Source organism: Rhinopithecus roxellana, chromosome 21 (genome assembly GCF_007565055.1).
Source record: "Rhinopithecus roxellana isolate Shanxi Qingling chromosome 21, ASM756505v1, whole genome shotgun sequence".
Classification (NCBI taxonomy): domain Eukaryota; kingdom Metazoa; phylum Chordata; class Mammalia; order Primates; family Cercopithecidae; genus Rhinopithecus; species Rhinopithecus roxellana.
The window spans coordinates 7818670-7879617 of NC_044569.1; the positions used below are offsets into that span (position 1 = coordinate 7818670).

Here is a 60948-nt window from a genome sequence, read left to right on the forward strand (position 1 = left end):
AAGATAATGGGAGGCCAGGCAGGGTGGTTCACAGGCGTGGTAGCTCATTCCTCCCAGCACTTTGGGAGGCCAAGGCAGGTGGATTACTTAAGTCCAGGAGTTCAAAACCAGCCTGGGCAACATAGCAAGACCCTGTCTCTAGAAAAAAATGAAAAAATTAGCCAGGTGTGATGACATGTAGTCTCAGCCACTTGGGAAACTGAGGCAGGAGGACCACTTGAATCTGGCAGGTGGGAGGTCGAGGCTGCAGTGAGCCATCGTCTTGCTGCAGCACTCTAGCCTGGGCAACGCAGGAGATCTTGTCTCAAAATAAATAAATAAATAAAATGTGGTACATCTATACCATGGAACACTACACAGCCATGAAAAGAAGGAAATCATGTCCTTTGCAGCAACATGGATGCAGCTGGAGGCGATTATCCTAAGTAAATTAACACAGGAATAGAAAAACACATCTGCATGTTCTCACTTGTAAGTGGGAGCTAAATATTGGGTACTCATGGACACAAATATAGGGACAATAGACACTGGGGATTCCAAAAGGAAGGAGCGTGGGAGGGAGTCAAGTGTTGAAAAATTCCCTGTTACGTACTATGTTTGCTGCTTGCGCTACAGGAGCATTAGAAGCCCAAACATCAGCATCACAGAGTATACCCTTTTAACGAACCTACACATATACCCTTTGAATCTAAAATTAAAAAAAAAAAAGTTGTCAGTAGAGTTGGTGTCTTCTGAGGCCTTTCTCCTTGGCCTGCAATGGCCACCTTCCCACTGGTCCCCACGTAGCCTTGCCACTGTGTGCATGTACTGCTGGTGCGTTTTCCTATGTCCAAATTCCCTCTTTTCATAAGAACACCAGTCACATTAGGGCCAACCCTGACGACCCCAATTTAACTTAACTACCTCTTTAAAGGCTCTATCTACAAATATAGGTACATTCTGAGATTCAAAATTCAGTATATAAATTTGGTGGGGTGGTACAATTCAGCTTCTAATGTGAATTTTCCATACTTCAGTTTAAGGATGGTCACACTGCCGGGCGCGGTGGCTCAAGCCTGTAATCCCAGCACTTTGGGAGGCCGAGACGGGCAGATCACGAGGTCAGGAGATCGAGACCATCCTGGCTAACACGGGGAAACCCCGTCTCTACTAAAAAATACAAAAAACTAGCCGGGTGAGGTGGCGGGTGCCTGTAGTCCCAGCTACTCAGGAGGCTGAGGCAGGAGAATGGCGTAAACCCGGGAGGCGGAGCTTGCAGTGAGCTGAGATCCGGCCACTGCACTCCAGCCTGGGGGGCAGAGCAAGACTCCGTCTCAAAAAAAAAAAAAAAAAAAGGATGGTCAGACATTATTCTCGACTAACTTCTAGGGATTTAGATGAGCTAAAACAAAAAAGCTCCTCAAATGTCCAAGTCCACATGTCGTGGCCCTGGAGAATAAGATTAGACTTTTTTTTTTTTTGAGACGGAGTCTCGCTCTGTTGCCCAGGCTGAAGTACAATGGCACGGTCTTGGCTCACTGCAACCTCCGCCCCCCGGGTTCAAGCGATTCTCTTGACTCAGTCTCCGGAGTAGCTGGGGTTACAGGTGCCTGCCACCATGCCTGGCTAATTTTTGTATTTTTAGTGGAGACGGGATTTCACCATGTTGGCCAGGCTGGTCTTGAACTGCTGACCTTGTGATCCGCATGCCTCACCTCAGCCTCCCAAAGTTCTGGGATTACAGGCATGAGCCACTGCACCTGGCTGAGATGAGATCAGATTTCAGGGTAACCTGGGGAAGCTAGAGAAGTGGATGGAAGAAAAGAACACAGCCTGACATTTTGTTTATTTAGACTCTGCTTTCTTCCATAAAGGACATGAGGGAAGGGAACTCTCAGATTAATAAGGACATAAAGTCTGTCCCGACTGTCCTGAGTCCCCTTTCACCTTCTCACTGCCACTGCCCTGGCTTCTTGGGCCCTGACCCAGGCACTGTGCATGTGGCCTTCCCGTGACCAGAGCACTCACCGGAGGCTGTGCCCTAGGGTGGGGGGCAGGGGTAGTTAAGATATAGTTTTTCAAAGCAGAGCCCAGTGCTCTAGGGGCTTAAGGAAAGTTCATGTGGCTTCCAGGAACTCTGAAGGAGACAGTGTGCAGACTGGCCTGGAGGCCAGCTGGGGAAGAGTATTGTACATCTCCACAGAGAGTCATCATTGACACATGAGTGATACGCATTATTCGTTAGAAAAAGCTGATTTCTGCTGGGTGTGGTGGCTGACTTCTGTAATCCTTGTACTCTGGGAGGCCAAGGTGGGGTGGGGAGGGGGTGTGGATCTTTTGAGCCCAGGAGTTCAAGACCAGCCTCGGTAACAAGGATGAAACCTCATTTCTTCCAAAAAAAAAAAAAAAAAAGAAAATTAGCTGGGTAATTTAGGAGTCTTCCTAAGGATATAATAAATATATGTCTTTTTTTTAGGCAGCAGATGGTGGCCAGCTGTTCTCTCATTATTGAAGATCAAACACGAAGAAAAAAAATTATACTAAGGGGGCTTATAATAAATATATGACAGAAGTTAATAAACTAAATCTGGATTTTTATAGGCACAAAGGAAAATGGGCGGCTGTGGATAATTATCAAATTATCCAAGCCAAAATAGCTTCTCCATTATCTACATAACAAAAAATTATTTATATGGATTGAATTGTACAAATAGTTGTCTAATATTTTGGGTGTCTGAGTAGACAGTCTGGGTGGTCATTGATATAGATTGAGGCCCCTCAAGGAATATTTTAAAATGGGAAAAGGGTTGATGCTCTTTGCCATCTGACTGGGGGCATTTCTGCTGAGATGCAAGTGATATCGATCACATTTGTAGATCCGGGATTCTTTGACCAGGATTTGGGCCCATTAGAGTAAAATCACAATAATTTTTGCTTAATGTTTGAAATCAACTTTTAATTGCAAAAATAATGTATGAGCCCTCTTTCCTCTAAATTTTCTTTTTTTTTTTTTGTGAGACGGAGTCTGTCTCTGTCGCCCAGGCTGGAGTGCAGTGGCCGGATCTCAGCTCACTGCAAGCTCCGCCTCCCAGGTTCACGCCATTCTCCTGCCTCCGCCTCCCAAGTAGCTGAGACTACAGGCGCCCGCCTCGTCGCCCGGCTAGTTTTTTGTATTCTTTAGTAGAGACGGGGTTTCACCGTATTAGCCAGGATGGTCTCGATCTCCTGACCTTGTGATCCGCCCGTCTCGGCCTCCCAAAGTGCTAGGATTACAGGCTTGAGCCACCGCGCCCGGCCTAAATTTTCTTTTCTTTTTTTTTTTTGAGATGGAGTCTTGCTCTGTCTCCCAAGCTGGAGTGCAGTGGCGTGATCTCGGTTCACTGCAGGCTCTGCTCCCCAGGTTCAAGCGATTCTCCGACCTCAGCCTCCCAGAGTAGCTGGCATCACAGGCGCACACGACCACTCTTGGCTAATTTTTGTACTTTTAATAGAAACAGGGTTTCACCATGTTGGCCAGTCTAAATTTTCTTCTTCTTCTTCTTCTTCTTTTTTTTTTTTTTGAGACCGAGTCTCGCTCTATTGCTGAGGCTGGAGTGCAGTGGTGCTATCTGGGCTCACTGCAAGCTCTGCCTCCTGGGTTCACACCATTCGCCTGCCTTAGCCTTCCAAGTAGCTGAGACTATAGGCTTCCGCCACCACACCTGGCTAATTTTTTTGTATTTTTAGTAGAGACGGGGTTTCACTGTGTTAGCCAGGATGGTCTCCATCTCCTGACCTGGTGATCCACCCGCCTCCGCCTCGCAAAGTGCTGGGATTACAGGTGTGAGTCACCACGCCCGGCCCTAAATTTTGTAAGCATTACATATAAAGCTAAAATCATTTTTTTCTATATCCCTAATTCTCTCTAATTCCATTTCCCAGCATCTATCCAACAATGGCCCCTCTCTAAAGTTGCCGCTGTTACTTTTTTTGGTAGTTTTATTTTTTCAGAATACACACATACACATACATAGAGAGGGAGAGGAGATGGCGCTTTTAGCTTGTGAACCACACTTTTTGTGCCATTTGGCAACTTGCTTTTCTACTTCACAGTATGTGTTAGAGATAAATCCACGTTGTTCCATAGTGCTAACAAATTCCTTTCAACCCCCTCATTGAAATTATTTATTTAGCCGTTCCTCTACTAGTGGATGCTGAAATTGTTTCCAATTGTTTGCCAGCAGTGCTCAATAAACAATACTAAATTAAAACAAACAAACGGCCGGGCGCGGTGGCTCAAGCCTGTAATCCCAGCACTTTGGGAGGCCGAGACGGGCGGATCACGAGGTCAGGAGATCGAGACCATCCTGGCTAATACGCTGAAACCCCGTCTCTACTAAAAAATACAAAAAAACTAGCCGGGCGACGAGGCGGGCGCCTGTAGTCTCAGCTACTCGGGAGGCTGAGACAGGAGAATGGCGTGAACCCGGGAGGCGGAGCTTGCAGTGAGCTGAGAGCCGGCCACAGCACTCCAGCCTGGGCCGCAGAGCAAAACTCCGTCTCAAAAAAAAAAAAAAAAAAAAAAAAAAAAAAAAAAAAAAACAAACAAACAAACAAATTAGCAGGACATAGTGGCCCCTACCTGTAGGCCCATCTAGTAGGGAGGTTCAGGTGGGAGGATAGCCCGAGTCCAGGAGGTTGAAACTGCAATGAGCCATGATCGTGCCACCACACTTCAGCCTGGGGAACAGAGTGAAACCCTGTCAAAAAAAAAAAAAAAAAAAAAAAAAAAGGAAGTGGATTTCAATATTCAACAACGAACAGATATTTTTTATTTTTATTTTATTTAATTTTTTAATTAATTTTTTTTGAGATGGAGTCTCACTCTGTTGCTAGGCTGAAGTGCAGTGGCATGATCTCAGCTCACTACAACCTCTGCCTCTCAGGTTCAAGGGATTCTCCTGCCTCATCCTCCCGAGTAGCTGGGATTACAGGCACCTGCCACCACGCCTGGCTAATTTTTGTATTTTTAGTAAAGACGGGGTTTTCACCATGTCGGTCAGGATGGTCTCGATCTGTCGACCTCGTGATCTGCCCGCCTTTGCCTCCCCGAGTCGTGAGATTACAGGCGTGAGCCACTGCGCTTGGCCTATTTTTATTTTTTATTTTTATTTTTTGAGATGGAGTCTTGCTTATGTCACCCAGGCTGGAGTGCAGTGGTGCAATCTTGGCTCACTGCAACCTCGGCCTCCAGGGTTCAAGCAATTCTCCTGCCTCAGCCTCCCTAGCAGCTGGGATTACAGGTGTGCACCACCATGCCCAGCTAATTTTTTATTTTTAGTAGAGACGAGGGTTTCATCATGTTGGGCAGGCTGGTCTCGAACTCCTGACGTCAGATGATCCTCCTACCTCGGCTTCCCAAAATTCTGGCATTACAGGCGTGAGCCACCACACCCAGCTGAACAGATATTTATTAAGCACCTATTAGGTGCCAAGCGGTATGCTGATTGCTTGAGGCCACCCACACTGGTGCATAAATGACCAGTCTTTAATAATAACAATAGAAAACACATACGTTCCAAGCACAAGTACATTAACCCATACAATGGTTACAAAGACTTCTTTACAGTTAAAGAAAATGGCAAAAACGGTTATTTTTAACTTGCTCACATCCACACAATAAGGAAGAAGGGAGGCCAATATTTTAATATAGGAAAACCTGGCTGCTTCAAAGCCTCATGCTGTTAAAAACCACACACACTACACTGCCTTAAGATATGCCACTTCGGAAAGAAAGTTAACTCTTTTTCCAGATGTTTAGATAAGCTGAGATCTATAATGAAAGTTTATCTAAAGATATAACTGAGCTTCCAGATGGGGTGACAGTACCAGGAGCAGAGGGAGAGGTGTTCAGAAAGGAGAGCTGGCAAGAGGCGGAAGAGACATTTTACCACTTCTTAACTTTGTTTGCTTGATGTTGGAAGTGATCGCTAATGAAAACCTGTCATGAAAATCAACAAAAGAATGCATTTCTTTTAAAGTAAGGCATTCACAGCACAGTCTTAAGTGCATTCTAAAGTCCTGCTCTTTTTTTTTTTTTTGAGACGGAGTCTCTCTGTGTCGCCAGGCTGGAGCGCAGTGGCGCCATCTCGGCTCACTGCAACCTCCGTCGCCAGGGTTCAAGCGATTCTCCTGCCTCAGCCTCCCGAGTAGCTGGGATTACAGGAGCGCCACCTCACCCAGCTATTTTTGTATTTTTAGTAGAGACGGGGTTTCACCTTGTTGGTCAGGCTGGTCTCGATCTCTTGACCTCGTGATCTGCCTGCCTCCGTCTCCCAAAGTGCTAGGATTACAGGCGTAAGCCGCCGCGCCCGGCCTCTGTCTGAAACATCATAAATACATTAAGAACACAACAAAGATGGAGGGGAGTGCGCCCTTAGCTGCCCCAAACTGGCATGGTGGGAGGCAGGGCAATTGGTCTCGTTTTCTGAGCCCTAGGATTAGGGCACCGGGTGAGTCCAGAGTCCCTAAAATTGTACCCATATCTGCGTGTTTGTATTTCCTGTTTGTAATTCCTCCCGTTTGTATTTTTTGTCTCTTATACGGTACGCTTAAAGTTTCTCCACAAGGTGTTTCAACATAAAGTACTCAAAAACCAAAAACGTTTAATTTCATTATTAGGTTAAGTGTGTAAAATATGCCCCATCAAGGTTCTTCTACAAATTCCCATTGTTCTCCTAGACTCCGAAGTGCACTCTAGAATAATTTTACGTGGGTCAGCATCTTTTATAAAAGGGGCAGGCAGAGCAGCTTAGGAAATTAACCTTGGAAACCACGCGGCCACTCTTTCGGGAAATGCCTCCTATTTATGTTTACATGGGCCAGCAAGAGAATCCAAGGTTGGAAAGGTCATTCCTCACTACAGAGGCTCATCGCAATCACAGTTCCGTCTCCAAATTCGAGTTCTGGGTGTAAAGGGTTTATAAAGCCCAGCCGCTGTCCTCGCAGTGTTTGGGGTTAGCGGAGGAGAGCTTGTTTGGACCCAAACCTCTCGCGCGGGGCGGCCGCCTGCGGAACACTGCGGCCTTGTGCGCTCGGCGGTCTGAGCTCCTGCGAGGCCTAGAACGACGCCTGGCGTCTAGCGGCCTCCGCGAACAAAAAGCGACCGGTCGGAAGGTGCTGGCCCGGCCGCCCCAGGCGCTCGAGGCCAAGGCCGGCCACAGACCAGGACGGGACGCCTGGCGTCACGTGCAAGGGGATCGACGGTCTGGACGCGCCCCCGGCACCTCCAGGGCTGGGCCGGCACCGCACCGCACGGGTCCACCCAGACAGTAGCTGCCCCGGACCCCCAATACCGCCGCTCCCAGCCCCTCCCTCCCAGCTCCGCGGTGGCCCAGGCCGCCCTCCGCGGCAGGACAGACCTCAGCACCAGCCGGGGGTGGCGCCTGTCTCAGCGCGCGGCGGTGGGGCAGGGCTTGGACACCGGCCGGGCGCCACTAGAGGGAGGCGGGGCTCGAGGCTCAGAGAAGTTGGACTTGAAGCCCACTCCGCGCGCAGCGGGGCGGGGCGCGGCGGAGCAGGGTTGGGTCCGCCCCGAGCACGGAGGGTGATGCAGCACCAGGGGGGCGGGGCTGAAGCTGAAGCGCGGAGCGAAGAGGGACGAGGCTTGACACTGATTTGTGTTCAGGGCTAGCCCAGAGGGGCGGGGCCAGGTGTGGGGCGCAGAGGGGAGCGGGAGGGGCGGTGCAGGACGGGGCGGGGCACGGCGCGGGGCGAGGCCAGAAGCAGCAACGGGTGCGGGGTGGGGCCGGGAGCGCCAAGGGGCGGGGAAGAGAGGGGCGGGGCCGGGCTCAGCGACGGGCGGGGCGGGCAGCGCAGAGCGGGGCCGGGCGCGGGAGCAGGGAGCTGGGCGGGGAGCGGGGCAGGGAGCTGGGCCTGGCTCGGCACGGGGCGGGGCGGAGGGCGGGGAGCGGAAAGCAGGACGCGCGGCTCCCGCGGCCCGCTGGCTGCCCTTCCCGCCAGCGCAGGTGTGGGACGGGCGGCGGACTAGGCGCAGAGCTGCGGGAGCAGGCAGAGGGAGTCTGGAGCCTGGCGGCGGGACGGCGGGATCCGGTGGGAGCCGGAGTCCCGCCGTGGGGGGCTGGAGGTGGAGGGGCCCGGCGAGGCCGCGATGAAGCCGAGCGGCGAGGACCAGGCGGCGCCGGCGGCCGGCCCCTGGGAGGAGTGCTTCCAGGCGGCTGTGCAGCTGGCGCTGCGGGCGGGACAGGTGAGCGCCGCGGCTCGGCTCGGAACTCCGGGCGGAGCAGAAGCGCGTGGGCCTTGGGAGCCGCCTGGAGTGGCGGGGTCCTGGCGCGCAGCCGGCGGGCGCCCGGAGTCCGCACCCGAGGGCGCGGGGAGCGGAAGGTGAAAGGAGCCTTTGTGCTGGTGTCCTGGACACACCTCCCGCGCCCTTCTCCAGCCCCCGGAGCCCTGGCGGCGAGCCCCTCTGCTTTGAGTTGAGCGGCTAACGTGACCTTTGCGTTTGAGTGAGTGGTCAGGATGTAGAAATCTCTCCAGGGCTAGCGTGCAGGGCCGTTGATTTTTAAGGACCTATGAATGGATTCAGCTCGCGGGAGGAAGCCCGGGGCTAAGCCCCAGCCGCGTGGGGATCTGATCTGGCTGGGCTGCCGTTAGATTGTCCTGGCTGCAGCATCCTCAACCCAAACTTACTCTGACCCACACCTTGAAAGTGGCTCCACTCCACGACGGGCACGGACTCAAGAGTTCAGGAGGAACTTGTTACACTGCCCGGAAGGATGAAAACCGAGCCGCAGAGCTACCGAAAACCAGCGAGCAGGGTTTAAAATGGAGTGCAGTTCCTCTCTTCTCTTTTTCATTTTTGTGATTGTTCCTTCCACTTTCCTCAGTACCTTCAGCAGTGCCTGACACACCGTCAGTACTGGTAGGCAAGCGAGTGTTGGTTCTCCCAGGACTGTAAGATGGCTTACTCCATGTTTGCCTCTTAGGATGTGATTGTGGGCCGGGCGCGGTGGCTCACGCCTGTAATCCCAGCACTTTGGGAGGCCGAGGGGGGTGGATCACCTAAGGTCAGGAGTTTGAGACCAGCCTGACCAACATGGTGAAACCCCGTCTGTACTGAAAATACAAAATTAGCTGGTCATGGTGGCGCGCTCCTTAGTCCTAGCCATTTGGGGGGCTGAGGCAGGAGAATCACTTGAACCTGGGAGGTGGAGGTTGCAGTGAGCTGAGATCGCGCCATTGCACAGCAGCCTGGGCAACAATAGCGAAACTCCGTCTCAAAAAAAGAGAAAAAAAGTGATTGTTTTCGGGGATTTGAGAGACAGGAGGTGTGCTGTGGGCAGATTGGCCTTTTATATTAGAACAGCATTTTTTTTTTTTTGAGGTCTGACAGTCCGGAAAATGCTCTGCCAGTTTTCCTAGACGGTAAAATCGGACTGTTACCAATCTTAAATTTGAAGTGAGTCGTCATGAAGTGGATAGTGCTTTACCTTGGTGCAAATCCTCTAATCCTGTTTAAAAATCTGCAATACTAAGTAGACACATTTTTTGTTGAAGGGTCTTCCTTCCCTTTGTGGTTTTAAGGACCCAAGCCTCAGACTGTAAAGAATGAATGAATTTAAAAGAGTGTTGTGAAACTCCGCTCTTTGACCTTTTCCTCCTTTATGGAGGACCCTAAACCTTCCTGCAAGGTAGATGAAGCTTGTAGCTTCAGTGCAAGCGGTCTTCCTGGAAAGCAGGTCTGCTATGTGCGTGAACACGGGTTCTCTTCCTTCCAGCTTTCCTTCCAGAGCAAGCATCAGCCAGATATTTAGAAACTTTTAGGTTCCTAAAAGTTCTTCCTTGAGGCAGTGAAAAGCCAGCTTAGGATTCAGACATTGCTGTGTAAACCCTGGCGAGCTAAGTTAGGAGTTTCTGTGGTTTTCAAATTTAGATCCTTGAAGAAACAGAAGATGTTAAACTTTTATGTTATTATTTAACAAATGTGCATAAGGAGCTTGCAATAGAGCAGAAACAGTTCTAAGGCTCCTGTGACTTTTAACTTAAGAGATATTTTATGTCTTTGCAACTTGCCAACAACAAAAAAAGCCTTTTTAAACGTGGGAGAGGGTTGAAATAAAGATGCTGCCATTAGGAGTCTGGTCAGGAAACCCCAGGCCGCCGGGGCTCCCCCTCAGGCATTATGCTGATGCTTCCTGCCTGCAGGGCAGTGCTGAGGGAATGGACTGAAGGTCTGCCGCTGGGATAAACAGAAGCCACACAAGGTCATCGGAACCTGTGTAAAGAGGGACAGATTGTCTTCTAATGCAATCGGGTGCTGACTGGAGAAAACATATCCTTTAGCCAGATGGCTTGGTTGGGGCGTAAAGGTCATGAGTGGTGATCCTTTTGGAGTTCTCCTTAGCGAAGAGCGTGTTGGCAAAGTCTTAGTGGCCCCAGATACCCACCCTTCACCAGCACCCAGCATTCTACCGCTCTGTTGTTCGCTGCTCTCAGCTGCCCCTGAGATGGAGTCTGGGTTCTAGATGCTGAAAGGTGAGGCAGCCGAGGGAGAGACTTTCCAAGAGATAAAGGTGCACTGTCCTTTCTCTCTTAGACACTGGTTCCGCTCAAGGCAGCCCTGGAGAAGCTGCTTCCATTTCCCCTCTGCCCCAATCCTGGCAGGCGTCCCTGTTCCAGGCTCCTGATTCCCTCACCTGCCCCTCCATGCCTCTGTGCCGCTCTTCCTTCAGTGACCCTGGGGGTCATCCCTGCCTTCCTAGTTCCAGCCGCCCACATTGTGACAGAAGCCCCCCCCCCCCCCCCCCCCCCCCCCCGGCTGTTGGGCTTTTGGGTAGGGAGTGACCACAGCCCCACCCCAACTGCAGATGACAGTATTCACTGATGTGGATGGTTGTCATCTTTTATGTGATGTGAGAGCAGAAGTATTGTAGACAGCTCTGCCTTTCGAATCCCCCCGCGGGGTTGCACCAGCTTTTGTTGGGCCAGAAACTTAGACAATTTAGGGGGCCTTCTTTAAGAAAATACAAAATTTGCCAGGCGTGGTGGCTCACGCCTGTAACCCTAGCACTTTGGGAGGCCGAGCTGTGTGGATCACCTGAGGTCGGGAGTTTGAGACCAGCCTGGCCAACATGTTGAAACCCGGTCTCTACTAAAATTACAAAAAGCAGTCAAGCATGGTGGCACGCGCTTGTAATCCCTGCTACTAAGGAGGCTGAGGCAGGAGAATCCCTAGAACCTGGGATGTGGAAGATGCAGTGAGCCTAGATTGTGCCACTGCACTCCAGCCTGGGTGATAAGAGCGAAACTCTGTTTCAAAAAAAAAAATACAAAATTGCAAATTCAAACTTAGATATAAAAGTTATTTAAGAACCATCACGGCCGGGCGCGGTGGCTCAAGCCTGTAATCCCAGCACTTTGGGAGGCCGAGACAGGTGGATCACGAGGTCAGGAGATCGAGACCATCCTGGCTAACACGGTGAAACCCGTCTCTACTAAAAAGTACAAAAAACTAGCCGGGCGAAGTGGCGGGCACCTGTAGTCCCAGCTACTCGGGAGGCTGAGGCAGTAGAATGGCGTAAACCCGGGAGGCGGAGCTTTCAGTGAGCTGAGATCCGACCACTGCACTCCAGCCTGGGCGACAGAGTGAGACTCCGTCTCAAAAAAAAAAAAAAAAAAAAACCATCACATCTATAAATTTTTAAGATGCTGAGAAATACTGCAAATATCACAAAATATACAAAAACAACAATTCTTTCATCGCTTCTCATGTTTCTGTAACACTTTTTGCCCTTTTTCTGGCTTCATACCGTTTTCGTCTTTTGAATGACAATGATTGTGTACTATTTTATATGGGGAGAATAGAAAGATAAATTCAGTGTTTCCTGTTTCTTGGCTGATTGAAATTTATTACTGATAATTTAGAAAATTGAGGCTTCAAACTTGTTATTGGTAACAATTGGCCATGTAAATTTTTAGGATGCCATCAAATTGAAAACCTTCTATGAATTTTTTTATACATTAGTTGTAAGTGAGTCTGTTTTTCACAGACTTGCTTCTGCCTCTGTGCAGTTGAAATCTGGTTTATTTCTGTGATCCACACATTTTCAGTGCTGGTGCCTGTGTCCTCTGGTCCTGTATGTTTTTGTCACCGTGCCAGGTCGGTCGGCGTGATGGACAGGGGAGTATGTCTGGAAGTCCTTTCTACACTGGATGGCTCTCAGTAACTTACAGAGAAACGTGACTGCAAACCCTATTGAAGCAAAGTTAGTGCATCTACTCAGCTTACCTTTAGCCCACACTGGCTGTATCCACGCCAGTGCCACCTATGCAAAGTCTGATGGAGGGACAGTTCAAGTGGAAAGGCACAAAGTTAGATCTACAGTCAAAACAGCTGACTTTTGCCCATTAGAAAAGGGGTTTTTGTACGGCTTTGTGAACACTTTGTTGGGGTCCCTTGCAGGCAAGTGGGGGCCTTGACGCTTAAGGGTCATTAGCTTCACAGGAAATTCATCTCTGTTTACTTGTAACAAAATCTCAGGACAAAGCAGAAAAAGAAAAACCCAGCACTGCACCTCAGAACCGTAGACTTCCCCTTCTCTAGTTGGCCTTGCACACCCTTGCAGGTTCTGCTTCCCGAGGCCCGGCCTTGCGAAGTGGGCCTGTTGTCCCCATGTCCGGCCAGATCTGGTTGCTCTGCTTGGTGTTTGCAAAACACACATTGCATTTTCTTGCTTTTCTTCTGGCCTATGGAGGGTGCAAACCATTCCCTGTCTCCAGAGCCTGGCTCCTGAGCCCCTTCCTTCACAGACCGCTTCTCAGGTGGCCTTCCCTGTCTTTCCTGTGCCCCACCTGGTCCTGCTGAGCTGGCAGTCCTCACAACTGTATTTATCCTTGCCTGGTGGTGTACCCTCCACACAGTGCGTCCTTGGCATGTGAATATTCTTCTGTCTGCCTCTGGCTCCTCAGGGCAGAAGGCACATTGGTGGGCTCTGGACCCGTGTCCCCACTTGTCCATCTGGCTTTACCAACACACTGTTGTTTTGATTGTGATTTTCCTTTTTGCTGGTTGTTCACACCGGGAATTTCATGAGTGAAGTAACACTGAAAGCACATGATGAAGGACAGCAGCACCTGGCCCGTGCTCCCCACCCCTTGCCCTGTGTCCAGAGTCCCTGTTTTCAATTTTCTGAGAGTTACACCCATTTCTAAGTAATATGCTGCTGTCATGCTTTCTTGAGTTGTTCACTGTTGACAGAATTATTCAGTGTTGCGCCGTGTAGCTGCCCTGGCCGTGTGGTTCCACGGGTGTCCATGCTCGGATGGCCATGCAAATGTGACTCATGGTTCAGCCCGGCAGCGTATTCCTTTCTTTCTAATGCAACTTGTATTTTCCTTAAAGTTAAAGAAAATTTTGTTTTGCTTTGCATTTGTCTAGTTTTCTGTGTACCTATTGTGAGCCATCCATCTTCCCAGCAGAATTTCTCAGGATCTCCTTGATGTGGTCACACTCCTTGGGTCGCTGCTGTGGAGCTCCAGCTTTGGCTGTGTTGGAAGCCCAAGAGGGCTCATTAAGGCAAATGGGGTCCCACCGCAGGGTTTCTCATTCACTAGGTCTGGAGTGGGCACCAGAATGCGCATTTCTTTTTTTCTTTTTTTTTTTTTTTGAGGTGGAGTCTCGCTCTGTCGCCCAGGCTGGAGTGCAGTGGCCGGATCTCAGCTCACTGCAAGCTCCGCCTCCCGGGTTTATGCCGTTCTCCTGCCTCAGCCTGTGTAGCTGGGACTACAGGCGCCCACCACATCGCCCGGCTAGTTTTTTTTTTTTTTTGTATTTTTTTTAGTAGAGACGGGGTTTCACCGTGTTAGCCAAGATGGTCTCGATCTCCTGACCTCGTGATCCGCCCATCTCGGCCTCCCAAAGTGCTGGGATGACAGGCTTGAGCCACTGCCCCCGGCCCAGAATGCGCATTTCTAACATTCCCAGCTGACATTGGTGCTGCCAGTCTGGAGTGGCACTATGGGAACTTCCACTGCATGGTATTTTATTATGTGAGTACATCACTATTCATTCAACTGTTTTATTCGTTTGTTATTTATTTTTGTTTATTTATTTTTTGAGATGACATCTAGCTCTCTTGCTCAGGCTAGTGTGCAGTGGCATCATCTTGGCTCACCAAAAACCTCTGCCTCCCGGGTTCAACCGATTCTCCTGCTGTAGCCTCCTGAATAGCTGGGTCTACAGGCGTGCACCACCACACCTGGCTCATTTTTGTATTTTTGGTAGAGACGGGGTTTCACCATATTGGCCAGGCTGATCTAGAACTCCTGACCTCAAATGATCCACCCGCCTTGGCCTCCCAAAGTGCTGGGATTACAGGCACGAGCCACTGCGCCCGGCCTCATTCATATCAAACTGGATAATGTCCAGTTTGGAGTTAATACAGATAATGTTGCTGTGAACTTTCTTGCACGTGTCTTTTGATTATGTGTGTATGCATTTCTTTTTTTTTTATTTTTATTTTTATTTTTTATTTTTTTTATTATTTTTTATTTTTTATTTTTTTGAGACGGAGTCTCGCTCTGTCGCCCGGGCTGGAGTGCAGTGGCCGGTTCTAAGCTCACTGCAAGCTTCGCCTCCGGGGTTCACGCCATTCTCCTGCCTCAGTCTCCGAGTAGCTGGGACTACGGGCACCCGCCACTTCGCCCGGCTAGTTTTTTGTATTTTGTAGTAGAGACGGGGTTTCACCGTGTTAGCCAGGATGGTCTCGATCTCCTGACCTCGTGATCCGCCCGTCTCGGCCTCCCAAAGTGCTGGGATTACAGGCTTGAGCCACCGCGCCCGGCCGTGTGTATGCATTTCTGTTGGGGATTTTTTTTTTTTTTTTTTGAGACGGAGTCTCGCTGTGTCGCCCGGGCTGGAGTGCAGTGGCCGGATCTCAGCTCACTGCAAGCTCCGCCTCCCGGGTTCCCGCCATTCTCCTGCCTCAGCCTCCCGAGTAGCTGGGACTACAGGCGCCGCCACCGCGCCCGGCTAGTTTTTTGTATTTTTTAGTAGAGACGGGGTTTCACCGTGTTAGCCAGGATGGTCTCGATCTCCTGACCTCGTGATCCGCCCGCCTCGGCCTCCCAAGGTGCTGGGATGACAGGCTTGAGCCACCGCGCCCGGCCAGGGGGATTTATTAATAGCAGGAGTAGAACTGCTGTGTCATTGGGAACGTAAATTCTGCCAAGTCGTTCTTTAAAGAGGATGTACCAAGTTACACTCCACCCAGCAGGGTGTGAGGTTCCCATTTCCCCACGTCTTCCACAACATGTGGTATGATCTTTTATATTGTAGTCATTCTGATGGGCTTGAGGTGATATTTTATTGTGATTTTAATTTGCATTTCTTAGATAATTAATGAACTTAAATGCACATGTTTATTGGCTTTTTTTTTTTTGAGACAGAGTTTCACTGTGTCACCCAGGCTGTAGTGCAGTGGCACGATGTTAGCTCACTGCAGCCTCTGCCTCCCGGGCTCAAGCAATTCTCCTGCCTCAGCCTCCCGAGTAGCCGGGGTTACAGGCATGCGCCACCATGCCCAGCTAACTTTTGTATTTTTAGTCGAGACGGGGTTTCACCGTGTTGGCCAGGCCGGTCTCGAACTCCTGACCTCAGGTGATCACCTGCCTTGGCCTCCCAAAGCGCTGGGATTACAGGCGTGAGCCACTGTGCCCAGCCGTTTACTGGTTTCTTTGATATTATTTGCTTTTAAAATGATGGTAATAAAGCATTGATTATAAATTTATTCATCCACCAAAGAATCATTGAACAACTCAGGAAAGGACTTTAGCCTTTTTACTCTTGAGTGTGAGGGGAGGTTTGGGGCAGAGTCTTGCGTGGGGCTTTATAGGACTGTGTATAGGGGACCACCCTGGCTGCTGCATGAGGTCTTGTGAGGGACACTAGGGGGACCAGAGTCAGGTATCTGATAGGAAGCCACGTGAGAAATGAGTGTGGATTTGACTGGGGTGCAGCGAAGAAGGTGGTGAAAAAGATTTGCTTTGAAGGCTTTGGTGACTGGGTTTGCCTCTGGGTTGGATGTAGGGTGTGAGAGAAAGAGAGGAGCCAAGGATGACTTCAACGGTTTAGGCCTGAAAAGCTGATTGAATGGATTTGCCACTTCCCGAGATGGCAAAACTGCAGGAGGAACAGGTTTGGAGCTGGGAGTCGAGTGTTCTCTTCTGCGTGGGTTAAGCTCGAATTGCCAGTAGATTTCTTATTTTAGTTTTTTGAGACAGTCTCACTTTGTTTCCCTGGCTGGAGTGCAGTGGTGCAATCCCAGCTTCCACCTCCTGGGTTCCAGTGATTCTCCCATGTCAGCCTCCTGAGTAGCTGGGACTGCAGGAAGGCATCACCATGCCTGGATAATATGTATTTTTAAGTTTTTTGCAGAGACAGGGTTTCACTAAGTGGAGATGTTGGATTTGCACCCAAGCTGGTGGCAGAGATGCAATGCGGAAGTCATGTTCCTGGAGATGGTATTTAGGGCCATGTCCCAGACAGGAGGAGAACAGGCTTGGCCACTGATGGGCTTTGCCATTGGGTGAGCCCGGGTCCAACTCCCGTTTTCCTCCTTGGGAGCCTCACAAATGCCAGTTTGTGGAGGTCATTTCTGAAGTGGTTCATTTCTCCAGAAAAGGCTTCCCTGCTCTTCCTGCCTAGGCTGAGCGCACCCGTCACTGGAGGAAGAGGAGGCAGGAGGAGGAGAGGAGGTGCTGGTGATAGCCTCCAGCCCCTGCCTCGCCTGGTCCACGCCTACAGTGTTTGCTTAGCTCTGCAGGGTGGGGTCAGCCTACGTGAGAAATTCGAAAACTCTCCAACATTTCAAACATCAGCAGAGACAGAATTCCTGTGACAGCAGCTGGCAGGCACAGAGTAGCAGATGTCCCTTTGGTGGGTCGTGGGCCAGCACATGGTCTCCAAGGGTCCGAGGCCCACTGCTCCTGACCCTGTCTGAGAGGTCCCTGTCATTTCCTACCCGTTTTGCTAACAAAAGCTGTCTGAGAAGAAGGGGGAGGGCAGAAGGCACTGCCCCTGCCACTGGGCAGCCTCATCCCAGCCCTTGGCACTCCACAGTGCCAGGGAGGTCCCACCTGTGCCCCCTTAAGGAGAGGCTGATAGAGGGCTCATCTCCACGGGGAGAGTGAGTCCTGGACTCTGTGGCCCTGAGATAGTCACTTGCTCACCCAAATGAAGCCCTGCCTTTGGGAGATTACTGTCTTTGGAGTGTGGGGCACGAGGGTGGATGAAATCACTCAGCCAGAGGATGGAGAGGCTGCTAGTGAGATACAGGCCCCACCCTCCCCGAGCTTTAGGGGTGAAGGAAGGCAGGAGCTCAAAGGCATAGGGAGTTGAGACATGGAGGAGAAGGGAGTTCGGGAGTTCAGGAGTCCAGGCCCCTCCCTCTCTCCCTGCCTCCTCCTGGGCCCAGTGGAGACAGGAGCCTGGAGCCTGGTTTGCGTCTTCTCTCTTCTGTGGGAGGTGAGGGAAGGCCCTGGTCTCTAGGCTGAGCCAGTTTCAGGATCCTGTGTCTGCTGTCCCAGCTCTGCCCCCTCCTGCTATGAACATGGCAGGAGGCCTTCTGCAGACTGGCGCCCTGTCCCTGGGCTCACCTCTCATGTGAGAGATGGAAGAGGTACAGACCTGGCCAGGCGCTGGTCACTGCAGTATGCAGGGGGACTGGGAGGTGTCCACTGGGATGTGGACACCTTCCTGGAAGAAGTCACAGCTGAGTGTGTCTTTAGAAAGAAAAGCAGGAGTCAGCTAGGAAAGTTAGGCGATGGACTTGGGGAGGGGAGAGGGAAGACGAGGGGTCGGGGCCAATAGAGAAGATGAAGAGCAGAAGGGGACAAAGAGAACACAGCACTGAGGACCTGCAAGCACAGCACCTCGGCTGACGTTTGAGGTGGGAGAGAGGAGGTCAGGACTTGGGGGCCCTGTGAGGAGGGCAGAGTTGCAGGTGGGCCTCCTGCTTGAACTGATGGGGTGTGGCCCTTGGTGTCTGTGAGTTGGGGTGGACTTGATGATGAGTCGTAGATTGAGGGAGACATAGGAATAAAGGACTTCTGGGTTTCTGGCTCATGCAGCTGGCTGGCTCTCATTGCTTTTGAGAGAAATGTGAGCTGGAGAGGGATTAGGAAGTAATCATGATGGCTACAGCTGTGGGGTCGGCTCTGTTTAGCGATGGTGGACTTGGACTGTGGTGCTGGGATCCCCTTTCCTGTACCTTACAGCCGCGGGGCCTTGGACAACTTTCTCCATTTCTTTGTGCCTCTGTTTCCTCATCTTAACACGAGGAGAACAATTTTTGCTGTCCTCACAGTTACGGTGTGGAGTCAATGTACATGTGAACTGCTCAGAACAGCACAGGGCAGAGGAAGCGCTCTGTCAGTGTGAGCTCAGGCCATGGAGTTGGGCAGGGCGTGAGGTGGAGCCCATCTCCAGAAAGCTCAGCTGCTGAAGGCAGGTCCGAGGGTTTGCAAACACCCGCTTTCAAGGAATGGTGGGAGGGGGATGAGCCGCAGAATGGTGGGGAGATAGGAGGAAAGCCACTGGAGGAGGCAGGGCCACAGGCCACGGGCCCTGCAACACAGGGAATGCAGCTGGCATGTGGGTGGCCGGTGGCTGCTGGCATTGGTATGGAAGGTGCCAGTGCCTTGTCAGGGCGGAGGGCAACTAGATATCAAGGTGAGGAGAAATATAGCCAAAAGACTAAAGGAGGCGTTGAGGATTCGAGAAACTGAGGTGGGCTGGCCTGGGAGCCACATGTGCTTGGACCAGCTCCTTCTCTTCCTCCCAGGGTTGAGGTTGTGCAGAGATTTGTGATGCGTCAACAACTGAACTGCTGACCACATGTGCCACATGACACCACGTGTAGGCATGTTATTACCTGGGTGCCTGATGAACTGGTAGGTTTTATTGATTGTCACATGTATCAGGTTCTTCAGAGAAACAGGACTGGCAGGAGGTGGGTAGGTCCAGTCTACAGGGTGGGCTGGCAGCTGGAGACCCCGGGAGACAGCTAATGTTCCAGTTCAAAGGCCATAGGGCTTCATTCTGTTTGGGCCCTCAGCTGATTGGATAAGGCCTGTGCACAGGAAGGAGGGGGATCTACTTTCCTGATTAAGATGCTGATGCCCTTGCAGAAACACCCAGAACAATTTTTTTTTTTTTGGCGTAATCTTGGCTCACTGCAACCTCCACTTCCTGGGCTCAAGCGATTCTCCTACCTCAGCCTCCTGATAGCTGGGATTACAGGCATGCGCCAGCACACCCAGCTAAAAATGTTTGTATTTTTAGTAGAGACGGGGTTTCCCCATGTTGCCCAGGCTGGTCTTGAACTCCTGACCTCAGGTGATCTGCCCGCCTCGGCCTTCCAGTGCTGGGATTACAGGCGTGAGCCACCACACCCAGCTCAGAACAGTGTTTCACCAAATATCTGCGCTCCCCATAGCTCAGTCAAGTTGACACATAAAATTAACCATCACAACACATTCATTGGTGTTGCAGTAAATCTGGAAGCATAAACGTGGGGCGTGTTGTCAGGCGCACACCTCCAGTGGCCACATCTTCCTGACCTGACAGAGGGAAAGACACGTTGCCTATTGAAACCGCACTCTGGCAAGGCTCCAGCGTGCTGCTCTGTGGGTGATACACAGGGCCTGGGTTCCAGAGCACATGCCAGCTGCCCTGCAGTGACAGGCATAAAGGTCGGATGGGGACAGGAGCACAAGACCAGGATGGCGTGAGACAGGAAAGATATGGGGCGTCTCCATGAATATGTTAGTCTCGGGTGTCTCTGAAGCTGGAGTTGATGGTGATCTTTCCGTTTGGACTTGAAATTCAGGCTTCAGTGACTTCAGGCCCATAGTTTGTATGTTATACATGAACAGAATGCTCCTGGAAGGAGAGACCCGCGTCACAGGGGTCTGTGAAGTGCATGCTTAGGTAGCGAGTAGCTGAAAAACATTAATTAAAAACCAGCATACCTAACTTATTGCTGGTGGAGAGTATTTAAAATCTTTCTAAGACTGAGGGAAAACAGCATGGTAAAGGGGTTCAGCAGGAACTTACCTGGCAACCCCACATTCTCCCCCGCCCTGTGGATGTGATCCTGGCCAAAGGGCAGGGCGGTTTGAGTCTCACTTACTGATTTTAGAAATAAGTACTTTTCATCACCTTTTCTGTTAGGATAGGACAATTTGTGGATTAAACTTTTCTTAACCTAGTATTTTAGCATCCCATTTGCAACTTGTACATTGTATGTACGGTAGGTTCTTATTTTTTGTAAAAATACAAAAATTAGCTTAGAAAGTCATTAGATTTTCTCAGATACATGTTCTCACAACTGATACTGGTGAGTTTCTGTGTGTCAATGAATCAGTTTGTGTACCAAGACCTTTTCATAACAATACCTCATGTGATTCTTAAAACAACCCAATGTGTTAGATACACTGTTATTACAGAAGAGGGAACGAAGGCCATGAGAACCCATATGGAATTTGAATTCACAGCTATCTGATTCTTCCAGAGTGTACTTTATCCCTCTCTACTCCCACTGATGTCATGAAACTGCTGAAAACAAGAATTACATCCTAGAAGGGAATTTTGCATATACGTCTTCTTCATGAAGAGCTACAGGACAGGGCTTCTGAGTTTTTTTAGGTTAGCTTAGTGTCATTGTCTGTTGGTGACTGAAGGAAGCTACTTCGTGCAGCCCCCATGCGTGCAGGGCCCCTGAGTACATCTGATAGAACCCTTTCTGGTGCATATGGGTGCATGTTGCTGTCATCAGCCCCCTGCCCGGGGTGAGGGTAGTTCCTAGAGCTACCGGGATGAAATGCAGAGCTCCCAACCTGGAGGAGTGCACGGTCCAGTGGAGGGGACAGGGCAGTGACCAAGGACAGTGGACTGTGCAGTAGCTGACCCAGGAAGAGGGGCCTCAGCCAGGGCAGTGGGTGGACGGGCAGCCTCCTGGAAGAGCTGTGCTGGAGTAGATGGAGGCTGAGGGCACAGACAGGCAGGAGGTGGCCAGGGATGTCATTGCAGGCACAAGGGACATCGTGTCCAAAGACATGGAGGTGCAGGAGGGAGGACACCTGAGGGGGCTTGAGCCTGGCATGGGGTGTGCCGCCCTGGCTGGGTGTGAAGGGGCCTTGCACACCTGACGCAAGACAGCCACCTAATTGTGAGGCCAGGTCTAGTGGGAGAGGCTGGCCACAGGGTCACCTGCCCTGCTGCTAGGATGCACAGGCATGTTCGAGCCCCATGGCCTTCCCTGTAACACACCCACAAAGAAAGTCATCAGAGAAACTGAGATAATAAATATGAATAAAAACAGAAAACAGTTAATATTTTAAAAGATTATGAAGGCTGGGTGTAGTGGCTCACGTCTTAATCCCAGCACTTTGGGAGGCCGAGGCGGGAGGATCACTTGAGGCCAGGAGTTTGAGACCAGCCTTGGCAATATAGTGAGACCTCACCTCTACAAAATAAAAATAAAAATGATCCGGGCGTGGTGGCGCATGTTTGTAGTTGCAGCTACTGGGGAGGCTGAGGCGGGAGGATTGCTTGAGTTCAGGAGGTCAAGACTATAGTGAGCCAAGATTGCGCTACTGTACTCCAGTTGGGGCAACAGAGAGAGACCCTGTCTCAAGAGAAAAATAACAACGGAGCATAACACAGCACAGCATCCGGCCTCTGAATCCACTCTTCCCTCTGTAACCCATGACTCGGCCCTGTTTTCCTGGCAGACACACCCAGATTGCAGCAGACATTCTCCAAGCTGCCCCGAGGGCCCTCAGCACCTGCCTCCTCCACACACGCAGCTGTGTATGTTTTGAATGTGGAAAACTGAGTGCATAAATACCAGTGAGCTTAGATAAGGCGACACACGAGTACATATTAAAAAGTCCTCTAGGCCGGGCGCGGTGGCTCAAGCCTGTAATCCCAGCACTTTGGGAGGCCGAGACGGGCGGATCACGAGGTCAGGAGATTGAGACCATCTTGGCTAACATGGTGAAACCCCGTCTCTACTAAAAATACAGAAAATTAGCCGGGCGAGGTGGCAGGCGCCTGTAGTCCCAGCTAGTCCGAGGCTGAGGCGGGAGAATGGCGGGAACCCGGGAGGCGGAGCTTGCAGTGAGCCGAGATCGCGCCACTGCACTCCAGCCTGGGCGACACAGCCAGACTCCGTCTAAAAAAAAAAAAAAAGTCCTCTAATATTTAGTTAACTGTGAGCTCAGTGTGTAGCAGCCAAGGACTCTATGCATTCACTTAGCAGGTGTTCCTGGAGACCCCCATGAGGCAGTCCCCCATACAGGGTGCACCATGGCCTGTTGGAGGTGGACAGAGACAGAGGGGCAGGGTTCCTTACCCAGGCTGGTTGAACAGACACATGGGGTGATAAGTGCTGTGGCTGCCAGTTGGTGGCCTGTGTAAGTGCTGTAGTCACAGTCAGGTGAGTGCCCCTCTCTGCTCACAGAAGCTGGAGACTCCTCATGTGGAAGGTGATGTTTGAACTGAGTCATAAAGGACGAGGACAGTGGGCTGGCTGAGGCCAGCAGTGCCGGTTCCAGCAGGAGACCCCAGGGTTAATGATTTCATGTGACAGGGCCATGGCCTTCTCAGAGCTCAGAGGGGAGGAGAGGGGAGCTGAGAAAGGAGTTGGGAAAGGCCCGCAGCTGCTGGGCTGATAGTTTGGTTTCTTCAAAGAGGCCAGTAACAGGAGCTGGGGAAATCTAGTTAGTAAGAGGTATGGGGTGGGGCGGTCTGGGTGGGGCGGTCTGCTCGACGAAGTCACCCAGGGACCCAGCTTTGTCCTCCCTTGTTGCTCTGATGTGTTCTCTTCCTGCATGGGCAGCACCACAACTACTTGGTAGCCTGTGGCCAGGGGCAATGGGACACGAGGAAGTGCAAGGCAGTGTCCTTTTGAGGATGTGACTCGGAAGTTGCAGGTCTTGCTTCCAGTCCCATCCTCTGGGGCAGAACTTGGTGCTGAGGCCGCACATATCTGCACGGGAGGCATGGCATGCAGATTGCGAGGCGGCTCTGTGCTTGCTCCAACTTGGGGGTTCTGTTCCAAAAGGAAGAAGGGGAGACTGGACGTTTGGGGTCCGATGGTCTCTGCTGCAAGGGCAAATCTGGAAGCTTTTGTATGCTTTATCCGCATAGTGACAGGGCGCCACCAAGTGCTCTGCTGCGGAGACGCATGGTCACCGTGAGTGTTTCAGGAAGTGCGCCTGGGTGTGCCAGGAGAGAGGGTCTGGGTGCAGGAAGCAGATCTGGTCTAGCCGCAGGAGGTGGGACTGGTGGATGAAGGCACTGGGTCTTTTCTTTTCTTTTTTTTTTTTTTTTTTTTTTTGAGACGGAGTCTCGCTCTGTCGCCCAGGCTGGAGTGCAGTGGCCGGATCTCAGCTCACTGCAAGCTCCTCCTCCCGAGTTTATGCCATCCTCCTGCCTCAGCCTCCCGAGTAGCTGGGTCTACAGGCGCCCGCCACCTCACCCGGCTAGTTTTTTTTGTATTTTTTAGTAGAGACGGGGTTTCACCGTATTAGCCAGGATGGTCTCGATCTCCTGACCTCATGATCCGCCCGTCTCGGCCTCCCAAAGTGCTGGGATTACAGGCTGGAGCCACCGCGCCTGGCCGGTACTGGGTCTTTTCAACAGGGCAACTAGAAAAACAGCCAGACAGAAGGACCTGGGTGGTCAGCACTCACATAGACGCTAGTGTTGCAGTTTGGAAAAATGTTGCAGTCTATTAAAGCAGCCCAATGTGTATTTTATTCATTCTTTCAAAGAACTCTGTGTAACTGCTGTGTGTGTATCTGCGGAATGCCATGGAGCATTCCTGATGCTCGGGGTACAGAAGGGAAGCAGAAAGAACTCTGCCCTGGCGCGCTCCTGCCTGGGAGAGACGGTCAACAACCAAACTGACAGGAAGGACGGTTTCAGATGGGATACGGTTTCAGATGGGATAGGGTAAGTTGTAGAAGGATCAGAAAACAGGAAGTCCCCGGGGCAGAAACAGATTTGGTTAGGATCGGTGAGAAAGCCCCAGAGCGCAGCAGGAAAGCAACGTGGGGCTCACCTGTCAGGTGAGCTGTGAAGGGCTGGCCCTGGGATTTGGGGTGTGTTCTGTGAGCAGCGGGAAGCCATCGGATCATCTTCTGCAGTAAAGTGATGAGATGTAATTGGTGTCTGAAAATTCCCCTTCTAGCTGCTGCATAGAGGCAGCAAGGGTGGACGGTGGGAATACCATCCACGCTTGCAGGTAGCTTTGCGGCTGCTCCCCATGTGGGGATGCCACAAGTATGAAGTCAAGCCGCTGTCTTCTCAGGTGGTGGTCCTGGGTGGGGAGGTCCTGGACTCACCGGGGGTACTGGTTCAAAACCCACCCCCACCTGCCCACCCCGCCTGCGGAGATGGAACATTCTGGTCTCCTAGTTGGCCCTCTTCATGTGGGGGTTTGAGAACCTGCTCTAGCTCCATGCTACTCAAGTGAGCACCCCTGCATCAGGGTCACCATAGAGCTTGCCAGAAAAGCAGCTCTCAGACCCCAATCAGACCTGTGCAGCACAGTCTGCCCTTCCTCGAGATCCCAGAGGTACTGCTGCCATATCTTCTCTGGGGCTGTGTCCCCTGGTTAGGGCGCCTTTCTCACCCCAGCTCTATGTACACACTCCCCACAACCCCACACCACACCAACACACACACACAGCCAGAAATCCATACACACCCAGAGATAACACACAGAGACACACACACCCTGCATCTTCCCACATCACACTGATACATACACACCAGAGATGTAGAGACACACCCTGCATCCTCCCATACCACACTGATACACACACACCAGAGATGTAGAGACACACCCTGCATTCTCTCACACCACACTGATACATACACACCAGAGATGTAGAGACACACCCTGCATCCTCTCACACCACACTGATACATACACACCAGAGATGTAGAGACACACCCTGGATCCTCTCACACCACACTGATACATACACACCAGAGATGTAGAGACACACCCTGCATCCTCTCACACCACACTGATACATACACACCAGAGAGGTAGAGACACACCCTGCATCCTCTCACACCACACTGATACATACACACCAGAGATGTAGAGACACACCCTGCATCCTCCCACACCACACTGATACATACACGCCAGAGATGTAGAGACACACCCTGCATCCTCTCACACCACAGCACCACACACACACACCCAGAGATACACACGGAGACACACACACCCTGACTCCCCCCATACCACATGAACACACACAGGTACACAACAGAGACACACACATGTCCGGTATCACCGTGGCCACACGAGACAAACTTTGTGCCGAAGGCCTGTCTGGCCAGCTCGGGGTTGAGGGTCCTGGACCGTGGGCAGGTGCCACGGGAGCCACATGTGAGGAGTGTGAGGTTCACAGACAAGGCCTGTGGAGCTTGATTTCTTGAGAGTGCTGTGTGCAAATTGGTGGTTTGAGAAAACTGACCTGGCGGCAATGAGCAGGAACTGGCAAATCCTGGCCAGAGGCAGGGCCTGGGTGGTGGGAGCGAAGGGTGTCATAGGAATATGAAGTCCTGGAGTATTAGGCTACCCAGTGGACATGACTATGTGGACGCTGTATGCTGTTTTTTTGGTATGACCTATCACATTCTGAATTTTCTATATCTGTTATTTTTGCAACCAAGATTAAAACAAAAACTGCCTCGGCTCAGTATGGGATGGGCCAGCTCTGGGATGCAGGCAGTGAGAAGAGCAGGCGGCCCCCTGTGGCCCCGCGGGGAGGAGCATGTGGAAGGCTGAGTTTTGGGGGCTCCTGCCTGTTCTGTAGAATTCCCCATGTGCTTCCTCTGGCAGCAGAGCGCCTGGCATTAGCAGGTTCTTGGTATGTGCTTATCAGAAGACATGATGGATGTCACGTCTGGGTACCTGGCCAATTGATGGTCCTTTTGAGAGAAATACAAGATTTTGGGATGTAGCTGGTTTTGGAAGAAGGCTCTCTAAGTTCGTTTTTAGGTGCCCTGACTTTGTCATCATGATGAGGGAGACACCAAGTTGTTGAGACAGACAGAAATGGGCAAGAGCTGGGCGCCGTGGCTTACGCCTGTCATCCCAGCACGCTTGGAGGCAGAGGTGGGAGGATCTCTTGAGCCCAGGAGTTTGAGACCTTCCTGGCTAACATAGCAAGACCCTGTCTCTTAAAAAAATAAAAAGTTAGCTGGGTGCAGTACCACATGTCTGTAGTCCTAGCTACTGGGGAGGCTGAGGTGGGAGGATCACTTGAGCCGTGGGGTTTGAGGTTGCTGTGAGCTGCGATTGTGACACCACACTTCGGCCTGGGTGACAGAGAGAGACCTGGTCTCTAAAATAAAACAAAACAAACAAAAAGGAGAAGAAAGGCCTGGACTGACCAGAACGGGTCCCTCTGGAGTTGTCCAGGGACTAATCAGCCACTCTTTATCCCTTCCTGTGGGTTTTCCTGGGGTTCTTGGGGCCATCCCAGTCCTTGCTCCTGTGTTTAGCTGTGGTGGGTTTGGACCAGTGTGTTGGCAGCTTGCACAGCTGTGGAGCCTGTGTTGAAGCTCAGCCCTGTGCATCCTTGCATGAACTCGGAGACAGCGGATGCTGCTCCAGCCGCGAGCAGCCGTGAGAGCTGGTCATGGTTCCTGAAACACAGTTTAGCTCTCCCGGGTCTCTCAGTGGGAACATTTACATTCAGATTCGAGGGCATGTCCCATCTCATGGGATAAAGTGAATTAGGGAAAATAAGCTTTTACTTTACACTGAAATCTCCTAAATTTGAATTCATGGGATTATACGGGACACAGGTGTGTAACATGATCTTGTTTTGGGCAGTTCTTACAGAGGAAGTTTCATGCTCTTTTCAAAACCCCTGTGTTTTACTCAGAGAGAAATTGTTTCACAGGTAGGACAAAATCATTTCAAATCATTTCAAGTAATGGAGAAATAATTATTCTTGTAAAGAATAATGGTGGAGTCATTAGGGCTCACTGGAAGCCCAGAGAGCCTAGGCTGTGATATTAGCTCTGAGGTCAGTGATGTCAGAAGTCAGTGACCCACAGAGCCACACCCGCTGCCCCCTCCCCGTGGCAGGCTGAATGCAGAGGGGACTCAAACGAGTGGAGAATTCCTTTGCCTGGGAGGAGGATGTTTGCATGTTTAACCCAAATCCTGTATTTTTATTTCAGATCATCAGAAAAGCCCTGACTGAGGAAAAACGTGTCTCAACGAAAACATCAGCCGCAGATCTTGTGACAGAAACGGATCACCTTGTGGAAGATTTAATTATTTCTGAGTTGCGAGAAAGGTTTCCTTCACACAGGTAGGTGTACTCCTCTGGGAACACCCCCAGTAGCCCTGACCACACTCATAGAGAACGCAGGGTCCGCCGGGGTTGGGGGCTCTGCCATGTGTTAGAGAACGCAGGGTCCGCCGGGGTCAGGGGCTCCGCCATGTGTTGGAGAACGCAGGGTCCACCGGGGTCGGGGGCTCTGCCATGTGTTAGAGAATGCAGGGTCCGCCGGGGTCGGGGGCTCTGCCATGTGTTAGAGAATGCAGGGTCCGCCGGGGTCGGGGGCTCTGCCATGTGTTAGAGAATGCAGGGTCCGCCGGGGTCGGGGGCTCTGCCATGTGTTGATGTGGCCAGACATGAAGCCCTAAGCCATGCAGCCTAACCTGCAATTTGTCCGTTACTTAGTAAGCAAATTCAACAACCATCATGTCAATGCATCCTCTTATGAATATCGAAGCAGCTCTTTTTGCAACACATGCTCAGGAAAAGCTCCTTGTACCCCTGTACCAAACCATTTGTTATTTCTGGAAGGACCCACTAGAAGTGTGACCCACCCTAAGAAGCCTGGAGTGGTGATGTCCCCTGGTGGCCTGTGGTTGCCCAGCTTCCCGGGCAACTTTCCCAGGAGGATGGGATGCCGAGTGGCACTGGCAGCCGCGTGGGGTCCCCGGCCCACCACCAGTGCTTAGTGATGCACGCCCCCTCCCCCAGGCTAGAGGGCACAGCGGGAGTGGCTACCATAGCTGGGCCCCAGAGCTGTCCCCACAGGAGGCTTGTATGAGCACCTCTTAACCTTTTTGGGGTCACCCTTTGAGTATTTGATGCTAGCTATTAATCTTTTGTTCAGAAAAATTAAAATATTTACACAGCATTTTGCATAGCGTTTCAAAGGAGCCATGAAACCCAGATTGAAACATCTTCTTTAAGTCTGGGGGGTTCTGAGGCCCCTCCCTCACCTCTGGAGTTCTGCAGTGTAGATGTTGAAGACCAGTACCTTGGATCCAAGGGATCTTTTTTCTTCGTTATGTAGAATCTCTTAAAGATGTTTAATCCAAAAACTGGAATACCAGTTATTGGATTTCTGGCTGTAGGGTATTACAGCTGTCAGGTTCCAGGTTTATATGGACTTAGGTGGCAGAAATATAGATGGTAATCTCCCCCAGTGTCCATTCAGCACATGGTAGGCTTAAAATACTTTTCTTCACATTTATTTTTATACATTTTTTAAGAGATAGGGTCTTGCTCAGTTGCCCAGGTTGGAGTGCAGTGGTGTGATCATAGCTCACTGCAGCCTTGAACTCCTGGGTTCAGGTGATCCTCCTGCTTCAGCCACCTGAGCAGCTGGGATTACAGGAGCCACTCCACCTGGGTCTTTTTTTTTTTTTTTTTCTGTGAATGATTATATAAATGAAAGAACAAGCCAGTGTTAAAACACTACCTTCCTTTTTTTCTGTCGTTTCTTTCTAACTTGTTAGGTTATCTCAAGGTTACCAGCTCTCCCTCTGAATTTCTGTCTGCTGGTGGCTCATGTTTGTTTTGTTGACAACCTTTGAGTTTAAGCTTCTCTTACTTCCTATTTCTTTACTCTGCTTGAGGTCAGGATCCCTGGCATTGGATACAATAGTTATAGAATGTAAAGTGTTTGTGATTTTTTTTTTTTTTTTTTTTTTGGAGACGGAGTCTTGCTCTGTCGTCCAGGCTGGAATGGCGCTATCTTGGCTCACTGAAACCTCCACCTCCTAGGTTCACACCGTTCTCCTGCCTCAGCCTCCTGAGCATCTGGGACTACAGGCGCCTGCCACCACGCCCAGCTAATTTTTTGTATTTTTAGTAGAGACGGGGGTTTCACCTTGTTAGCCAGGATGGTCTCGATCTCCTGACCTCATGATCTGCCCGCCCTGGCCTCCCAAAGTGCTAGGATTACAGGCGTGAGCCACCGCACCCGGCCCCAGTGTTTGTGATTTTTAAAAAGCCTTTTAAAACCTAATTTTAGGGTGGCTCACACCTGTAATCCCAGCACTTTGGGATGCTGAGGCGGGCAGATCACGAGGTCAGGAGTTTGAGACCAGCCTGAACAACATGATGAAACCTCGTCCCTACTAAGAATACAAATATTAGCCGGTTGTGGTGGCGTGGGCCTGTAGTCCCAGCTACTCGGGAGGCTGAGGCAGAAGAATTGCTTGAACCTGGGAGGCGGAGGTTGCAGTGAGCCGAGATCACACCACTGCAATCCAGCCTGTGTGACAGAGCAAGACTCTGTCTTGAAAAATAAATAAATAAACCTAATTTTAATCAAAGGGCAATATCAAAAGAATTTATCATGGATTCTTTGAGAGGAAACGTGCTGCAGTAATGAGCTGGCTGTTTCCAGGTCCTTTATTAACCATATTGGCCTGGAGGTATCTGTGGTGATGATCCGTGTGGCCGTAGCAGGGGAGGGCTGGCTCATCTGTGTGGGGTCTGGTAACGGCTTGGAGGAGATGCAGGACCAGGCACAGTGAAGTTATTGGGGCTGTGATGTGTTTCAGTCAGGTCACTTGGACAAACCGCACTCTGAGATTGCATGCAACCCACTGTTGTGTTAACGTGTGCAGTCGGTTCTATTTGTAAAAGGTAAATTTAGATACTCGCTGTTGTGTACACAAGGTAAAAGTTAATGTATTATGGGGTAAGCACAGGTACCTCCCTCCACCCTTGCAGCCTGAGGGTTGCCAGAGACTGCCAGGCTCCAGAGCTCCTTTGGAAAACCATGACCCAGAGCAGGGGATTATGGGTAGGGTGAGGCAGGCTCACCCGGGAGCGTGCCCGGGGCGGACACCAGCCTCCATCTCTGAAAAGGCCCCCTGGTAGGGTCTGACCCACACACCTGTCCAGGAATCAGGGATTGAAAGCTGGGGTTCCCAGACTCCAGCCCACAAGCCAGTGGACTCTGGCCGCACCACGGTCAGCCCCAGTCTGTGTGTCACCTCCCTCTTCCCCAGCTCTGAGGGTGAATGTGCGGACATGGTGAAAGCGGCTGTTTTCTTCTCTGCTCGGTGTGCCTCAAAAATTGAGATCAAATGAAGTTGTTTTTCAGCATATTTATGTGAAGTGAGTGTTTTTGCCAATGACTAAGATTAAAAAGAAAGTAAATCTTGGGGATTTAATTGTATTTTAGATAATAGAAAAATTGATAAATTTGTGATGAGAGAAAATTGTATACATATTATAAAACAGGACATTGTGTTTTTTTCCTGCTTTCAAAGTATGTAAATATATCCCTTAAACAATATATTTAATACGAAGTTGTTTCTCATCCTGCCTTAGGAAAGACTTTTATTCTAAGCTTTTCTCTTTCCTTGACTTTAGTCTTTCATGAAATGATATTAAAGATAGACTTAAGATAGACATTTTTTTTTTGAGACGGAGTCTCGCACTGTCACCCGGGCTGGAATGCAGTGGCCGGATCTCAGCTCACTGCAAGCTCCGCCTCCCGGGTTCCTGCCATTCTCCTGCCTCAGCCTCCCGAGTAGCTGGGACTACAGGCGCCTGCCACCTCGCCCGGCTAGTTTTCTGTATTTTTAGTAGAGACGGGGTTTCACGGTGTTAGCCAGGATGGTCTCGATCTCCTGACCTCGTGATCCGCCCGTCTCGGCCTCCCAAAGTGCTGGGATGACAGGCTTGAGCCACCGCGCCCGGCCAGATAGACATTTTTTAAAAAACCTGATACAGGCTCCCCAGTTTTATTATTTTATATCACTCATCCATGAAATCCAAAGGTTTGGTCCTTGACCTGGAAAACAGGTGTAGACTGAATCAAAGAATGGTAAGGTTTAAACTTGCTTCTGGTGGGGTGCAGTGGCTCATGCCCGTAATGCTAGCACTTCGGGAGGCCAAGGTCAGAGGATTGCTTGAGCCCAGGAGTTTGAGACCAGCCTGGGCAACTTGGTGAATCTCCATCCCTACAAAAAAATAATTAGCTGGGCATGCTGGTGCATGCTTATGTTTCCAGCTACTTGGGAGGCTGAGGCGGGAGGCTTGCTTGAGTCCTGGAGGTCGAGCTGTGATGCTGCCATTGCAGTCTAGCCTGGGTGACAGAGCAAGACCTTGTCTTAAAAGATAAATGTAGATTAAAATGAACCCTTGCAGACTGTTGGTGAGAATGTAAACTGGTGCAGCCACTATGAGAAATCCCACTGCACTGCAGCCTGGGCAACAGAGTGAGACCCTGTCTCAAAACAAAAAAATAGGCCGGGCGTGGTGGCTGACGCCTGCAGTCCCTGCACTTTGGGAGGCCGAGGCGGGTGAATCACCTGAGGTCAGGCATTTGAGACCAGCCTGGCCAACATGATGAAACCCCATCTCTACTAAAAATACAGAAAATTAACTGGGCGTGGTAGCGTGTGCCTGTAATCCCAGCTACTCAGGAAGCTGAGGCAGGAGAATCGATTGAACCTGGGAGGTGGAGGTTGCAGTGAACTGAGATCCCACCATTCGCTCCAGCCTGGGGAACAAGAGCAAAACTCTGTCTAAAAATAAATAAATAAATAAACAAACTTGCTTCTGTCACTGGCCCTAGCAGCTTAGGCAAATCTTATCACTTAGGGCCTCAAACTCCTCACCTGTGAACGAGGGACCTGACCATGGTCATCCTTGAGGTCCCAGCACTGAACTCATAACATGACAAAAAGCAAATCAGGGCTGGGCACAGAGACTCATTCCTGTAATCCCAGCACTTTCGGAGGCCGAGGTGGGTGGGTAGCTTGAGATCAGGAGTTCAAGACCAGCTTGGCCAATATGGTGAAACCCTATCTCTACTAAAAATATGAAAAATTAGCTGGGCATGGTGGCGCATGCCTGTAGTCCCAGGTACTTGGGAGGCTTAGGCAGGAGAATCGCTTGAACCTGGAAAGCGGAGGTTGCAGTGAGCCGAGATTGCACTCCTGCTTGGGCATCTCAGTGAGACTCCATCTCACAAATAAAAATAAAAATAAAAAAGCAAACTAGCACGCTAAGGCCGAGCTTTTATAGGTTGGGTCTTTGGAGCCTGCTGTTGGCCTTGGCCACGTTAGCTGTCTCCTGCCATGCCCTGGCTTTGTGGGATGCCTGAACCTGTTTTCAGATGATGTTTTTGAGTGAGATACAAGTGTAGCTACTTGGAAAAGATTCAGTAGCTTCCCTGAACTATAGTGATAGAAACCCTGCCCTTGTTCCTTCTGCGGAGCAGCCTGCTGGAGCTTCTCTGGGTTGGCCTGGGCCCAGAGATGAGGCCGGCAGCTCAAGGGTCTAGTATTTTTAGCTGTCTTCCCAGCCCTGCTCCAGAGCTGCTATGTAACCTGCTGCCCTGCAGTGCCCGTCACAGAGCAGTGTCTGTTGAATGCGTGAGTCAAGCAAAACATCAAACAGAGTCCCTGACATGGGAAAAACTTGCTCCAGCCACCACCAGCTGGACACTGACATCCAGCTGCTTTCCCACTGGGCAGTGGCTTGTGAAGATGGGGACAGAGCATCATAAACCATCTCCTTTGTGGGCTGCAGGGATGAGCCTGACCTTCTTGCCACAGACTAAACAGACTAAGTAGCCAGAAAAAAAAAAAAAAAAAAAAAAGAGGCTTAAAGGCGCTTGGCTGTCAACATTATAAGGAGGGTTTGTTAAAACTATTTTTTTTTTTTTTTTAGAAGAAAAGTGGTTCAGTTATGCAGTAGGATATAATATTCTATAATAAACTTGTTACCAAACTTTTGGCCCTAACCCAGTTGCTATTTTCCTCTTGTCTATTGGATAGGGATATGGAATGTTCTTTTTTTCCCTAAGTTTAGTCATGTGCATTGTTTTTTTTCCTAGTTTTATATATATATATATATATATTTTTTTTTTTTTTTTTCTTTTTTGAGATGGAATCTTGCTCTGTAGCCCAGGCTGGAGTGCAGTGGTGCAATCTCGGCTCACTGCAACCTCCGCCTCCCGGGTTCAAGCGATTCTCCTGTCTCACTCTCCCAAGTATCTGGGATTACAGGCATGCACCACTATGTCCGGGTAATTTTCATATTTTTAGTAGAGATGGGGTTTCACCATGTTGGCCAGGCTGGTCTTGAACTTCTGACCTCAAGTGATCCACCCACCTCGGCCTCCCAGAGTGCTGGAATTACAGGCACGACCCACCATGCCCAGCCTATATGGTGGATTTTATGTAGATGTTCCAGTGGCTTTTAGGAAAGTCTTTATGATTTCATACATCCGTCCACAGTCACGTCTGCAGAGCAGACTCTCTCCGCTCCCTCTGCAGAGAGCTGTAGAATATTCTGTTTCACTGGTATTTGCTTCCTACATGAGTAAAATCAGGTTTAAGTGAATAAAAATTGTACATCTCTTCCCATGTACCAGGGAAGTATTTGTGGTGCCTGCAAAGACCAAGCACAGTTCATGCCTCTGCTGGCTTTCACACTGCTGCAGCCAGGCAGTACAGAAGCCCTGCTCCCTGCTGCCCACAAGCATGAGGCAGGTGGGAAGGGGGATGCGTGCCACCTTGCAGGCGGGCAGGCAGCCTCATGGGCAGAGTTGTACACAAGGTGGGTGATGAGGAAGACAGCTGTAAAGTATGAGTGATCAGCTGCTGAAAAACATCCAGTGCTCAATGTGGGTGCTTAGAGTTATTCTCATAAAAAATGTGAGGCAGTTAGTCAGGTGTGGTGATGCCTGTGGTCCCAGCTGCTCAGGAGGCTGAGGCAGGAGGATTGCTTGAGCCCAGTGGTTTGTGGCTTCAGTAAGCCATTATTGTGCCACTGCAATCCAGCCTGGCTGACAGAGCGAGACCGTGTCTCCAAGAAAAAAAAAAAAAGATTTCTGTAAGTACTTGCTGGGTTACACTAAATGAACCTAAAAACAAGTAGATAAATAATGAAGGTTACACAGAGCGGAAGCTTTGTTAACAGATTAACTTACATAATAGTTGCTGCTGGGAAAACAAGCTGGTGACTTCCTTAAAGAGTGTCCCACACACACGTCTGGCAAATGAACAGACATAGCTCTTGCTCCCGAGCATCCTGGGAGGCACGTGGGCATGCTGTGTGGGTGGTCTGGGTGCTGCAGCCTGAGCTGTCACGGGTGTGGGGTGCCAGTGCATGCAGACCCACACTGCCTCCTCCTTCAGGGCTCACTGGCGGTCTTCTTTGCACTGCTTCAGTTTCCTACTTGAAGTCAAGTTTGAAAAGGAGAAGGAAGAATTGCACATTCCTCCTCAGTTTCTTAGAAACTTACCTTTGTGCGTGAGTCATTTCTAGTCCCTCTGGACCTGAGTCATGTCTGTTCACTGCTTTGCCAACCTTGTGCCCAGTTGAAGCTTTTGCAGTTGCTCCTTGTATGTGTGTTTTCAGGGTGTGGAGTGTTTTGTTTAAAAATGTCATTGCAAGCCATTGCAGAAGAGGAAAGTCATGTAGCTACAGAAGACGTGGAAAACAGATTTAGTGCCTGAAATTTCTAGGAAAATGGGCAGTGCTGACAGCACTCATGGTCACGCCCTAAGTGGAATCATCATCTGTGTGTCACCTGCATGCTGCTGTGGTCAGGAGACAGGCTCCCCACCCCCTGCGCCACCTGCCATTGTGGCTTCTACCTACCATTTGTTCCTCTAGACCTGTTTGGGGAGCACCAGTTCCTGAGCAGGGGCTCTGGCTGGTGGGCCTGTGTATCACCTGACCCTGAAGCATGTGGACAACTGATAGTGGAGAGGCAGTTCCTGAAAGGAGCAAGGCATGCAGTGTAGATGAAGAACCAGAAACCTGGGTTCATCGCATCTCATCTGCCTTGCCTGGCCAGGCTGAAAGCTCCAGGGGCAGACTGAGCCTGCCCGGGCTCTCCAGGAACAGCTGAGGATTGCTTGCGTGTCTTGCTCAGTGCCCCTAGCTTGACCTGACCTGGTCTTCTTGGCTCAGAAGCCCCTACTCATTTGTGGGTTTCTCTAGGGGGCTAGGGAGGAGGTGGCATGTGTGCCACCTGAGATGATGCATGTGTGCACTTGTCATATCCCAGGGGCGTATTTCTAGATAATTTACCAGCAAAATGGAGGGGCTGGATGACTCTGCATCCCATACATGAACTTCATAACCGAGCAATGGAAGGATGGTCCCAGAGTGGATGGGAACCAGGTTACAGTGTGTGCGGCAGCTCCTGTGCATAGAAAAGTGACATCGGGCCGGGCGCGGTGGCTCACACCTGCAATCCCAGCACTTTGGGAGGCTGAGGTGGGCGTATCACCAGGTCAGGAGTTCAGGACCAGCCTGGCCAACATGGTGAAACCCCGTCTCCACTAAAGATACAAAAAATTAGTCAGGTGTGTGGTGCACGCCTGTAGTCCCAGCTACTCGTGAGGCTGAGGCAGGAGAATCACTTGAACCCAGGAGGCGGAGGTTGCAGTGAGCTGAGATCACGCCATTGCACTCCAGCCTGGGCGACAGGGCGAGACTCTGTCTCAAAAAAGAGTGACATGGAACACCATGAGATGCCTGCTGTTGTCTCGCAGCATCACGGAGGGAGGACAGCACTGCCAGTGGCTCTGTCTGTTGCTGCAGGGGTGGCCCCCGTCTGCTGTGTCCACAGTGGTAGCCGCTCACCCACATGACTGCCAAGCCCTTGAAAGGTGGCTCATGAGACTGAGGAACTGAGGTCTTTGTTTAATTCAAATGTAAGCAGCCATAGGGGGTGACTGGCTACTGTAAGGGGCTGAGCAGTCACAGAGATTTCATTTCAGTCTTTCCATTCACACCAACATCTCGTCAGTCTTCTTTTTTTTTTTCTGAGATGGAGTCTCGCTCTGTCGCCCAGGCTGGAGTGCAGTGGCTGGATCTCAGCTCACTGCAAGCTCCGCCTCCCGGGTTTACGCCATTCTCCTGCCTCAGCCTCCCGAGTAGCTGGGACTACAGGCGCCCGCCACCTCGCCCGCCTAGTTTTTTGTATTTTTTTTTTTTTTTTTTTTGAGACGGAGTCTCGCTGTGTCCCCCAGGCTGGAGTGCAGTGGCTGGATCTCAGCTCACTGCAAGCTCTGCCTCCCGGGTTTACGCCATTCTCCTGCCTCAGCCTCCTGAGTAGCTGGGACTACAGGCGCCTGCCACCTCGCCCGGCTAGTTTTTTGTATTTTTTAGTAGAGACGGGGTTTCCCCGTATTAGCCAGGATGGTCTCGATCTCCTGACCTCGTGATCCGCCTGTCTCGGCCTCCCAAAGTGCTGGGATTACAGGCTTGAGCCACCGCGCCCGGCCCATCTCGTCAGTCTTATCCAAAATTTTAGACCACATGGTTCCTGGTTCATGCAGGGAAAGTGGCTTCCAGGAGGCTGATGACCATGATGGATAACGCACCAACCACCAGGACATGGGGCATTTCTTTTTTTTTTTTTTTGGAGATGGAGTCTCACCCTTGTCGCCCAGGCTGGAGTGCAGTGGTGTGATCTTGGCTCACTGTATCCCTCTCCTCCTGGGTTCAAGTGATTCTCCTGCCTCAGACTCCTGAGCAGCTGGGATTATAGGTGTGCGCCACCACCGCCAGCTAATTTTTGTGTTTTTACTTATTTTTCGTTGTTTTTTTTGAGACGGAGTCTCGCTCTCCTAGGCTGGACTGCAGTAGTGTGATCTCAGCTCACTGCAACGTTAGGCTCACTGCAACCTCTGCCTCCCCGGTTCAAGCAGTTCTCCTCTCTCAATCTCAAGTAGCTGGGATTACAGGTGCACGCCGCCACACCCAGCTGATTTTTGTGTTTTTAGTAGAGACGGGGTTTCACCATGCTGGCCAGGCTGGTCTCCAACTCCTGACCTCAGGTGATCTGCCCGCCTCGGCCTCCCACAGTGCTGGGATTACGGGCGGGAGCCACCGTGCCCGGCTTGCTTTTCAGTCATTTTTTTTTCTTATTTTCTGCAGGTCTCCTTTTTCTCTAGTGCATGTGTGAACCTGGCACAGGAACCGGATAGAAAACGTCTCAGCAAGGCCACAGTCATGCACAGAACCCATGTTTGCTCAGTGCCTGCCCAAGGCCCCACCCTTAGTGAACTTGGGACAGTCCGAAAGTGTGCGAAGCACTGCCCTGAATGCTTTAGATCTGGTCTTTTCTTTGATCCTGAGAATGCCTTTGGAAGGTATAAGCAGTGGCCAGCTCCACAGGGACCAGCCTGCAGAAGGTGGACTGTGAACACACCTGACCGCAGGCACCTTCCCTGTGTGTGTGGGCCTGCGTGTGGGGGGGGGGGGGGGGCGTGCAGGAGAAAGGGTGACAGTCCATGGGGCCAAGAGTGCCTTCCCTTGTTTTTGGCCTGAACAGGGGGTGCTGGGAGGTACCGTTTGTGGAGGTAGAGGCAAGTAGAGAAAACCAGGAGTTCCCTTCTGTGCAGGTGAATCTTGAGAGGACATTGTCTCGGTCAGGTTCCTAGCAGGACAGATGCATACTCAAGAGTCCTTGTTTGCAGAGGGACTCATTACAAAGGAGGGGCCAGCCCAGGGCTTGCTGCAGAGTGCAGGAGCAGGCAGCCCATGTCCCTCTAGCAGGAGTGTGTCAAGGAGGCCACATGGAGGAGTGCAGCCTGCACAGGGCACATGGGGCCGGGGTGGGCAGGGAGTGTCCCAGCCTCTCTCCTTCCTGCAGCCCCACCCTTGCTTACTCCCAGAGGGAAGCTGGATTTGTGACTGGCCAATGTAGCAAGACCCCATCTCTACAAAAATAAAAATATTAGCTGAATGTGTTGGTATGTGTGTAGTCCCAGCTGCTTGGGAGAACAAAGCAGGAGGGTTGCTTGAATCCAGGAGTTGGAGGCTGCACGAGCTATGACGCAACCACTGCACTCCAGCCTGGGCAACACATCAAGACCCTCTGTCTTAAGAAACTATGAAAAAACCAGAGAAGTCAGAGAGCAGGGCAGGAAGGGCACCTTTGGGAAATGACCCAGCTGCGGGGGGGGGTCTCTGTTTGTCACCTGTGTCTGCAGTTCTGGTGAGCCAGGCTGGGTGCAGACGTAGGAGGTCTCAGCCGCAAGTGACATTTAACCCCTTGGTGCCCAGGTATCAGCACCGACTGGGAGAATCAAAGTCAGAGTCCTGGGCCACCTTGCTTGGTCATCTCTCAGCCTCCTCCCCTCCAGACTGAAGTTAAAGCCGAGTTTAGTTTTGCTGCCGAAGATTTGTTTTCTAGTGTTCTTCGCAGTTGCGTTTCTCTGCCTGGCCTGCTGGAATCTGTGATACTCTTTCCGAACGCCAGGACTGAGGTGCCGCTCTGTGTTCTAAACCCTGCTGAGTAGGTTGGCTGGCAGGCGGGTCAAAAAGCACATGGTTGTTTAAAGACTCTGCCTCTGTTTGACCCAGAGAAGCCATAATGGCATCTGTTTGCTGTGCCATCTTTTTCTTTAACGGGACTGGAAGCAATTTGCGGCCCGTTGTTCTGTGTCCTTGGTGCATTTCCTCAGGCTGGGTTCCTCCACTGCAGGTTCATTGCAGAAGAGGCCGCGGCTTCTGGGGCCAAGTGTGTGCTCACCCACAGCCCGACCTGGATCATCGACCCCATTGACGGTACCTGCAATTTTGTGCACAGGTAAGCTGGGCAGGGATCGTCTCCGTGGCAGGGCTTCACACGTCCTCTTCCGTGAGATTTTGTCTTCTCAAAAGCAGCATTTTTTTAAGGCAGGAATATATAAACAAACCTATAGTAGGCTCATAGTCTCATTAGAAAGATGATCAGATCTTGATATTTTTAAAATAAGATTATCCATTTGTGAGAGGCTCTTGGAGTATGTAAGGAAATCTGCACTTGTTTAAAAACCAGTTTGTTACGTTAAAAATGTTGCGTTGCATTTAACAAGGACCCCTTCGAGGAGTCTGACTCCCCTCACACCCCACCCCCACTGGAGAAAAAGGTGAGGTTGGGATACAAAGCCTGTGCTGCCCCACAGTGGCCGGAGCCCGAGGTGTAGAGTGTGGCCTGTGACAGGTGAGATTTGAGAGCCACTTCCTGTATGAGAGCAAACGTCTTGGTTACAAAAAGCAGGAGGTTTGGGGAGGTCAGGGGGGCCCATGTGGGAGGTGAAGGGAATGCAGCTTCGGGGATGGGGTAGTGACAGGGATGTGAAGGTGACAGGGACACGACCACAGGTGTTCTCTGACGGGCGGGTGATGGTGCTGCACTGCCTGTCTACACGCACAGGTGGCTGGGGACCTGGGGCACAGAGCACGACGTGGCTTTCACAGAGGGTAGTTCTCCAGCTCTGGAGAACCCTGGAGAGATTCCCCTTCCATGGGCGGGCGGCTCGCGGCTCCTGCGCTCACAGTGCACGCCAGCACACTGGGCTGCACGCGCTGAGCAGGAAGGTGAGCAGAGCCTGGTGTGGGCTCCTTTATGATCTGCCTCTGATGGCACATTTATATGTAAAACATGAAGTCATTCCATGCTAAGCACGGCCTTTAGAATTCTAGGTGAGTTGCCTCGAGAATTCAGTTGTGCCTACACAAGGTGACCCTTCTGAGGCAGTGGAGTCGTGGCATCTGGTGCCAGCAAATGTGTCATCAATCTCTCCTCTCATTTCAACAAAAGCATGATCCTTCCCAGGGCTCTCCTCCCAGAGTATGTCACTGAGTGGAGCCTCATTGCTTCTGCCTGCTTGTGGTTCCAGGGTGCTCATCATGGTGACACGGCAGGTGAAGCCCTGTCACATGGTGAAGGCCACACGTCTATCCAAGGGTCTTCAGTGGCTCTAGAGACATAGCTTCCAGTGCTTTCCTGTCTGTGCCCCTGGGGGGATCCTGGGACTGGGGAGGTGACTGGGAAAAGAGTAGCAGTTTCAGAACAGACTCCAGAGCTGATTCTGACAGTTCCTGAACCCCACGCTACAGCTGTGGTGGTCATTGTGGTCTGAAGACATCCGAAAGCCACCAGCAGCTGCCACTCAGATGGCACCTGTTCACCCCTGTGCCCACCAGTGCTGGGCCACAGCAGTGGGAGAAAGCTCTCCTGGGCATGGGAACAAGTGTGAGGCCTGGCACATGGTGCATCTGCCCTGGAAGCCAGCGGCTCATCCCAGGGTCCCGCACACCCCGGCAGTCAGAGTTGCGTTTGTGTACAATTGGTTTTGCATTTTTCCTGTCAGTTTGTAGTACGCAGCCTTTCCTGCCTGTTTTTAAGCTCCAATGATCTGCCTCTAAAGGATTATTTTGAAGATATTGAGCAGCAATAGCTTAATCACAAAACTGCAGGCAAACTGATCATGAAAACTGTCTGCAGCCATGGCTGTCCCTGCAGCTGGCTACTGGGCACTCAGGCAGGGACAGGGATGCTAGCAGTGCCACAAGGTGGGCTGTGACTCAGAACTGGCCCCCATGGGGAGGCTGTGGTGCCTTCCGGGACCACCTTCCTGGCACCCCACCTGGGACTGGATCTGGCCTTTGGGGAGGGCTCTGCTGGCCCTTTAGATCTGGAGAACCAGAAAACAGATGATTGAGATCCTTTCTAGTTGGGCATCAGAGGGTTGTTGAGTTACGTCAGTCTTATGTGACTTTCACAGTGCTGTTTTCTTTCAAGGTTAACTGTCTTACAACATGGTCAGTTTATTCTGTTTGTCTTGGAAGCAGTCAGTGAAACTGTGGGAAGTAGTTTTTAAACCACCAGCACACCCAGAGTGTAGGAAGGTCCTTCAGAGCCTGCGGGCAGTGACACGGCGCACAGGCTCCCGAGCGCTGCCGCTCTTCTTCCAGAAAGTAAACCTTTCTATTTTCCTTTGCAGATTCCCGACTGTGGCGGTTAGCATTGGATTTGCTGTTCGACAAGAGGTGCGGGTGTGGCCTGGGTCCCCAGGGCCTCTCCCTGGGCTCCCTCTGGCCATCCTTCCTTTCTGGCTTCAGCCTCTGTGCGCCTGGTTTGCTGTTTGCCCTGTGCCTTAATCATGACTGGCAAATCCAAGCCTGTGGGTTTCAAATCCGAGAAAATAAACAAGTCCAGACTGGCTTTGGGGTGTGCAGGGTGGGGCTCTGTGGCTGTCCCCTGTGGAGGGCTGGCCTCATGTTACCCGGGGTCTATTTGTGACACTGCTGTGGAAGCCCAAGTCCTAAGTGAACGGTCCAAGTGCATCTCCAGCTGACCCCTAGAGCGTGTGATCTCACAAACTAAAAGGAGCACTTATTTTTGGAGAACATCCTCAATCCCAATATTCTAATAATTCTTTCTTATCTTCCTCTGGTGATTAGCATGAGAACGTAGCTCTTTCATGGTTCCCATAGGCCTTCTGAACTACACAGTGTTGTGGGACCTGCATGGAAGGCGTGGGGCTGAGGTTTTAACCTTAGGAAGTAATTCAAGCAGCAGCACTGAGAAGAGCCTTAATTTCTACGTAATTGAAACAGTTTTATTTAAAAGGACTGAGTGCTGTGTTTCCCAAAGCAGCCCTGCTTCAGAAGCAGCATTTGTGCAGCTTCACCTCAGTCTCAGCGCAGACTCCCTGGCAGGGGAGCTGAGAGAAGTACTTAAGTTGAAGTATTTAAAGTTAAGTACTAAAGTATCTCAAAGTACTTAAGCTGAAGATACGAATTGTGTTTTTTTTTTTTGTTTTTTTTTGTTTTTTTTTTGAGACGGAGTCTTGCTCTGTCGCCCAGGCTGGAGTGCAGTGGCCAGATCTCCACTCACTGCAAGCTCCGCCTCCCAGGTTCACACCATTCTCCTGCCTCAGCCTCCCATGTAGCTGGGACTACAGGCGCCCACCACCGCGCCCGGCTAGTTTTTTTGTATTTTTTAGTAGAGACGGGGTTTCACCGTGTTAGCCAGGATGGTCTCGATCTCCTGACCTCGTGATCCGCCCGTCTCGGCCTCCCAAAGTGCTAGGATTACAGGCGTGAGCCACCGCGCCTGGCGATACGAATTGTAATACTGTAGTTTGTCTAAGGATGCAATGATTGACATCGTATCGTGGTGCCCAGTGTGGGCGGGAGGCTGAGCAGTGCTTCAGGGGTTGACTGATGCTCTGTGACTGTGCGAAGGGGCTGCTGGAACAGCTGGCTAGGTCCTCCGCCCTTGTGTGGGTTGGCTACGGTCTGTCCTATGTTCCTAGACTGAATATGGGAGCTCCTGGCTTATAGTGGTGGGCTGGGGCTGGGACATTCCTCTGCAGTCTGGGAGCCCTTCACAGGCCTCAGGAACCAGCCGAATTCTAGGACTGACCTGGTCATGAGGATTCCTTTAAAGCCAGGGTACTGGAAAGGGAAGGATGACGAAATGCTGCCAGACACCTGCAGGCTCTGAATAGCGTTGACTGAATGACACCCCCAACCCCCAGAAATAAACCCTTTCTCTGCAGCTTGGGGTGTCCACTTCAGGGTGGCTGTGCTCAGCCCAGGGCCAGCCAAGGCTTTCCTAAGGCATTTGGCCGGGGTGTTTTTTCAAATTTTCCAGAGAGGTGAAAACTTCGCTAACTTGCCAAACAAGCACGCTGGCCCTTGTTAACCCTGAGTGGTGAAAAGTCGGTAGAGGAAAGGTCACAGAGGCATGTGGCCGTGGGCTCCCGTCCTTCTCCACGCTGACCTCTTCCTTTTGCTGCTTCATCCTGGGAGGCTGTGGTCTGACGCGTTGTCCCCTGATGTGGGGCAGTGGGGCCGCTGTTCAGTGCACTGCCTGCTCACGGGTCAGTTCCCAGTCTGCAGCGCCACCTCTTCCTCGCCGGGGCTGTCCTTGGGCTTCTGAGATTCTGCTGGCTTTACAGATGCATTCTCTCCTCACCCATCAGCAGTTCTGAGGATTTCTTATGGGGTTTGGTTAGAGTCACAAGTAACCTTTTTTTCCAGCACCAAAAGGGGCCTTTCTAAAAAATTAAGCTTTTTCAGTAACTTCTGGTTACTAATGCTTGTTTTGATGTTAATTTTTAAAGCTTTATTAGTCCGAATATATTTTAAAATGTAGTTATTTAGCAAAAGCAAGCTTGCTTTTATGTCCAGGTCTCATTTTAAATGCAGGCACTGCTTTTTCTCAGTTCCTTTTGGAAAGGTAATTTCTGTCACAGTGTCACGAGTTATCCTAACACCTAGGGCAGCCTTCATCTTTGAATAACGATGGTTTTTTCCCACATCAAATGAGTGAACCGTCTTTGTTTTCTGTCCTGCCTCTGCCGCCCACAGCTGGAATTCGGAGTGATTTACCACTGCACAGAGGAGCGGCTGTACACGGGCCGGCGGGGTCGGGGCGCCTTCTGCAATGGCCAGCGGCTCCGGGTCTCTGGGGAGACAGGTGGGCTTCACGAGGCTTGTCTCAGTTTATTTCTGAAAGAGAAGTGTGAAAGGAGAATGCTAAAGCCACCATGGTGTGGGACGGGGGTAGAGGTCCCTTGCTGATGGTGTCGTCTCTTTTTAGGGACATCATGTCCCTGATGACCTGGAAATGGAGCCAGTTCTGTATCTTAGTATTTTTGCTCACGTGGCCAGAGCTTTAAACAGCCTCATTCTGCTTTGCACTCACATCCCTCATCTTTCAGGCTAAAAGCACTCCAGTCGCAGTCAGGATTTGGTCATAGTGGGAATGGGTGAGCAGCCTTAGGCCAGGTGCAGTCAGAGCACGCTTGTTCCCCTCAGAGCGCCCTGGCATACCTTGGTGGTCCCGATTTTGCCCAGTCCCTGCTGCCCAGGTGCACTCTGTGGTCCCTGAGTGTGCACAGCAGTAACTGGCTTCAGCTTCTGCGAGAAGAACCATCCTCAGGAATAAGTCATGTAAAGAGGCATCTTAGCTCCACTCTGCAGTTACGGCCTGCCCCGATTTCCTTAGCCCAGAATTTCAGGGTCATCCAGTGGCTCTGAGAGGGGGGATCCCGTTCCCTGCATACTGCCTGTCCTGAATGGGCCAGTTTAGGTTTTCACTGATCTTTTTGGCCTTTCTCCCACATGGATCAATCTGGTGAATTTTTTTTTTTTTTTTTTTTGTTTTGAGATGGAGTCTCACACTGTCGCCCAGGCTGGGGTGCAGTGGTGCCATCTCGGCTCACTGCAGGCTCTGCCTCCTGGGTTCACGCCATTCTCCTGCCTCAGCCTCCCGAGTAGCTGGGACTACAGGCGCCCGCCACCACGCCCGGCTAATTTTTTGTATTTTTAGTAGAGACAGAGTTTCACTGTGTTAGCCAGGATGGTTTCGATTTCCTGACCTCGTGATCTGCCCGCCTCGGCCTCCCAAAGTGCTGGGATTACAGGTGTGAGCCACCGCCCCGGCCAATCTGGTGATACTTGACTGCATTGTGAGACAGGTACTGCAGGGAACAGAAGAGTGCCAGACAAATGAGCAAAGCCTCAGACCGGCAGCGGCTGCATGGGAGGTTTTACAAGCTCCATAATACCTGCATGTTTGGGTTTGAAAAGGCGGAAGTGCACTGTTGCTTGTTTCTGCCTTGTATGTTTCTGGCATGGACATCCTGCAGGGCCCCCTGTCTCATTCCCTGCCAGTTACACTCTTTCTTCTGCTCTCCCATCAGCCTCCTTGTGCCTCCCCTCTTGACCCATTTCCAGCCTCTCTTAAAAATTCCTTTCCTGGCAGCCTTTCTTCATTGTCCGTATTTATTCCTACTTCTTTCCTCCCTGGCTGATGCCTGTGTGCCCAGATAGCCTCCGAGGCAGTGAGAGGAACTATGGCCACGGCCCATCTCTGCTGCTGTGAGCCCGTGCAGCCAGGAACGTGGTGGGCCAGGATGGATAAAGTGTCAGGAGAGGTCCTGCCACTGTGTGAGGGACAGGACGGGCAAGATCGTGCAAAGGAGAGGAGGTGGCTGCAGGAGAGCCCAGAGCAGGAGAAGGGAGAAGTCATGGGGGCCTCTGAGGGGAAGACAGCAGCTGGACTCACCAGTTAGCTTCTGAACCCAGAGAGGTCTTGGAGTGGCCTCTGGCTCCGCCTCAACTTCCCTCTCCAGAAGTGTTTTGTTTGGCAGTGAAAAAAGTAGCTTTAATTACAGCTGTGTGTGCCAGGAGGTGCCCACTCCAGCCTCATTGTGTAACTGGTGGTGAGGAAGCATGCTATTAAGCATGCTCGGGTGAACTTTGCTCTATATTTCACTGGATTATAACACTGAACTCTTATTAACACGCTCTTGGCGTCCTGGCCGGCCGCCTGCCCGTGTAGCTCAGTCAGGCTGCAGCTCTGCGTCCTCCCGGCCTGCAGGCCGCTAGCTCAACCACCAACTCCACTAGGGCAAGGACTTCGTCTCCGGCCCCTTTGTGTGACCCCCAGTAGGCCTGGTAATTTCGTAGAATGAAGGAAACATGAAGTGCTCATGTTCTGAAGCTCATTTGTGACTTCAGAAAAATTCTGATGGATAAAGCAGACAGCTGCTGCCGGTCTCAGGCTCTGCTCATTTGTCTGGCACTCTTCTGTTCCCTGCAGTACCTGTCTCACAATGCAGTCAGATATCACCAGATTCATCCATATGGGAGAAAGGCCAAAAAGCATCAGTGAAAACCTAAACCGGTCCATTCAGGACAGGCGGTTCCACGTGTTTTCTTCCATGGTTGTTTTCTTTCCTGTGGGTAGATGGACTTCAGGAGATGAGAGCGCACGCTTTTCAGCAGCATGGTCTCTTGGCACCATGCAGACCTGATTTCAGATCCTGATATTGCTGCCTTTTTTTTTTTTCCCCTAAGATGGAGTCTCGCTCTGTCACCCAGGCTGGAGTGCAGCAGCACAATCTTGACTCACTGCAACCTCCAGCTCCTGGGTTCAAGTGATTTCTTCTGCCTCAGCCTCCCGAGTAACTGGGATTACAGGCGTGCACCACTATACCTGACTGATTGTGTATTTTTAGTAGAGATGGGGTTTCAACATGTTGGCCAGGCTGGTCTCGATCCCCTGAACTCAAGTGATCCACCTGCCTCGGCCTCCCAAAGTGCTGGGATTACAGGTGTGAGCCACCGCGCCTGGCCCCCAAGTCGCGATTTCTTAGAGGTTAGTTGCAGTGTGAAATCTAGTGGATTTGTTGGTACTCAGTTACATTGAAATCCACTGGGCTATCTTGTACTTGGAATGGATCTTTTGTCCATGGTTGATTTTATAACATCATGTATTGGTCATTTAGGAAATGGTTTCACTGAGATTTTCAGCTCTTCTAAATGCTGATGTAGTTTTTAATAAAATACTAAAAATGTCATATTAATATCACCCCTCCTCAGGAGAGCTCTTGAAGTGTTGGAAAGTTGTCACAGTGTTAGATACGATTTTTCAGAAAAATAAAAAAAAAATATATTTTTGAGACAGTCTTGCTCTGTTGCCCAGGCTGGAGTGCAGTGGCACAATCTCGATTTACTGCAACCTCCACCTTCCAGGTTTAAGCAGTTCTCCTGCCTCAGTCTCCCGAGTAGCTAGGATTACAGGTGCGCGCCAGCACGCCCAGCTAGTTTTTGTACTTTTAGTAGAGACAGGGTTTCACCATGTTGGCCAGGCTGGTCTCAGACTCCTGACCTCAGGTGATCCACATGCCTCGGCCTCCCAAAGTCCTGGGATTACAGGTGTGAGCCACCACACTCGGCCTTTACTTATTTATTTATTTTTTGAGACAGTTTTTTGCTCTTGTTGCCCAGGCTGGAGTGCAATGGTGTGATCTCAGCTCACTGCAACCTCCACCTCCTGGGTTTAAGTGATTCTCCTGTCTCAGCCTCCCAAGTAGCTGGAATTACAGGCATGCATCACCATGTATGGCTAATTTTGTACTTTTAGTAGAGACGGGGTTTCTCTATGTTGGTCAGGCTGGTCTTGAACTCCTGATCTCAGGTGATCCACCCACCTCAGCCTACCAAAATGCTGGGATTATAGGCATGAGCCACTGTGACTGGACTCTGTTTTTAAATTGTAGAAGAGTTTTCTTGAATTACAGTTTTTAATATATTTTAAAATATTTTTAATATTAATTTAATATTTAATATTTTAATAATATTTAATTTGGAAATATCCAAATTGTGTTGCTTTGTTTTTTGTCTTCTGGGACTTGAATGTATGTTAGGCCTTCACTATCATTTCCTCTTGCATTCTTTTTATCTTTTCCACCAATTATCTTATTTTAAAAAGTTTCCTCTTTTTCACCCTCAGTTTCCTGCAAAGTGTCATGTCTTGTGTTTATTCATTGTGTTCCTTTTAGTTAGTCTTCTTTTCTGAAATATTTCCTTTATGTAATTTTTCCTAAGTTCTGTGACCTGTGATTTGGATTATGCTCTTTTTTCCTGATATTCCTTATTACTCCTATTTTGTGGTTAGATTTTTTTGGCAAAATTATTTTATTGGCTTATACATGTTACTCTGCTCCTCACTCTTTTTTTCTTAGGATAATTGTGTGTGGGATTCAACTGTACTTCTTTTTAGTTACCTACTGTTACTTGACATTGGATTCCTGGGCTTTGGGGGTTTGGAGGACGGAGCTGGGGGCTCCAGACAGCATTTGTAGTTTCATGGTTCTACAGCTCCCTCTTCATTGTTTTTGTGAAGTATTAAAATATTGGTCTTGTTAGGTGAGGCACGGTGGATCATGCCTGTAATCCCAGCACTTCGGGAGGCTGAGGTGAGTGGATCACAAGGTCAAGAGATCGAAACCATCCTGGCCAACATGGTGAAACCCCGTCTCTACTAAAAATACAAAAAATTAGCCGAGTATGGTGGTGTGCACCTGAAGTCCCAGGTATTCGGGAAGCTGAGGCAGGAGGATCTCTTGAACCCCAGAGGCAGAGGCAGAGGCAGAGGTTGTAGTGAGCCGAGATCGCACCACTGTACTCCAGCCTGGTGACACAGCGATATCTGTCTAAAAAAAAAAAAAAATTGGCCTCATCTTTAGATTTTTGGCTCTTTTTTCCTCCTTTGTGGTTATCCCGTGAGGGGCTGCTGGGGTGGCCTGTGAGGTCCTCCCGTCCTCCGGTGCTTCCCTCTTCTTCCCGCACAGGTTCTGGTGCCCTGCGTGCCTGTAGCTGCCTCAGGGTTGCCCCATCCGCTTGTGTTGGGAATGTGGATAGACCTCATGGGTATGTTTTTTTTTTGGTAGACAATGTCTGTAGTTGGGTTTTTTGTTCTCCGAGTTGCTCTGTTTTTATCAGAGGGAATTTGGAGAGGTTTAAAATCCATGGGCCCTTATATAGGTTTCCAATTCTGTCTTCAGGATTCTAAACAGTACATTTTCCATTACAATTACTTGGTTAAAAAATAATTTATTGAGATCAAAAACAACCTCAAATTAGCCATTGTAAGGCGAACAAGTCAGTGGCATTCAGCACCTTCACAGTGCTGTGCAACCACCGTCCATTGCGCTTCAGAACGTCTCCCTCATCCACAGTGAACCCTGCAGGCAGGAGGCAGCTTCTTCCACGCACTCCCCCCCAGCCCCTGGCGGTATTGTTCTGTCTAGCACATGTATTTTTAAGTTAAATGGAGTTAAATTTTATTTTCATAGGAGTAGTTTTTTTTTTTTTTTTTGAGGCGGAGTCTCGCTCTGTCGCCCGGACTGGAGTGCAGTGGCCGGATCTCAGCTCACTGCAAACCCCACCTCCCGGGTTTGCGCCATTCTCCTGCCTCAGCCTCCCGAGTAGCTGGGACTACAGGCTCCCGCCACCTCGCCCAGCTAGTTTTTGTGTTTTTAGTAGAGACGGGGTTTCACTGTGTTATCCAGGATGGTCTCGATCTCCTGACCTCGTGATCCGCCCGTCTCGGCCTCCCAAAGTGCTGGGATTACAGGCTTGAGCCACCGCGCCCGGCCAGGAGTAGCTCTTAATGGTCTGTACATCTGAAAGAATCAGGATGTATCTATAGATATATGCACTGGCAGGCTGAGCGTGGTGGCTTACACCTGTAATCCCAGCACTTTGGGAAGCTGAGGCAGGAGGTTCACTTAAGACCAGAAGTGTGAGACCAGCCTGGGCCACGTAGCAAGACCCCTATCTGTACAAAAAATTTAAAAATTAGCTGGTTGTGGTGGTGCATGCCTGTAGTTCCAGCTACTCAGAGGGCTGACGTGGGAGTTCAAGGTAACAGAGGCTATGATTGCGCCAGTGCACTCTAGCCTGGGAAACAGCAAGACCCTGTCTCCAAAAAACCTCCAAAACAACACACTGATGAAAGTGTAGTCACAGAAGTTATATATCCAACAAAACCAGCTTGTGCCCACAGGCATGTTTTATAGGCTTTAAAGCATAGCTGCCTCTTACTCCGTGAGTACATATTTCTTTTTTTTTTTTGAGACAGGGTCTCGCTGTGTCACCCAGGCTGGAGTGCAGTGGCTGATCTTGGCTCACTGCACCCTCTGCTTCCTGGGTTCAAGTGATTCTCCAAACCCAACCTCCCGAGTAGCTGGAACTACAGGCATACACCATCACGCCTGGCTAACTTTTGTATGTTTGGTAGAGATGGGGCTTCGCCACGTTGCCCAGGCTGGTCTTGAAGTCCTGACTTCAAAGCGATCGGCACACTTCAGCCTTGCAAAGTGCTGGGATTACAGGCATGAGCCATCATGCCCAGCTCATGAGTACATATTTCAGTGTACACAAATGACTTCTCTCATCATTTGAGTTGTAAAGTTTCTCCTAAGACAGCATACTCTTCGCATTGCTCAACCAGGGCAAGGGTTTCCAAACTGTTGCAAGTCACAGGCTATATTCATTTTCATCCTAAAATCTGTTTATTGAAAGAATATACAGAGATGCCCTATTTCAAAATCCATGAGATATTTTTATTGTAGTAAAATGTATGTAAGTATGGTTTTCCATTCTAATTACTCTTTAGCATACCATTCAATGACATTAATTATAGTCACAATGTTGTACAATCATCAGCACTATATATCTCCAAAATGTTTGTTCCTACAAACAAGAGCTCTACCTATTAAGCAAGAATTCCTTGTTCCCTGCTTCCCATGAAATCACAGAATATTTGAAATTAAAAAGATATATATTAGGCTGGGCGTGGTGGCTCACACCTGTAATCCCAGCACTTTGGGAGGCTTAGGTGGGTGGATCACTTGAGGTCAGGAGTTTGAGACCAGCCTGACCCACATGGAGAAACCCCATCTCTATTAAAAAAAAAAAAAATTAGCTGTATGCCTGTAATCCCAGCTATTTGGGAGGCTGAGGCAGGAGAACTGCTTGAACCTGGGAGGCGGAGGTTGCAGTGTGTGTGTGTGTGTGTTTAAAACCTAAGATATAGTAAATATAGGACAAAAGGCAATAAAATACAGAAATCATAGTAATTATGGATAACTAGTCAGAAATAATCATAAGACAATATTAAGTAGGGGTTGTCATAAGTTTTTTTCCCCTTATCTGGAGCAGAATAAAACAGTAGAAAGCATTTTGCCTTTAGGTGGCAACATTCAGACCCCCTTTATGCTCTGTTATATACTCTGTTCTTTTTTTTTTTTTGAGACGGCCAGGCTCAGTTGCCCAGGCTGGAGTGCAGTGGCACGATCTTGGCTCACTGCAACCTCCGCCTCCCAGGTTCAAGCAATTCTTGTGCTTTAGCCTTTCCAGTAGCTGGGATTACAAACATGTGCCACCATGCCTGGCTAATTTTTTTTTTTTTTTTTTTTTGTATTTTTAGTAGTGATGGGGTTTCCCTATGTTGGCCAGGCTTGTCTCGAACTCCTGGCCTCAAATGATCTACCCACTTTGGCCTCCTAAAGTGCTGGGATTACAGGCATGAGCCACGGCACCCAGCCTATACTCTGTTCTTGATTTCATTTGGGAAAACGTATGTTGGCAAGAATGAGAAGGAATTAATTCAGGGTGGCCAGAAGAGGAAGGTGCTGGATTCAGAGCAAGCTTTTCACAAACTGGAAAACTATGGAAGAAACCCCTGCCTTCACACAATCACCAGACAAGCTTGGGTGTAAGTCGGGGCCCCACCATGGAATGGCTCCATGGCCTGAGCAGCTCATGTCGCTTCTCCCTGCTTGGGTTTCTGATCGGTTGGACAGGGGCAGTGGCACGTAGGCTGGCAAGTGCTCGCAGAGGCCTGTTGGGAAGAGTGAAGACCTGGTCACTGTCAAGAAGTGAAAATTTGCTGTCTCCTGCACACAAATTAACTTCCCTTTGTGAAATGCCCCAGGGCACTTGGTTGGAAGATCCCTGCGCTTCCGATACTAGCCCTGGCATGGGAGGTACCTGCCTGTCTAGGCTGGCACTGGCGGACTTTCTTCCACCCACCCACCCTGTGCTCATCTCTGCCCTCAGGTGTGGGGACTGGGCGAGGCCTTTAAGAGTGGATGCTTATCTCCTAGGGCAAATGGACTGCCCAGCTTCCTAGTTCCTGGGGAGAAATCTTCATTGTCCTCCTTCATCTCTTCCCAGGGTCATTAACCCTGGTGCCAGGAAGTGCCCTGTGTGTTAGGATTTCACTGTCTGGATTTTACCGCTCAGAGAAAATCACTCTTAGAGTGTACCTCCAGGGCGCGCCTGCCTGTGAAGGACTTGGAAATAGTACAGGACTCCTCATAGCCCAGTGGGGTTGAGGGGGCGTATATAAAATTGATGCAGCTTTCCCAGAGGGCAATTTGGAAAATATCAAAACCTAAAATATGCACACCCTTTGATTCAGAAATCCCACTTGTGCTAATCTATCTTGAAAAAAATCAGTATGACTATATAAACCTCTACAGAAAAGATGTTTATGAAGCATTGTTTATAATAAAAATGAAAAATGTTCATCTTCAGGGGAATGGTGACATAAATTGCAGTCGTTGCACTGGATGGAATAGAGTGCAGCTGTTAAGAAAGAGTAAGTAAGGTACTGATGGCAAAAGATGTATATGAGACGTTTTTATATTGAAAGAGCGAGCAAAAGAGTAAGCTGTAAAACCATTTTTAAAAAGTACTGTGCGAGACAGGTTGATCACCTGAGATCAGGAGTTTGAGACCAGCCTGACCAATACGGTGAAACCCTGTCTACTAAAAATACAAAAATTAGCTGGGTGTGGTGGTGTGCACCTGTAATCCCAGCTACTTGGGAGGCTGAGACAAGAGAATTGCTTGAACCCGGGACGCAGAGGTTGCAGTGAGCCAAGATTGCGCCTTTGCACTCCAGGCTGAGTGACAGAGCAAGACTCCATCTCAAAAAAAAAAAAAAAAAAAAAAAAAAAAAAAAAAAAGCACTGTATGCACATGTATAAGACTTGAAGTTGTTAGATGAGCAAATTAGAAGTAGGGTGGGATTGGACAAGATGTCACTGCCACTTCACTTTCTTGTCCCCTACGGCCTCTCTGGGACAATTCATTCTTCCTTGATTTTCCTGGCCAAAGTAACATGCAAGCCATCCCATTTTTTTCTTTTCTCCTTCCTTTCTTTCCTTTTCCTCCCTTCCTTCCTCCATCCCTGCCCTTCCTCCCTCTTTCTTTCACTTTGTTTTTTAGAGTAACGGTTTTAGGTTCACAGCAAAATTGAGCAGAAGGTGCAGAGAGAGAGAGTTCCCATACACCTCCTAACCCCACACACATTCAGCCTCCCTATCCATCAGCATCGCCTACAGAATGGTGCATTTGTTAAAATGAGACACATTATTAACACCCAAAGTTCATAGTTTTCATTAGGCTTCACTGTTGGTGGTGTAATGCACCCACCATTACAGGATCATATAGAATAGTTTCGCTGCCCTAAAAACCCTCCATGCTCCGCCTATTCTTCCCTCCCCCGAGCCCCTGGCAACCACTGAGGTTTTTTTTTTTTGTTTTATTTTTGTTTTGAGACGGAGTCTAGCACTGTTACCCAGGCTGGAGTACAGTGGCGCGATCTCTGCTCACTGCAAGCTCCGCCTCCCGGGTTCATGCCATTCTCCTGCCTCAGCCTCCTGCTGGGACTACAGGCGCCCGCCACTGCGCCTGGCTAATTTTTTTTTGTATTTTTAGTAGAGACAGGGTTTCACTGTGTTAGCCAGGATGGTCTGGGATCTCCTGACCTCGTGATCCACCCGCCTGGGCCTCCCAAAGTGCTGGGATTACAGGCGTGAGCCACCGCGCCCGGCCAACCACTGATCTTTTTGCTGTCTCCATAGTTTTGCCTTTTCCAGAATGTCATGGAGTTGGAATCATACTGTGTGTAGCTTTCCAAACTGGCTTCTTTCACCCAGCAATATGCATTGCAGGTTCATCTGTATCTTCTCATGCCTTGAAAGCTCATTTCCTTTCAGTGCTAGATAGTATTCCATTGTCTGGATGTACCCCAGTTTATTTATTCACCTACTAAAGGATATCTTGGTTGCTTCCAAGTGTTGGCAGTTATGAATAAACCTGCTGTCAACACTAGTGTGAAAGTTTTTATGTGAAAACAAGTTTTCAACTCCTTCAGTGCACAGCAAGGGGCATGACTGCCGGACGGTATGGTGCGAGTACGTTTAGATTTGTAGGAAACTGCCAAGCTATCCTGCAAAGCAGATGCACCATTTTGCATTTCCACCGGCCATGCATGAGCGTTCCTGTTGCTCCACATCCTGACCAGCACTTGCTGTAGTCGGTGTCTGTCCGTTCTAACGTGTAGAGGTGTCTCGTCGTCATTGTTGTTTTGAGACGGAGGCTCACTCTGTCAACCAGGCTAAAGTGCAGTGGCGTGATCTCGGCTCACTGCAACCTCCGTCTCCCAGGTTCCAGCGATTCTCCTGCCTCAGCCTCTTGAGTAGCTGGGATTACAGGCCTGCGCCACCACACCCGGCTAATTTTTGTATTTTTAATAGAGACGGGGTTTTGCCATGTTGGCCAGGCTGGTCTCAAACTCCTGATCCTCCCACCTCAGCCTCCCAAAGTGCTGGGATTACAGGCGTAAGCCATGCTTCTGGCTTTGTCTGGTTGTTAATCTGCATTTCCCTGAGGACATATGATGTGGAGCGTCTTTTTATATGCTTATTTGCCATCTGTATCTCTTCTTGTGAGTCCAGTTTCTATTTTTTAACAGACGTCCCCAGATTACCATATTATTATATTTCAAAAGAGCATTTTTTTTTCTTTTTTTTTTGAGACGGAGTTTTGCTCTTGTTGCCCAGGCTGGAGTGCAGTGGTGTGATCTTGGCTCACTGCAACTGCTGCCTCCTGGGTTCAAGCAATTCTCCTTCCTCAGCCTCCTGAGTAGCTTGGATTACAGGCATGCACCACCACACCTGGCTAATTTTGCATTTTTAGTAGAGACGGGATTTCTCCATGTTGTTCAGGCTGGTCTTTATCTCCCAGCCTCAGGTGATCTGCCCACCTTAGCCTCCCAAAATGCTAGGATTACAGGTGTGAGCCACTGTGCCCAGCCAAAAGAGCATTTCTAACTAAAATATTTGTAATTCAGAATTAGTTTACCCCCAAAATCAGTATTGTATATAGTATTTAGATTCTTAGATTAGCCAACAAAACTCTGCCTCAAACATTTCTCCCATAAATTAAAATACTAGTAATTTAATGAACCAAATCAAAACTGAGACTCTAATCCTACCTTCTTGAGTGCTGGTGTTTGCGGGAAAGCACTCATTCATTCAGTAACTGTTTACAGAGTGCTCACTCGGCCTGGGTCTGCTGACGTCTTTTTCTTCCATAGAAGCCTTTGCCCCCCACCACCCCTGGAAAAAATAGCATCTGTTTGTGGCCAGGTGAGGGTGGGGTTTGGAGGGTAAGGAATGGAAGGGTTGCTGGAGCCTGTCTGCAGATCCTGCGTGGATTAGGAGCATCTGGAGTAGCCATCTTTGGTCCCAGCGGTGGGTGGCAGCTGCAGGGCTCAGGTGGTATCTGTGGAGGGCCTGCTGCCCAGTCCCAGGCCAGGAGTGCCTCAGCTCAGCTTCAGTGCCTGGCATGGCCGGCAGTGAATGGCCTGGACCTCCTGAGGGCAGGCAGGCTGCTTTGGTGTGGAGCCAGGTGTTTTGCAGAAAGTGCTTTAAGGTGTAAAATGAGAATTTCCATGGAAGAAAAGGGGCACTTGGACCTGCATCCTGGCTGAGAGACTTCTTGGGTGAGCGGAGAGTTTGAAAGTGGTGACACAGAACTGGGTCCACTGAATGAAATAATGTGATAGAAGCTGTTTCCCCCCCGACTTTGGGAGTGGCTTTGTTTTGTCATGGAGCACACCTGGTTTGGCAATGTCCTACTCAAGCAGTGGGGCCTGACAGGACATGACTGAAGTTTGGCTGTGTTTGGGTGTGTGGCACGAGGACAAACTGCTCTGATCCCCAGCAGTGAGTCAGGGACAGGAGCAGAATCCCGGCCACGCCCTGCCCTGAGCCAGGCTTGCTGGCCCTGGCAGCCTCGCCTGCTGTTACACAAACAGCAGGCCACGAATTGCAGGCGTCCGCACCCCGCCGCGTCCAGAGGGCTCACTCCTGCAGCTTCCCTTTCCAAAGCAGCAGCATTTAAAAGTTGCTTCTCCAAGAAAATGGTATTTCCATCTTTGTGATCAGAGCAGTTAAGTGATTACTGAGGCATTGTTTCCCTCCATACATGGAGTGTTCTCAGTTTGGAGTCACTTTGTTTTTCTTTTTGATTGAATGATGGTGATTTTTTTTTTTTTTTTTTTTTAAAGAAACGGGCCTTGCTCTGTCGCCCAGGCTGGAATGTGGTGGCACAATCATGGCTCACAGCAGTCTTGAACCCCTGGGTTCAACCAGTCCTCCCACCTCAGCCTCTTGAGTAGCTGCAGCTACAGGCCTGTGCCACCATGCCTGGCTACTTTAATTTGTTTTTGTAGAGATGGAGTCTCACCATCTTGCCCAGGCTGGTCTGGAACTCATGGCCTCAGGTGATCCTTGTTCCTAGCCTCCCAGAGTGCTAGCATTACAGGCATGATCCACTGTGCCCGGCCCATCCTTAGTTTTCAACATAGCTATCAGAAAAGCAGTCAGCATGAGCCAGTTGGAAGATGATCCTTACTCTGACAAAGAAAGGCTCACACTGGAAGTCTGCACGCCTTAGTTAGAACCAAGACTTGCTTTTTCTGGTGACAGGAAATTCTTTTTATTACAGATATCTCAAAGGCCTTGGTTCTGACCGAAATCGGCCCCAAGCGTGACCCTGCAACCCTGAAACTGTTCCTGAGTAACATGGAGCGGCTGCTGCACGCCAAGGCGCACGGGTAGGAAGTTCAGCTCGGGTAGCACCCTGCAGCCAGAGGAGGAAGAACGGAACACGGGCATGCTAAAACTCCCCTGGCATTTGAGGAGGAAGCCTGGCGTGGAAGGAGTGGGAGGGGCACATGAACACCAGACTCAGGGAAGCCCTGTGAGGGCCCGCCGGCAGTAGATGCTCCTACAGCCAGGTCTCTGGAGATGGCTGGGCACCTGTGTCCCCTCTGATCAGAATCCATGGAACTGACCTCATGCTGCTCAACCAGTGAATGGTGCGAGTACTGAGAGTCCTTCCCAAGTGGGCCTGGTGTCAAAGACAGGTTTAGCAAAGCCAGGGGATCCTCTGTCTCCTACCTTCCCAGCAGGGCTGTGCTGTGGCCCCCTAGCCATGTGGGGTTGCCGACACTTCATGTCACGTTCAGTAGAGGAGGAGTCACTTCTCTGGCTGCTGCATCTCAGGTGCTCAGTACCTCGGTCAGCTGGGAGCTGTCACCGCACAGAGCATTTGCGTCTGGCAGAGGCCTGTTGGTTGGTGGCTCCAGGCCCTACATTCGGCCTCCAGAGCTTTGGCGGAAGTGCTTCATTGTTCACTAGGGAACATGCCCAGCCAGGGGACCTGGCTGAAGTCAGCTTGCATAGCACAGAAAAGGCTCCACTCCCGCCTGCGTCTGTCCTCCCCTCCCTCTCTCCAGGGTCCGAGTGATCGGAAGCTCCACACTGGCACTGTGCCACCTGGCCTCGGGAGCTGCGGATGCCTATTACCAGTTTGGTCTGCACTGCTGGGACCTGGCGGCTGCCACAGTCATCATCAGAGAAGCAGGTGGCATCGTGATCGACACTTCGGGTGAGCTCTCCTGTCCCTGAAATGCAGCGACAGCAACTAGACTGAGAGACACTGTGGGTGGGGCACTTCCTGAGGTCCCCACCAACTGAATTTCCCACCTTCCCCAGAGTTTCTGACTTTTTTGAGACGGAGTCTTGCTGTCACCCAGGATGGACTGCAGTGGTACGATCTCAGCTCACTGCAACCATCCACCTCAGGGGTTCAAGCAATTCTCCTGCCTCAGCCTCCCGAGTAGCTGCAATTACAGGTGCGTGCCACCATGCCTGGCTAATTTTTGTATTTTTAGTACAGCGGGGTTTCACCATGTTGGCCAGGCTGGTCTCAAACTCCTGATTTTGTGGTCTTGACCTCCCAAAGTGCTGGGATTACAGGCGTGAGCCACCATGCCCGGCCGCAGTTTCTGTTGTTGGGAGCGTGTGAGGGTGCCATGATGGCAGTGGCCTGCACCAGCCTGGCCTCCTTCCTGCCATCCCTCGCCACCATAGGATCAGGATTTCTTCACCAGATGGCAGCAGCACTGCTACTTCCCATTTACACGCCACTGACAGTTTTTTTTTTTTTTTTTGAGACAGAGTCTCGCTCTGTTGCCCTGGCTTGAGTGCAGTGGCACCATCTCGACTCACTGCAACCTTTGCCTCCTGGGTTCAAGTGATTCTCCTGCCTCAGCCTCCCAAGTAGCTGGGATTACAGGCGCCCACCACCAGGCCTGGGTAATTTTTGTAGTTTTAGTACAGGTGGGGTTTCACCATGTTGGTCAGGCTGGTCTCGAACTCCTGACCTCAAGTGATCCACTCACCTTGGCCTCCCAAAGTGCTGGGATTACAGGCCTGAGCCACCGCACCCGGCCCAATGACAGTTTTCTAAGGGCTCCCACAAGAATCCCATGAGCTGAACAGAGCAGGTGGTGTGCTCCCTGAGTTTCTGAGGTTAGTTGCTTCTGCCAAGGCCCCGTAGCTTGGCGTTGGGTCAGCACCAGCAGAGCATGAGCGTCTGGTTGGGTTTTGGAGAATGATTCTGGAACATGGCTGTTCCTTCTGCTTCAGGGTCACTTGAGGCCCAGTGACTGAGCACCTGGGGGTATATGTGAGCCCCTAACTCTGTGCCGCCTGCTACATCCACATAGTTTCAGGCTGATCATGCATCTAATGTTCATTCAGGAGTAACAATCAGAAGCCAGGTGAATCCAACAGATCCATTCTCACTGAGCTTTAGCAGTAACACTGGAGCTCGCTTGTATCTATTGGGCATGGACGGTGGATCTTTTGTAATTTGAATTCTACTTGTTCCTATTTCTCCTTTGGAAAGGCTTGATGAACATATCAGCAAGGTATAAAAATGGAAATGTCTCAGCCATTGGCAGCAGGACTAGGCAGGCCCACTCTACTTTTTTTTTTTTTTTAAGACAGAGTCGTACTCTGTCGCCCAGGCTGGAGTGCAGTGGCACGGTCTTGGCTCACTGCAACCTCTGCCTCCCAGGTTCAAGCGATTCTCCTGCCTCAGCCTCCCAGGTAGCTGGAACTACAGGCGCATGCCACCACACCTGGCTAATTTTTTGTATTTTTATTAGATATGGGGTTTCACAGTGTCAGCCAGGATGCTCTTGATCTCCTGACCTCGTGATCTGCCTGCCTCGGTCTCCCAAAGTGCTGGGATTACAGGTGTGAGCCACCATGCCCGGCCTTATTCCACAATTTGTTTTTTTTTTTTTTTTTTTTTTTTGAGACGGAGTCTCGCTCTGTCACCCAGGCTGGAGTGCAGTGGCACAGTCTCGGCTCACTGGAAGCTCCGTCTCCTGGGTTCATGCCATTCTCCTGCCTCAGCCTCCTGAGTAGCTGGGACTACAGGCCCCTGCCACCACACCCGGCTATTTTTTTTTGTATTTTTAGTAGAGACGGGGTTTCACCTTGTTAGCCAGGATGGTCTCGATCTCCTGACCTCGTGATCTGCCCGTCTTGGCCTCCCAAAGTGCTGGGATTACAGGTGTGAGCCACCGCGCCCGGCCTTTTTTTTTTGACACAGTTTCACTCTTGTCGCCCAGGCTAGAGTGCAATGGCGTGATCTCGGCTCACTGCAACCTCCACCTTCTGGGTTCAAGTGATTCTCCTGCCTCAGCCTCCCGAATAGCTAAGACTACAGGCGCGCACCACCACACCCAGCTAATTTTGTATTTTTAGTAGAGATGGGGTTTCGCCATGTTAGTCAGGCTGGTCTCGAACTCCTGACCTCAGGTGATCCACCTGCCTTGGCCTCCCAAAGTGCTGGGATTACAGGTGTGAGCCACCATGCCCAGCCTCCATTCCACATTTTAAAGCCCCCATCACTCTGATTTTACACTGTATGTATCTCCAGCCCATGCAGCCAGACCTGTTTCATATCCCTCAGGAAGATGCAGGGCTTTATCGTCTTACCTCAGCTTCTTAGAGTGTGGGTCCCACAGCAGCAGTGCACCCCCAGGAGCTTGTGGGCAGGTAGCCTCAGCCCCACCCAGACCTGTTGAGGCAGAGCCTTGGTTTCATGAGCTCCTGGCTGACCCCTGTGCATAGTCAAGTTTGAGAAGGGCAGCTCCCCTGTTCGGGTCTAGCCCGTCACTTGCCTTTCTTAGGACTTTTATGTTCTCCATCTCTAAGGCAGCGGCAGCTTCAGAGCTGCACTCTGTTCTGTACAGCCCTGGACTGTATTCACACTGGGTGGGGCGGGAGAGGCTCCATCCCTCTATTCTTTGCCGGATTCACTCCTAGACCCCCTGTTTAATACAAGTGTTGGGGCTTGGGCACAGTTCCATGTGCCATTTCCTGTGCTGTGTGCATGTGGGGTAAGTTATCATACAATGTTGTTCAACCCTCTCTGGTAACCCGGATGCCTGGCTCTCTGTCTGTCCCCAGGTGGACCCCTCGACCTCATGGCTTGCAGAGTGGTTGCTGCCAGCACCCGGGAGATGGCGATGCTCATAGCTCAGGCCTTACAGACGATTAACTATGGGCGGGATGATGAGAAGTGACCGTGGCTGAGGCAAAGCTGCTCTCGAGGCCTCCCTGGGCTGCTGGGGGCTCCTGGGGAGGTGGCCCTCGTGGCCCACGCTCCCTGCCAGTGGCTCACACTCTGCCCCTGGCTACCCCAGAGGGAGCTGCCACGCTACAGGGAGTGGCTGGCCTTTTAAATCCGCGTCTCTCTCACCAGGATTTGGTGTTTAGCTGTTTCTCTCTTTAATCTCACGGAGCCTTTTTCAGGTTAGTATGTGTTCCTCTGTCAGGGCCCAAACCCACATCTCCTGTGAAATACGTATTGATAATCCAATCTTGATTTTTCCCCCCCAGAATATAAATCTCAGGTAATAAGGCTTTAGAACTGCTGATAAAGCGGACTGTTCTCAGGCCCCGCCCCCAGGGTACTTCAGAATGCAATAAATCAAAGTAACGGCCCTGTGTGCATGTTTCCTCTATAAGCGTGTCGCCTGATTCCCAAACCACCCTGTGGCTCTCATCCACTGTTGTGGATCTGTGCTCTCAGGAAGCTTTGCGAATGAAACCCAAAGTCCAGTGTGTGCCCGCTGCTGCTGCTGCTGAACACCCTGAAGGCGACCCCAGTAATATCATGTGAGTGTTCAGAACCCAAGACGTGGCACAGCCAGAAGGAAACTGATCTCTGAAAGCTGCTGTTTCTGTGATCAGCTTCTTAGTTTTTGTTTGAGTCGGGGTTTTGCTCTATCTCCCAGCCTGGAGCGCAGTGGTGTGATTGCAG

The 60948-nt window shown here is 50.4% G+C and overlaps 1 protein-coding gene across 1 annotated transcript; it reads left to right on the forward strand.

Moving 5' to 3' along the window:
• Positions 1-7886: 7886 nt before the first annotated feature.
• Positions 7887-60628, forward strand: IMPA2 (inositol monophosphatase 2). Its single transcript, XM_030926213.1, has 8 exons — positions 7887-8224; positions 27263-27396; positions 38807-38911; positions 41094-41139; positions 43471-43579; positions 56266-56374; positions 57059-57210; positions 60093-60628. Exons 1-8 carry the CDS (start codon positions 8129-8131, stop codon positions 60206-60208), a joined length of 867 nt encoding a protein of 288 aa, XP_030782073.1. The 5' UTR covers positions 7887-8128; the 3' UTR covers positions 60209-60628.
• The last annotated feature ends 320 nt before the right edge of the window (positions 60629-60948 follow it).

Excerpts from the sequence above, each read along its gene's own strand:
- IMPA2 (XM_030926213.1), top strand. The coding sequence starts at position 8,129 with ATGAAGCCGAGCGGCGAGGACCAGGCGGCGCCGGCGGCCGGCCCCTGG. Across the intron at positions 27,397-38,806 it reads GAAAGGTTTCCTTCACACAG|GTTCATTGCAGAAGAGGCCG; the intron begins GTAGGTGTACTC and ends CCTCCACTGCAG. Across the intron at positions 38,912-41,093 it reads ACCTGCAATTTTGTGCACAG|ATTCCCGACTGTGGCGGTTA; the intron begins GTAAGCTGGGCA and ends TTTCCTTTGCAG.